This window comes from Numenius arquata, chromosome 17 (genome assembly GCF_964106895.1).
Source record: "Numenius arquata chromosome 17, bNumArq3.hap1.1, whole genome shotgun sequence".
NCBI classification, from domain to species: domain Eukaryota; kingdom Metazoa; phylum Chordata; class Aves; order Charadriiformes; family Scolopacidae; genus Numenius; species Numenius arquata.
Window position 1 is genome coordinate 4123520 of NC_133592.1, and position 57158 is coordinate 4180677.

At 45.0% G+C, this 57158-nt stretch overlaps 2 protein-coding genes across 3 annotated transcripts; one reads left to right on the forward strand and one right to left on the reverse strand.

Moving 5' to 3' along the window:
* The first annotated feature begins 4773 nt into the window (after positions 1-4773).
* Positions 4774-16443, forward strand: SLC16A3 (solute carrier family 16 member 3). The gene is made up of 5 exons (XM_074160017.1): positions 4774-4838; positions 11722-11965; positions 12446-12589; positions 13299-14066; positions 15430-16443. The coding sequence occupies exons 2-5, from the start codon at positions 11743-11745 to the stop codon at positions 15714-15716; spliced, it is 1422 nt and encodes a 473-aa protein (XP_074016118.1). The 5' UTR covers positions 4774-4838; positions 11722-11742; the 3' UTR covers positions 15717-16443.
* Positions 16444-24363: 7920 nt separating this feature from the next.
* Positions 24364-45518, reverse strand: CSNK1D (casein kinase 1 delta). 2 transcript variants are annotated; one of them, XM_074160294.1, is made up of 10 exons: positions 45205-45511; positions 39785-39895; positions 37897-38045; positions 37197-37425; positions 36662-36832; positions 34852-35000; positions 34224-34395; positions 33722-33861; positions 28451-28517; positions 24364-26611 (listed from the first exon to the last, which is right to left on the reverse strand). In XM_074160294.1, exons 1-9 carry the CDS (start codon positions 45278-45280, stop codon positions 28485-28487), a joined length of 1230 nt encoding a protein of 409 aa, XP_074016395.1. In that variant the 5' UTR covers positions 45281-45511; the 3' UTR covers positions 24364-26611; positions 28451-28484. The 2 variants fall into 2 exon arrangements, with proteins under 2 accessions (XP_074016395.1, XP_074016394.1); XM_074160293.1 differs by lacking the exon at positions 28451-28517 and having other exon boundaries at positions 24415-26611; positions 45205-45518.
* Positions 45519-57158: the final 11640 nt, after the last annotated feature.

Genomic DNA, 57158 nt, shown 5'->3' on the forward strand with positions numbered 1-57158 from the left:
TCCACTCTCTGAAAATGCTGCATTTTAGAGAGGAAAAGCAGGGTATATCCTGGCTACAAATATACTACTAGGCTCAAAAGCACTTTTAAGTTAACCGCAACACAAATCCAAAGACCATGTCCAACTCATCATGGCCCAACTCCATAACAAGCCAAGACGCAGGGTTACACAAACTGTATATCCTGCCACCCTCATTCTTGTTGCTATGGAAAAGTAGTTCCAAAACACAGCCCAAATAAGAGCCATGGCACACTCCAAAGATGCTTACCTGGACAATCAGAGGAACAGGTTTATAAGAAACATCACGCAGGGACTCAGTAAGTGAATATGGACATAGGCTACCTTGACGAAACATAGAAGTTAAAATGTGATTCAGAAAAGTCTGTCTTTGAAGCGCAGCTTTCCTTCAAATGCATAAATTTATTCCCATAGAACCCAAGGAATGTATTTGGTATCCAGTATACAAACAATAAGTATAAAAAATTCAGAACTAACATTTTAAAGATTATCTTCTAAATAAAAGTAGCTTAATTTACAGCTTGCAAAGGACTCCAGAGGAATTTTCAATCCCCTCTGAAATTTGGGTGCTGTTACTTAGGACCTAAATGGCACATTTAAACTCCAGTTTCATCCAGGCTAGCAGAATTTGATTTCCATGTCTCTCTTTTCCATGTCTACCTGTACAACAACTGTGGCTTCATATTTTTGAAGACTATACACATCTGTGTAGGTACAGTTCATGTTTCTCAACTGCATCCGGACAGTCATATAAAAAAGACCTTTATTTTCACACTTGCTTTAGAAACAAGCTAAACATTACTGAAACCTCAACTTTGAATATTACTGGCCTTTCTGCAATAAAGATCTTACAAGGGCTCTTTGTACACCATGATCTGCTACATTTACTTTTTGAATCAAAGGCAGAGGTGTGTGCACTGCACAGTTAACCATGTATGAAACCACTTGATATGTTCAACGTTACTGTTAACATTCTTAAAAATACTGCAGTGAAAATCCATAATTAATACAACAGACTCCATCCAAGTACAAATAAGAAAACATAGCCTTAAAACCAAAATATCTATAAAAGCTTAATAAGAATAAATGTATACAGGCACTTCTAAGGCAACATTTGGGACTCACAAGCTGCAGGAACAGCAAAGAGTACAGCCGGAATTTGCGACAGGAAGCAACAACCACCCAAAGCTGTTACGATACACAGAAGCATTTTTACAGTTCAGGAGGTGCTACGGAAGACATCTGCCACCAGAAGCTGAAGCAATGAAGCTTTGCCCTCACATCAGCTACCCTCTTCCTCTTCGTACTCTGCAATAACTATATTCCAGTCACTTCTGCTTTTTTGAAAGCCTGATCGGGTAAAAATTTCCAGTGTTCTCTGACCATCTTTACTGGTGCGAAGGGCAAACGGTTGTTGGATTCGCTACATCAGTCTGGTTTTAATGGAAACGATCTAGTAATCTCATGAAATCCTGTACCTGGGGAGGAATAACCCCATGCACCCACACCACCTGGGAGCCAGACAGTCGTAATGCTGAAGGTCCTCGGGGACAACGAACTGACTGTCACCCACCAATGTGCTCTTCTATTCAGCAGCCACAATACCAGTAGCCTGCCTTGCCCTAAAAGTGCAAAATAAAAAAATAACAGACAAAGTCAAATTAAATATGTAAATAAAGAACACACCGGGATCCTTATTTATTTGGAAACTAGTAAGGAATTACGGAGTGAAGGACTTCTTAGTGGAGGGTTGGTGGAATCTTGCGTCTACGAAGTATAACTCAATGACAGTATACTTTCCTATTAAAAATCCTCTTTAGCAAGAAATTAAACTGACACTTTCACAGTCTACTCTGGACAAAGAATTTGCCTTTTTAAAGATTCCATTTTGAGAATATCTATAATAAGTGCTATACCTATAGGTGGACAACACTAAGACGTTGATGTCTTTTTAATTCAGTTAGAACTGTAAAGAAGAATTTTTCAAAGCTCTTTTCATAATTAAAGGCCTTAAGTCGCTGTGAGTTCCCTTTGCTGCACTTTAATATTCCTTCTACCCATAAGTGTACTACAGCATATTTAATGCTTAAACACAAGCAACATCACTCCACCTAACAGATAGGGGGGTTGTGCCTTCCTCTCAGTTCCAAGTGTTTATGAGGTTATCCAGATTATGTGCAGGCTTCTGCAAGCACAGCATCTCTGTGTTCTGCCCACTTACACTACTGCCTTGTTGAACACTGAATCAAATCCAATGATCTGGGTGCTGATGTTGAGGGGGGGGATCATTTACCCTGGCACGTCATCCTCTCCGAACACATATCTTTCAGAAAATGCATTCTTCCAAAACAATAGGAGCTGTCAGCTACAAAAGTGAGACCACAGACGACCAGTCAGTTTTCTCAACAGCTCGTGGACGTCCACTTTTGAAAAACAGACCAACTGCAGTGACACTCTTCTGCCTCTAGAAAAAAACAACACCGACCTCTTAAACGGTGTGTGTGTTCTACAACCGAACGCTAAACAGAGGGCACGTGTTGCGCTCTGCTGACCAGGCTGCAGAGAGATGGAGGCTTTGGTAGGGGCAATGTCGATGGATGTGAAGGACACACCAGTTCTCTTTTTTTGTCTTTTTAACATGTTTGGTTAACACCTCTTTCCTTATCCAGCCTCTTATATCGTTTGAGTACCTCTAAGAGACACTGATGGTTTAGGTGTTTTGCCAACTTCACTTTCACTGTTACTCCTCTCTATTCCTAGGCACCTCTGTCCCTCCTGAAAATACTTCCACAAAGTACACACCTTTAAGGTTTGCATTAAAAATTCTACCGGTGGCTATACATTTCTATGATGTAGTAATTCAAGTAAGGTGGAGTAACAAAGCAGAAGATTTTGCAGGGTGGAACTGTCCTCCTTAAGAAATTACAGTCAGTGGGTGGGGTCATGACAAATAAAACTGTCTCCCTCTCAAAAACGGTAGGAGCTTTTCCAGTCCTTTGGGACTGGAGATCATACTTCCTTTTCCTGGAGGAATTGCCCAGATTACCTGTAAAGACACGCAAAAATGTCTTCAGCTGCTCAACTCCACCAATTTTGCTGGGCCTCAGGCACTGCACTGCTTGATTCAGAAGCTCCACCAGGATCAGTGGTTTTTGCTCTTCTGCAATTACCTTCACGTAGCTTGTAACCGAATGGCCTAAATTCAGGTAATGGCAGACAGTCAAAAACTGGTTTTACTGATCTTTAAGATTAGCAAGGTATGTTTCTCTGCCTGTCTACCCAAAACAAACCACCCAACCTTGCTCATCTTTGCACATTACTGCGATGAATCCCTAAGCAGGTACAAATAGGTACTTGACCAAAACTGAATCAAAAGCCAAAGCAAATATAACGCACAGTGAAAAGAAAAAAAAAAAAACACTTCTATGGCATCAAAAGAGTTTGAGACGCTCCCTGTGTATTACCCGATTTCAGCAAGTAGCTAAAATATTGGAAGCTACTAATCTGTGCAACACCATACCTCTCACAAGACAATACTGTGTCCTCTTCCAGTTAGAGCCTTACCCCTACGTATCTCCACACAGGTGGCAGGAATCATAGAATCATTTAGGTTGGAAAGGACCTTTTAAATACCTCCAGGGATGGCAACTCCACCACTTCCCTGGGCAGCCTCTTCCAATGCTTGACAACCCTTTCAATGAAGAAATTTTTCCTGATATCCATCCTAAACCTCCCCTGGCGCAACTTGAGGCCATTTCCTCTTGTCCCATCACCTGTGACCTGGGAGAAGAGACCGACTCCCCCAGCTACACCCTCCTTTCAGGGAGTTGGAGAGAGCGAGAAGGTCTCCCCTCAGCCTCCTTCTCTCCAGGCTGAACACCCCCAGCTCCCTCAGCCTCTCCTCATAAGACTTGTTCTCCAGACCCCTCACCAGCTCCGTTGCCCTTCTTGGGACACGCTCCAGCGGCTCAATGTCCCACCCTGCAGTGAGGAGCCCAGAAGCGGACACAACACTCGAGGTGGGGCCTCATCAGTGCCCATTACGGGGGGGGGGACCCTCGCTCCCCCATACGCCGGATTGCCTGCTGTAAGCACACAGAGGGGTGGAACACCCACTCCTCAACCTCCCAAGCCCCGGGAAGGAGGGCTCCTTTCTGTACTGCACTTTAGAAGCCCATCACAACTTCTGTGGACGCTAAATGACAGCGACGCCAACGTGCACCCCGCTTCGGTAATTCAACGTTTGTAAGGAACAGCCGCAGAGCCACAGCAGACGAGGGCAGAAAGCTCGCTCCACCTGGACGCGAAACACAGGAGATCACAATCCAAAGGGCTGAGAAGACAAAATAAATAAATAAATCGGGAAACTCACAAAAAGAACTTTCTTACGTGAGGAGAACAAGGAAGAAACGGCGGCCCCTCCCTGGAACACTGAAAGGGCAGCAGAGAACAACCCTCCGTTACCGAAGCCCATCGCCGGGGCCGGCTCCTCAGCGGACGGGGCAGCGCATCGGGACCGGGACCGGGACCGGGACCGACCGGGCCGGGCCGGGCCCGCCGCCGCCTCGCGCGCCGGCCCGAGGCGCGTCCGCAGCTCCGCCCCGCACGCGGCCGGGGCACTCCCTGCGCGAGCCAACCTGTAGCGGCGGGAAGGGGTCACGTGGCGGCGCTAGGACCCGGCGCCCCCCCCCCCCCGCCTCTGCCGTGGGAGGGGCGGAGCGGCCGCGCCGGGGCTCTCGCCGGGGCACAGACGGGCGGGGGCGGCGGCGGCGGTCGGCTCGCGCGGGCATCCTCACGGCCGAACGCGGGACGTGACTCAGGTACCGCGGCGGGGCCGCCGTGCCGTGGTGCTGCGGGGAGCCTGGTGGAGGCGAACGCCACGGGGAGCGCGGGATGGCGGGGGGGGGGGGGGTCGGGGGTCGGGAGCGCATCCCTGCGTGGGGGCTGCCCGGGGCGGTGGAGGCGCCGAAGCTTTGGGCGAGCGCGGTGCCGGCGGCGCGGCTTCATACCTGCCCCGGAGGCTGCGCCGGGGACAGTGGGCACGGCACGGGCTGCCCTCGCCCCCGGGGGCGCCTCCTCACGCGGGATGCCGGGACGCCCCCCTCCTTCTCTTCCCCCCCCCCCCCCCCCCCCCCCCCCCCGGCTGCGTTTCTCCCCGCGCACGGGGACAGGCGGGCGCGTTTCTTCCTCGGGAGCCCCCCGCTGCGGTGCGGGTCGCCCAGCGTCCCCGCCGCCGCCGGCCCGGTAGCGCTGTCCGGGCGCTGAGCGGTGCTGGCGGCCGAGCCCCGCTCCGACGGCATCGCGCTGCCCCCCTCGCTTCCCCCTTCGGTGGCCGGTCACGCCGAGGCGCGCGGTGCCGCCGGCCGCAGCGCACGTACGGTGCTACGGCGGTGGCTCGCGAGGCACCCGCCAGCTCAGGCTCCGTTCCCGCCATCGCTGGCCTCAGCCCGGTGGCCGGGCGACGGGGGGCTCCGCGCCATCCCCGCTTCCGCGGTCCCTTCGCTGCCGCTCACCGTTCGTGTGGGTGTCGAGCCCCGGGGGGGGGGACCGGGACCGGCGTTCCCTTTGTCTCGGCGGGGGAAGGCTCGGATCCGCCAGAGCGAGCGACACGCGGTCCGAAGGACCGTGCCCTCACCGGGACATCGCCGCGGCCCCCGGGCGCCAACGCCGTTACTCGGTTCCGCGGTCGCGCCGAGGAGGGGTGAGGCGCCCGGTCAGGGCATCGCGCGGCCGCCTCTCGGGGCCGCCTCGGCCCCGGCGGAGCCGTCTCGGCCCCGTGCCCAACCCCGGAGCGCCGGGCGGCCCTGGCCGTTGGCGGCGCCGCCACCGCCGCTATTGTTCTCCCGACCCCGCGGGGCCGCCGCGGCCCCTCCGCCCCGGCGGGGGAAGAGCCCCGTCGTTGGTGCTGCTCGAAACCCGCCGGGAAGGGGGGCTCCGGTTTTGCCTTATTCCGTCCGTTCCGTGGAGAAAAGAAGCAGCGGCCGAAGGTGTGGGTGAACGGCGGGGACGCAACTTCCTCACCGGCAGAGCCCGTTAGCACCGGCTGCGGGAAGGCGCCTGTCCCCGGCGGCTTGGGGTGCTTTTGGCGTAGAGCGAGTTGGAAAACCGTTTAGTTTAGGGTGCCACGGGGTGAAGTCACGTTGGGTTTTGCAATATTTATTTCAGAGGGAGCGGTGGTTTGTCAAGGCGGGGCTGTCGGCAGTTTCCAAAACGCCAACCGGAATCTGTTAGCGCGGTGTACACCTGTTGGGGTTCAGTCCCGCCGAGATAACCGACAAGAATATTCAGTTGACATTTTAAATGGTGGCTGAAGTGGGAACTCGCAGATGTGGATGGGTGACACCATGTTATTTATGCAGCTTCCCTGTCCGAAGCGACGGTGTAAAATGACATCTCTCGGCCAGACGGTCTTTTCCCCACCGTAGTCAGCTGCGGGTGCTAACCTCGCGTGAGACACGCTCCACAGCCGCGCCAGCACTTTTTGTATCGGGGTGGTTCCACGGTATGCCACAAAAATAAGCTCGTATGTCCAGCCGGCGACAGTACTGGACCCTTAATTAATATTCATCTAGCTCTGTCACTTTTTGGTTTTATACCAGACAAAATAAGGTCACTTTTCCACTATAAACAATTGGCAAGAATTTCTATTTTTTTTTAATTTTTTTTTTTCTAAAGCTCAGACACATTGCAAAGCCAGCAGAGCTGCAGGGGTGAGATTAATTTCCATGATACACGAAGGATGAATCGTAAGTATTCGCCTGAAGTTGGGATTCTGCAACTTCTATTTTTGAAAGCGTTATGGAAAGCAGCCAGATAATTCAAGTGCAACTGGAGGCACGGTTGTCGCTTTTCCTGTGCGCGTAGAAAGGGCATATGTTGTCTAGTCTTAAGGTGCAGCTGTGATGCTGACATTAATGCATTTAGGGTAATGGCTGTGGTGGTAAAAAAAAAAAACAAAACCAACCTATAGGCTTTAGAAAAATAAGTCCACTTCTCCAGAAACTGGATGTTTGTTATTGAGATAGTAACCGGGGGGACGTGGACAATGCTGCTGTTACAGAAGTAGTGTATTTGTTTCAAAGGTGGGACCTGAGAAGATTGAACTGTTAGCTACTGTTGTATTGGTGACTAACGAAAATATTTATGCAAGTATTTATCTCAAGATTAAAAGAGCAGTTCCTTGTTAAGAAAGACACGATAATACTTCTTTAAAAGTGAAGTTACCATGCAGAGCTGTGACCTATTCTTTTGCTTATGGCGCAGTGTAAGTTAGGGGTACTTGTTGGTAACATCCTCATTATGGAAAAATAAAATAAAAACAACTAAGAAACCAATAATATAATCTGATTTTCTGAGAGAATGTAAAGAACAAGGTTCTAAGGTTTTCGTTACATAAAAAAGAACAAGTGCAACTTCCCCCGTAGAGCACTTTACCCAGATAATAGAACCCAGGCTGGTGAGTAGTAATATTTGGCACACCGAACTAGATGATCTATACGGTCTCTTCCAACTCTAAAAAAAATTCAGTGAAATTCAGTGATTTACTGTGCCATTGCCGTCTGCTGGCAACTGGGATGGACGTTACTGTAGCAGCGAACGCTGAAAGGGTTCGAGGCCGAGTGGAGATTGGAGATTGATTAGTAGCAAGTGTTGGTGTGGAACATCACCCACAGCTACAGACAGCACAGAACTGCTGGGTGGTTTGTCCCAGGAGTTTTGAGAGAGAGAAGAGAGATGGCTGGAAGCTGGCAAACCCTTACGAAACACAGAGGCAGCGGGACTGGAAAACTGTCTCTGATAAAACGGAGGAGGCCAAAATGGGAGAGTGAAAGTCCCTGCAGGGCCCGGCGGGGAGGACGGGCGGTCAGGGCAGGCGTTGCTAAACGCAGTCATGATTTTGTAGGGAGCAGGAGTTTGCAGCAGCCTTTGGAAATGATTGTGTAGTTCAATTGCCCGCTGTTTAAACAGGTAAGCCACAAGAAACGCACTACTGTGTCGTACCGGTGGCCCATCGAAATGGCTTGTATGAAGTACCTAGGAATGAGTTGTAATAAATAACGTTTGAATTAAAGCTGTGTGCATTAGTGCTTTAGAGCATCAGGAAAGAGCTGAAGTCATGCTGAAAAGGCAGATGCCAGTGATGTCAATGCAAAGGATAGTTGTTTTATACGCAGAGGGCTATAACCAGGGTCTGGAGGATGTTAGAATAAAATTATTCTTGCAGGGGTCGTTTCCTACAAAATTCCAGTAGAGTTGGTTAGTCGTAGGATTCTTCACTCGAAACCAAAAATAACATCCATCTTTTGTTTGGTCTGCTTAGATTTTAATGCCCTTGGGCAAATGCAGGAGGTTTATGACTCCTATTGACACAGTCCCGAGCACTCCCTGCTTTTCAGCACATCCATTCTCCCGACGCCCCGTGAAGACAGTATGAGTGTCCTCCTCATTCCACGGAGAAGAAACCGAAGGAGGATCTCTGCTCGGCTTAGACCGTCTCCCTCATTTTATAATTGTACCATTCTCAACCTAGTAGGGTTCCGGACTGAATTCCGGCCTCAACTCGGTTCCCTACAGGAAAGTTCATGTTTTAGTTTCAATAACCGTTATTTATTTCTATCCGAGGAGTTCGAGGCTGGGCAGATTTCTGCCATATATAGGTCAGGCTGCATACTCACGCACGTCCTTCCTAAAAGTACAGCTCCGTGGCCAGCGAGGGCAGTAGCTGAACACAGATATTCGATTCTTGTAACTTCTACCTGCTCCTTTTTAGAACACAAATGCTCTCCTTCAGTGTGCACTGCACAGTCACACCGAACACGCCACCCACAAGGCTGCCTACAAGCACCTAATATTTCCTCCCGACCGATCCCGTATTAGTTTCCATGGCAACAGGAGGATAATCTCGGGAGCGTGAATCCCCGCCGATTTAACTACACTTGCGCCTTTTTGTTTTACGCATCACCAAAAAAGGGGCAAGAACCCATTTGTAAGGGGGAGGCATCTGGGACGAATCCCGAGGATGGCATCCCGTTGGATGGCATCCTGTTCCCCGCGGGGACAGGGAAGGGATGTAACCCTTTCCCTCCCAGCGGGGCTGGGCTGGCGAAAAGCGGAGTAGTCGGGGCAGTCGCCTCCTCTCTTGGAGGCCGAAGGAAGGGCCAAAGGGAAACGTTGCCGGTGCGGATCCACCGGGAGCTCACCCCCCCCCCCCCCCGCAGCAGGGCGGTGGGCGAGTCTCCCCCTGGCAGGGCACAGCGGGGGAAGAGCAGCCTCTGCCGCGCCCGCGGGGACGGGCCCGTTAGTTCCGGTTAATGCTCTTTCCCTGCTGATGTGTCAACGGTCCCTCGGCCGGGGGGGGGGGGGGAAGGACGGGGGGACGGGGACACCGAGCCGGACGGCGGGGACCGATGTCCGCCTGTGCGCGTGCAGACCCATCCGGAAAGGATGGCGTCGGCAGGTCCAGTGTGTTGGTTTAGGGTGATTTTTTTTTTGGGGGGGGGACACAAAACGCGATGCTAAAGATGAGGTGAAGAAGAGTGAAAGGGACGTTTGTTTCCCCGGGAGCTGCCCGGTTTCCCCACGCCCGCCAGCCCTGCTCTTCCGGGGCGCATCCCCGGTTGTAGGGACCCGGGTTCCGCGTTCCCCCCCCCCCGGGGGTGCGCCAGGCTTGCGGGGCCCGTCGGGCAGGCGGGACACACCGCCCTGCTGCGGGGCGCGGTGGAGCCCCCGAGATTCCACACACACACCCCCCCACACCCCCGCCGTTTCCCCGGGCTGCGGGCCCGCGGCCTCAGCCCCGCCCGCCCCGGGCGGCTGCGCGGGTTGCGGGCAGCGCGCGCGCGCGCTCAACCTCTGCTGCGGCGGCTCCGCCCACCCGCCCGGTCACGTCCCGCACGTCTCAGTGCGGCGGGCGCCGCCGCCGCCGCCGCGCGCGCTCGTTCGCTCGCGCCGCTTGCACGTCAGCGCGGCGGGGTCACGCGGGGCCGCGGTGAGGGGTTGGGGGGGGTTGGGGGGTGGGGGGGGCCTTGCCTTGGGCCGCCGCCTTTCGGGTGGCATTTGCATCGGGCTCGGTGCGGCGGCTGCTGGAAGCCGGGACGGTTCTTTCGTGAAGGAAGAAGCGGTTGGCCGAGGAGCGCTGAGCGGTGACTCGCCTCAGAAGGCAGCGGAGATGGCGGGGGTGCCGGCCGCCGGGGCCCGGCACCGCGGGTCTCGGGGGCCGCCCCGACAGCGCCTCAGGGAAAAGGTCCCGGCCGCCCGGCCGCGGGAGGAGCCTCAGCGGGAGGCGCCCCCTCAGCCGTGTCTGCCGGGGGGTGGCTGTTCCCGCCTCACCTGTTGTTGCCGGCGGTGTGTCGCCACTAGACGGTTAATACAGAAGAGTAAGAACCACACAACCCTTCCCCCAGAGTTTTAAAAGTTCGCTCCAAAGGAAATGTGTCTGGCGATTCGGAAATAGCGGGAGTGACGGTTCCTCCTGCCCCTGGGCTCCTTCATCTTCATCGTGTCGTTCATACGCGGGAGCCGAGAAAGGCTGAGAGAGCTGGGACTCTTTAGTCTGGAGAAGAGAAGGCTGAGGGGAGACCTTATTAATGCCTATAAGTATCTCAAGGGTGGGTTGTAGGAGGAGGGAGCCAGACTCTTTTCAGTGGTTCCCAGTGACAGGACGAGGGGCAACGGGCACAAGTTGGAACATAAGAGGTTCCACTCGAATATGAGAAAGAATTTCTTCACCGTGAGGGTGCCAGAGCCCTGGAACAGGCTGCCCAGGGAGGTTGTGGAGTCCCCTTCTTTGGAGATTTTCAAGCCCTGCCTGGATGCAGTCCTGAGTAACACGCTCCAAGCAATCCTGCTTCAGCAGGGGAGTTGGACTAGATGATCTATACGGTCCCTTCCAACTCTAAAAAAAAAATTCAGTGAAATTCAGTGTTTGAATCAGCATTTCCCCCGTTACTATTCCTATTAGAGAGCTCCCGGTGCCGTGCGAACCCACAGCTCATCAGAAGCTCAAAGGGATCAATCTTTTGTGCAATCTTTTTGGGGCTTTGAGCAACCTGCTCTAGTGGAGGTGTCCCTGCCCAGGGCAGGGGGGTTGGAACTCGATGATCTTTAAGGTCCCTTCCAACTCTAACCATTCTATGATTCTTTTTGAGATGGGGGTGCATCAGGGCTGTGCTGCTGTTCTCAGCAGGGAAAAAGGAGCCCGAGTGAATAGATCCGTCTGCTGTCGCTCAGAGAATAGTGATGCACCAGGATTTTGCATCCAGGTCTCCTAAGTGAACAGGGAGTCATCCAGGAGCTTTGTATAAAAAGGTGGTGTAACAAAAATCCTGCAGACTTTAATGCAGTAGTTACTGCATGTTTGTGAGAGTCAAATGCACCCCTGAACTGCTGTAAAGGCTTCAGGTTTTTTCTGTGAAACAGTGATTTGCTTCAAATCCAGTTTTGACTTTGAGAGAGCCATGAGGGGACGTTCATTTAAAACTCAACTGTGTGCATCTCTTTTTTTTTTTTTTTCTTTTTTGTATTTTTCATATGCTTTGTAAGGACTAAATCCAAACAAGGAATAGTTAAATTTGCACTGCATCTTCAAAATCTGTATTTAAAACAGTCCCATATCTTATTTGTAACTTTAACACAATTTCTGCCTTTTTTTAGTGAGATAATTGTACCAATGTCTATAGACTGTAACTGCTTTTTGTTTCTTAGGGAACACTCTTGAGCTTCATCATGGGAGCTGTCGTAGCTGATGATGGTCCATCTGGTGTCAAAGCCCCTGACGGAGGCTGGGGCTGGGCTGTCCTTTTTGGCTGTTTTATCATCACAGGATTCTCCTATGCCTTTCCTAAGGCAGTTAGTGTCTTCTTTAAAGAACTGATCCGGGAATTTGGCATTGGATATAGTGACACTGCATGGATTTCCTCCATTCTGTTGGCCATGCTTTATGGAACAGGTAGGCGGTTCTTTGGTTTTGAAACAGTATTGCATCATACAATGATGTTTGTAAATCACACAGCCGTTTCCAGTGTGAATCATGACTGCGTGTCATTACTTGTGTGCAAGTAAGGCATTCCAAAGAATAATTAATCACATAAATCCAAAAGTTATTTAAGCACATCCAGCTTGCATATAAAATTAAGTTTGTAACTCAGTAGCTATTCAAGACAATGAAAAATTGCAGGGCACTCTGAAGATGAAAAAGACCCAAGTATTTGGCTGTAGGGGCAAGAATACTCTTCTGGATTGGTCTGACAGTATGGACAAAGTACAGATAGAATCATGGACTCGTTTGGGTTGGAAAAGACCTTTAAGATCATCGAGTCCAACTGTAAACCTAACACAGCCAAATCCACCGAAGAAATGCAAACTGACATAAAACCAATTGCAAAAATTGGTTTATCTTAGCAACTGTTAACTTGCTCTTCTTGCCTAGGTCCGCTCTGTAGCGTGTGTGTCAATCGCTTCGGCTGTCGCCCTGTCATGCTGGTGGGTGGCCTTTTTGCCTCCATGGGGATGGTGATCGCCTCCTTCTGCACGAGCATCGTTCAGATCTACCTAACTGCGGGTGTGATCACCGGTGAGTAGCGTGCGTGGCTGAAGATGAATTAGCCAATGTCTTAGCTTTAGGCTGAAGCTTGGTACAAGCAACAAATATCTAAATTATCAAGACCATCTAAATGGGCTTTTATAAAGATGGCAGGTAAATGGGGAGTAAACTTGTTTGGTTTTTTTATGAACGTTAATTTTTCTGGTGTGTTTAATAGCTGCTGCTGTAATCAGTGAAGAGTAACCCTAGAGTACAAGAATATTATGGAGGTGGAACGCTTGTACAACTGTTATTTCACTGGATTTTCACTGAATTTTTAGAGTTTGAAAGGACCATAAAGATCATCTAGTCCAACTCCCCTGCTGAAGCAGGATTGCCCAGAGCATGTCAGAGCATGCTACTCAGGACTGCATCCAGGCGGGGCTTGAAAATCTCCAAAGAAGGGGACTCCACACCCCCCTTGGGCAGCCTGTTCCAGGGCTCTGGCACCCTCACTGTGAAGAAGTTTTTTCTCATATTTGAGTGGAACCTCCTGTGTTCCAACTTGTGCCCGTTGCCCCTCGTCCTCTCACTGGCAACCACTGAAAAGAGTCTTAGAACCACTGAAAATTATCTTAGAATTGTTTTATCCACTTGAAATAGAACTCTTTTAAGTCATGAATCAGAAAAACTGTAATTAGAATTTTTTTAATAGTGATATTGGAGGCAAGTATTAATTTTTCGGTACCCTCTGTTACAGGTTTGGGTCTGGCACTAAACTTTCAGCCTTCACTGATCATGTTAAACCGTTACTTTGACAAACGCCGTCCCTTAGCCAACGGACTATCCGCGGCTGGGAGTCCAGTCTTTCTTTGTGCTCTCTCACCGCTGGGGCAGATACTACAACACGAGTACGGCTGGAGAGGAGGATTCCTTATACTGGGTGGGATGCTGCTCAACTGCTGCGTATGTGGAGCTTTAATGAGACCTTTGGAGCCACCCAAAAAGTCCGAAGCTACCAAAGAACCATCTGAGAAGAAAGCAAAGAAAAAACTGCTGGATTTCAGTGTGTTTAAAGACGGCGGTTTTGTGATCTACACGCTAGCAGCATCTATCATGGTGCTCGGCCTCTTTGTTCCCCCAGTTTTTGTTGTGAGTTACGCCAAGGATTTAGGGTATCAAGACACCAAAGCAGCTTTTCTTCTGACTATTTTGGGATTCATTGATATCTTTGCTCGACCTATTTGTGGAATGGTAGCTGGTCTTAAATGGGTTAGACCGCGCTGTGTCTACCTCTTCAGTTTTGCTATGATTTTCAATGGCTTTACAGATCTCATGGGTTCTATGTCTGTTGATTATGCTGGCCTGGTGGTCTTTTGCATTTTTTTTGGCATTTCTTACGGAATGGTAGGTGCTCTTCAGTTTGAAGTTCTCATGGCTATTGTTGGGACTCAGAAGTTTTCCAGTGCTATCGGTTTAGTGCTCCTGGCGGAAGCTATGGCTGTTCTTATTGGTCCACCATCAGCGGGTAAGTATTCCCTTTAGTTCAGAATTCAAAACCATTTGCATGGCATCCATTTACACAAATTGTATGATAAGGGAGCAGAGGAAAAAGCCAACACGAGTCACTCGAGAAGTGCATATTGTGCTAGTGTAGCACAGGCTTCAGTGACTTTTGGCAGTTACAATCTGAAACGGTTCAAGACGGGGTGGGATGAATCTTTCCCTTCTTGGATCTATTTCAGGATTGGTTGAATTGCCATCTGGAGATGATGCTCTTTCTTCAATGAAAGCCTGCACTGGGCCTCTTAATTAGTAAACGGCTAATATCATATGAGAACGAGTTTTACACACACTGTGAAGTTCAGACCTCTGGAGTTGGGATTGAGAATATGAAACCTGTCCATTTTCTTGGGGAAGTACTAGGATAGATTCTCTATAGTGCTATGGAAGTACTAGGATAGATTCTCTATACCCACGGCAGATTTGGAGGAAAGAAAACATCAGAAGGAGGAGGAAAAAAAAATCTTACAAGGAGGACTATAAAACTGGCCTGTTTTAAGGAAGTTAGACTGCTCCTATTGCACGTCTCACAACCCAAGAATAAGGGGACATTACAAAACATTCAAATTCATTAATTTGAATTAAAAATTGCAAATTAATTACTAATCAAAGAACATAAATTTTACAGACTGTGAATTGAAAGAAAACACAACCCACCCCAAACCCACCAGTTCACTGCCATAAAATCTTGACTATTTATACCAGACACTAAAAGCATCAAGTATCTTTATTGTGACAGAACCCCTCATGGAAAAAGCAGTCCCATGCACAACTTCCTTCCATTTCCAGGTTTGGAGAAGTGCGTCTTTCACAGCCTCCCTTCCTGTTCTTTCACCTCCACCTCACCACCGAAGCATCAGAATCAGACTCCAGACTTCCTATGAAATAAGATTTGCATGTTAAGCAGACAGCGCGCTGCCTGTGCAGGGAAGGAAATGAGATAGGGAGCGAGAGGACGCGGATGATGCAGATTGCTGCCACGGGTGCACACACTGTGATCTGAAACACACGGCATTTGTCTCAGCTCTTGCACACGAAAGCAGGGCTGGTTTTATTCCAGTTGAATCGCGTGACTCAGTGCGTGCAGGGAAGTGTGTGGTTTGGGATGTGACGTAATGTCAGTGAATGCTAAACTGAATTGAAATAATTGAGAAATATATTGTTACAAACTTGTTAAAATACTATTTCTACTACTATGTCTACTAAAAACCTCGCTTAGATCATCGTGGTACTTCTAGACAGTCATTGAAATGTTGCAAAAAAGCAGAGAAAAAATCCATTGCAAGACAGTAACTTTTGTTAATTACCTGTAATGTTGTCTTTTTCAGGAAAACTCTTGGATGCAACAGGAAGGTATATGTTTGTTTTTATTATTGCTGGAATTGAGGTTACCACCTCAGCACTCGTACTGGCCTTGGGAAATTTCTTTTGCATTAAGAAAAAACCAGAAGAACCACATACAAAAGATGAAGCAGCAGAAAGAGAGGAATTAAACAAATCCGAAGACAAAACTCCTGAAGATGCCAAGGTGGACTCTATTGAAGTGGAGCAGTTTCTGAAAGATGAGCCTGAAAAAAATGGTGAAGTTGTAACTAACCCAGAAACGTGTGTGTGAGCCTGACAGGACACCGACAAAGTGTTTAGAAAAGAAAGGTTTTTCAACACTATTTATTTTAGGAATAGAACTAGTTTAGGGCTGGGCCATCTGCTTTATTAACTGGAGGCCGTTTAGCTCATCAGGCGTCTCTGGAAGCTGATGTGCTAGACAACCTTTTACCGGAAAATTAGCTTTAACAGTAAAAGGTGGAGTATCGTGGTTATACTTTTTATGTAAACTTAAAAAGCTTTCATAAACACAAGTAGAGTCTTGCTATGCATCACCAGGAACTGCTCACTTGGAAGAGATATAGGAAGAATATTTTTTAAGAAAAGTGGAATCGTGTGTGTGTTTTCAGACAGTAGTGGTGAAATCGCTGTGCTTGCTGTGCGGCTAAATATAATTTCCCTTTCTGTGTTCTTTGTGAAGGGGAAAGAATTTGAGATGGAGAAAAATCTCAGGAACTTAAAGGTCTCCATTAGGTTTTTGAATTTCTTACTTTTTTAGATTTTTAGATTAATTGGCTCAGCCCTAATTTAATTTTGATAATATCTGTTACTTTGATTTATGTAAATGTGTTTCTGAGTTTTGTCTAAAACTGTAATCTTTGTAATTATCATCCGGAAATACTGTATGTGGGAAGGCACATTACAGATACTGTCCCCAGCAGATCACGCAAGTGGTATTCCCAGATAGTACTAAAAAAATAATAATAAAATGAGCAGAATGGACCCTGGCAGACCACAAGCAAACCAAGTCAGCCTACTTTTACATGCCCAGTTTTCAGCACGGTTTCCCTGCAGCACTGAAAAATACTACACAATGCTACAAGTAACATGGAGAAGACAGATAATAGGTTTAGTAGAATTTTCTGAAAGACTGCCTATTTTGTACATAAAAGAAACAGTGTAAGTTTCCAGATGACCTATAAAATAGAGTGGGTAGACTTAGGGAAGGGACTGGACTATTTTGAAACCTTAGCCATCTTTAAAATGCAACATAGGAAGGTCTTTAATTTTTTTTTTTCTTTTTTCTTTTTTTTTCTCCATTTACCCCACTTCCCTGTCCTTTTGCTTAATTCATGGACGTTCAAGGTGCCATTCTGGCTGGTTGAGGAAAAACAGTAGAACTGTTGATGATATTTATGACAGCGATGCCTACAGACCAGTTGAGAATGGGGTCGGCTCTGCTTCTCATTGCACAAACAGAACGGGGAGTCTCTGGCCGGTCTCTAAATCGTCTCTGCCATTGGTGTGGGGAAGGAGAAGACACAGATCAGACAAGGCAGCGATGGCACACTTCAAGAAATGTAGGAAGGGAAAAGATTCATTGTGAGGACACTGAATACAAAAGGAAGGAAGGTATTCTAGATTTTTATTTTTTTTTCCACCAAACACATTCAAGAAATGCAATCTTTTCTACAAAATCGTACTACCCACCTTTCAGAGACCTTTCTAAAAGCTCTCTAGGCTTTGTGACTGCAGCACAATCACAGAGTAAGTGTAACAGGTTCAGTTTTCTTGGTGGGAATATTGGCTTTCAGGTGCCAAAATCGTTCCACTTAATAACTGAAAACCTAAGAAAAAAACAAACTGAAAGACTCTAATCCCTTAAAACCGTGTATCCCTTTTAAAAATAACATCATTAGTTGTTTCATACTCGACCATTTTAACAGAAACATACAGTGAATCCAACAGAGTGCCAAAACCATGACCCATTCCCTAACGGAACGATCTTAGATACCAGCTTCCATTCTGGTAGTTTCTTCAAAATGTTTTGGCATTGTTAGGACAACCTTGCACAGGGATTGAAAAGTTAGGATCACGACTTCTTTTTTAAAAAGAAATGGGTGCTGCTCTGAATAAACAGTTTTATTTTTCTATCGCATATAGCGCGTTACTTTAAAACCTTTTATTAATTTAGTGGCAGGAACTGCGCTGGCACGTCCTAGCTATAAGAATTTAAGCCACTGAGCTTAGCTCCGGTTTGCTAGAGACTCAGTCAGTACCTGGGACACAAGATTGCGGAAAACGGAATCTACAGATCAGCTTACGATATCCCTGGAGGCTGCTTCAGGTGATACACGAAAACCTGGTACAGAGCTTTCAGACTGGAGTTCCCTGTTCTGTTTCTTAAAGCAAAAACTAGAAACCTTCCCAAAGGTGAATTCAGGTTCTCAAACAGCCATGTTTGTCTTACTGTGGGTTTTGACCACCAGATTTCTTTGCTAAATAAGGCTATCCTGTTATCCCAGAACTACGTGGTTATTCCTTTGACCTCAGGTTTTGGCACAATTTTAAGTTTCCGAACATTCTGCAAATAGTCTAGGCTGTGACATCTTGAAAAAATTTGGGCTTGTCATGCTGACTTTCCAGCACTGTTTCATTTTCCACACGTAATATCCCTATGGTTAAGCTGGAAACAAGAAGTGTTGTGAGGAAGTTACTGAGACAAGGGAAACACATTTTAACAAGACATCATAAATAATTTCTAAAGTAAATCTAGTGTTCACAGGAAGTGCCTCCTTGGCCTATCCAAGTTCTTTTCCTCGACTCCAAAACGAACCACTCTGAGCAGGACTGCCAGTCCTCTTGTGCTACTTCCAGCACAGATCGACCACTGGACTGGAGTATTCCTGAGAGCAGGAGATGCTTCCTGCACGAGAGAGGTCAAACCACAGGACTCTTATCGACTGTGAGAAATAAGGGTTGGAATTTAATTTGCTAAGGAGTTTCACACAGGTTGTAAAATCTTTTACCATTTTCATTATTTACAAGAAGCATCAACACAGAGATGAGCAACATCAAAACTGGCAGGCTTGGGAGCACTACTGAGTTCTGGAGCCAGTTAAGCTCCCTGCTTCCGTTCTGCCCCGTTCAGGTGTGTGCTAGCCCTCCAGTCCTCTTTTCCTTCAGCTGCCTTTATTTCCTCGGGAAGAGATTGGCTCTACCTCCGTGCCTGGCAGAGCCCGAGCCCGGATGGCTGCGGGACAGCCCGCCAGGCTGTGCTGAGGCACACACCAACTGCTCCCACCGACATGGTCACAAAGGCTTTTACATTGAGCTCCTCTTTTATAGACCTCCTTCCTACCCCAAGATGTTAAATAATAAGAAAAAGGCAAGCGGTGAGTCCTTGGGCTCCCAGCGCTGCCTTAGAACAGCAGCCAGGAAACGGCACGTGTAGGAGAGGATTGTACTGCAACACTTTCTCTCAGCAAAACTAGCCTGGCTCCTTATTAATTTAACTCTGCTTACTGTAAATTCACACGGGATTGCTTTTAAACCCCTCCAGGTATTTTGGTACAGTATTTCTTTAATCTCAACACCGCTGAGATCCCCTTAAGAGCAGTTTGTGAGACGTGCTCTTTCATATTGAGGATGCGCACGGTCGGAGTCATAAAGCACCGCTAAAGAGACGCGAGCTGCTCGGGGCCACAAGCAGAACAGTTCCACGCGACATCTACCTCGATGAACCTTTGTTCATCCTTCATCTGGTTAAAATTTTGTGATTTGAAAAAAGAAAAGGGACGAGAAGGGGAAAGGGAAGGCAGGTAATTGTACAACTGAATTGCCAAGCATCTCGAGGACAGCATTACAATTTGCTCTCGCATCACGCACAATTGGAACAAAAGTAATTTCTTTAGACACGTAGTTCATTAATCTATTTAAGAAGTCTGTGAGGGAAACAATCTAACAACATACGTGCAAAAAATCCAAGTATAACTCTATAAAGCAGTTGAAAGATAGTTTTCATAGATTATTTCTCTGAAACTAATGAATGGTCTGTTAGTGTACAGGCTGGCATAATCTTTAAAGCTTTTTAGATCTTTGTACATTCTTTAAATGCTGTACTATAGGATTTATGGTTAAGATATTGTATGTTTGATCAGGTAATGGAGCTTAGGCCCTTAATTTCCTAATGCAAGGAGAGAGCACGTGCATAAATGCCTGTAACACACAGAGACTCTATAAAGGTGTATATGTGTGTGCATATATATATATTTATATATGTATGTATTGATCTATATATATCAAACATGCAACATACCCAGTAGAGTAGAACAGAGACAGTTTGGCTGTTTACTACACAATGAGCAATGCAGAGTTAAAACTATTTTCTTCTTCCTCCTATACAAAGATAAGTTTGCTTTTTTAAAATTTCTAAATAAAACATCTTGTAGCTATTTGGAGCCTAGAAGATTTCAGTGGAACTAAACATCTTAAAAGTGATGCAGCTATCTGGTTCAAATCACAATCTCTAGATTTTATTTTTCTCCGGTCTTTAAATACATCACAGTAAATCTTTCCCAGTACCTGCTGCTAAAGCAGCCAGTTCCCTCCAGCTGAGACTCGAGATGGTGCGAAGGTGCGACGTGAAGGACTGGCCAGATCTCGTTAATATTAAATTCCACCCAAACGAACGTGTCAGACAATGTAAAATCGTTCTCTAAAAAGAAATTCAAACATTCCCCTAACCGAGCGATCAAACTTCAGAACGAAAATCCAAAATACACTCACGTATGCACCTTTGTCACGTCCCAAAGAAAAGCTTGTTTGAGGTTGGCGATCCTAAAGGGAGAGCTTTCCGGAGAACGCAAACGCGTCCACGTTCCAGCGGCAAGTACTGACTCGGGCACGCGTGTCTCTGCCACACGTGTCTGTGTCTCTGCCACACGTGTCTGTGTCTCTGCCACACTTGGTTTAGGATCATGGAGGTACACGGCAGTTTTGTGCAAGTGAGATAACTTTTTCTTTCTTGTTAACGCACTTTAATGTAATGTGTACATTTATAGTTAGGTGGTTTTTTTATGCTTTTCTAGTAAACTGTTGCAAATGTAGTGAATAAATATTTATTTGGTCGTCAAAAACTGTGGGTCTGAGAAAATAAGCTTAGAAAAAATAACTTTTAACACCCAGATTTGGAAATTGGGCTTCATTTGCACACGCTCAAATGGCTGTACAGAAGCAGAGCGCTTATGGAGAAGAAAATGAGAGGTGACACCGAGCTGACAGGCAGCCAGAATGTAACGTGGGCAAGGGGACTGGTTTTGCCCTGACTCATAGTTTGACCAATTCCAAACCAGAAATGGGCTCCTGCTGTAAATGATCCTGAAGACTATTTTAAAGCAGCAACTAATTTAAAGTAATAGCTATTAATTTTATGGTGGCCTATATAGAAATTACTGTTCTTGTCCTCTGAAGAGTGCTCCAGGTTCTGGTTGCAGGTAAAGTTTTATGAACTGCTATGACTTACAAAGCCCTAAATATTTTGAGTACTGACCTCCCAGCAACCTGTCTTTATTGTCAAGTGATGCTCTTTACAACGTGAAAGCTCCTAAGAAAACATAGTTTAAGAATATATCGACAGCGGGTTTTTTTGGATGCTATGGCACATAGCCAGCTAAGACTGGCTCCTCAAGGTATAATCTCAAGGATATACCCAAGTGAATAAAAATTAGAGTTTCTTCAATATAACAAGAGCTACATTTTGCTATTTGTGCCGAATTCTAATTGCTGAGAAATTCTGGAGAGATCTCTCTAAGCTCAGCTTCCAAAGTCGCTCTGTGTATTTACACTGAAAACACTGTGGGTCTAGTTTCCATAAACCCCCACGTTTCAATAAACATTCCTTTTTTAAGGCCAGTTTAAATTAGTAAGATTAAGGTGTAATCAAATGCTTTGCTGTCCCACTGGCCAGACCAAGCCGTGTGCTGCTGCAGGAATGAATGTCACCGGGTGGCCTGAAGTGGCAGAACGTATTAGGGTGCAGCCAGCACATCCCTGGGACAGAAAACCAAAGAGTTTACCTTTGCTTTTGTTACTCTGAGTCTGAAAGAAAGGAGTCGGGCCATCCACTGGGGAGGCAAAGGGGCACGGCCCGAGTCACGCAGCTGCGGTTCCCTGCTGCTGGACCTCTGGGAGGAAGGTGACCCACCGATACCTGAAGAGCGAACAACTTTGACAACAGCACAGGCTCTGCATATGAGAAGCAACGGCTTTGGAATATATTATCGTGGCAGCTTCCTGAACGCTTCTGGAATAGAGCTCAGTTTTGTGCCAGCAGGAAAAAGACGCATCTACTGCAAAAGTCAGGGCTCTTGAAAGTGTCTTGTTCGTGACACAGTCTGCGAGGTCAGCAGCCCTGCATTCGTCTGAGAAAGTATGGAAAGTCAGAGGCAGAGAGAGTCAAAACCTACTTACCTGTAGTTATTTGCCGGTTGTTCCTGGGCTGATGTCAATACCCGCTTCATCATCTCTGCACCGTTCCGGCTGGCAGCTTTCCTCACTATCTTCAGACGAATGCTTCGGAGCAGTAAGAAGTGAGGATAGCTCTTGCTCTTCTGACTCTTCATCTACTATTGTTTCAGCAGTTTAAAGCCTCTCACTGGAAAACTCTGAATCCAAGCAAGAAGCGTATCTAGATTTTAGTATTTAAAATTCTTAAACAGCAAAAGACTTTTCAGTCTTGCTGAAAAACGTGGCCTAAGATCCAGTGGTTGACAATGTCAGACAAACTTGAAATACAATTTCTTAGTGAGAGCAAAGACACATTTGCTGTTTGGGGTCTTTTAAGAAAAAAAAATCTGCACGTGACCTCAAAATACCGTGAATTGCTGGTTTATCCTTTCCTTAAGGGTTACGGGAAACGCCAGAAGCTGCGGCGCCTTTGTGCCTGTAAGGCTTGGGCTCCGAACCGCGCTGAGGACTGTAATCAAACTAAATGTTTTGTCTGGTTATGAGATCACACCAGACATTTTCTTCTTAGTGCATAACGACCCAAAGCAATTCCTGGTTTGTTCCACATCCCGCCCCACCCCAGGTACACTGGATCGGTCACAGCAAAGACACGGTAGACTGGGGCTTAATTACATAATTTCACCTTTTTCCACATTCCTATTTGTCCAGTATGCTTGTATTTCTCAGACCTACATCTTACCTATGCATTTTGAGTCCAGAATTTTCCCAAAATGAGAATAACGGAGACGACTATCTTAAAAAAAAAAAGTGGGTTTTTTTTAGTAGACTCTGTATTTTTGTAGATCTCGTACATAGAGCTCTCATCCCTCTGCCTGCAGCACGCGATGGTTTTGTCAAAAGAACCAAAGCGTATTATCTTAATAAGATTAAGCAGGAAAAAAACCCCACCAATGGCTGAGAAAAAGTCATGAAGTGTTACTCGTGCAAATATTTGCTGCTAAAGTTAGTAGGATTTTGTTGTGAACCGGATTCTTACTGAAAATCGGGCCTCTAAGACCCTCCTGGTACCAAACTACAGAACGATGCAAAGAGTCCAGACAGTTCAAGTTCATACAACGGCTTCAATCCAGAGGGATACATGGAACGCCAGTAATTGTCACCTGAATGAGCCAGAGGGAAGCGTACTGGATTCTTTAACAGCAAAACCTTTCATCCAGTGAATTATAGGAGCGACTTCGCTGGAGGATTAAGCTCATGGTGGATTACACTTCCTCACACTGGATTAAATCTAGATTTCTGACCAGATGGCTCAGCACTAAAGAAACATCAACACTGGTTTTTTCACTCAGTATTTTATACACACTAAGCGCTGCTTTTCTAAAGCAAAAGTTCAAGAACAAAATAAATAACTTTTTCTTTCATTATTTTACAAAGCGAAAATAAATATCCTTGAAATGAACATGTACGCTCTGGCCAACGATCTACTTACAAATCTGTAAACTCATTGGAAAGATTCTTATTGGGAAATTCAACTTCGGAAAGCGTTGCCTTTGACGGATTTTATGGAGGAGCTGCCACTCAGAGGTCTGTGATGTGGGGAAACAAAGACAACAAACAGTTGTGCTTACATTTTTCCCCACTGGAGAATGAAGGATGAGATGCCTCCGAGTTCTACCTGCCTTCCTCCAAGGGATATTTTGAGTACTTTTATGAAGTTAACGTGGAATATACGGACTCCTGAAATGCTTTAGCTTAATAGCTTTCTTACAGCACAGGACTTACTTTCAATTGTTTTCATGGTATTTGCACCACAAAGAATTCAGGGACTCTGTAACCATCAAGCATTATGTAAAACAGCAGCACAGCTGGTATTTTTCCACATAAAAGTCCATAGCCTGTTCTAAATAAAAACTGTGAGGATAAATTCAGTATCTTTCCAACCTTTAAAGGCCCGCTAATCAGAACCACAGAGGCTTCTGGAAGGTGCATTTGCTCTCAGATTACAAATAGAGATGTGATTTTGAGAACCGCATAGCAAAAGCCAGGACTTTTATTATCCAGGGCACTGTGGGTAGAGCTCAATATTTTTCTTGCTTTTGTCCTCGCTCCCAGAACTGACCAAGTCCCAACAGCAATTCTCTTCCCGTACTCCCTGTCGATACAACGTACTGCTTCGTAAGAGAAAGCATTTGTAAAAAAAAAGACTTCTGGAAAAGAAGCAGTATCTAAACAAATCCATTTACCTTTAAAGAGAAAAGACATTCTTTCTGTGAGCAAAGCAGTAAATGCCTTCTCTTTCCTCCTGTCTACCCTGACTGCTGCATTCTGAGCACCGCTACCAAAACCCTTCCGGGAAAGTTTTAATACCACAACAACGTATTCAGATGTTTGCAACTGGTAACGCTCTTTGTAGGTACAGAAGCCCCTTAAAAAAAAAATAAAAAATAAAAAAAAAAAAAAGAAGTTATACCAAGTAAAGAGTAAGGATTCATTGTAAGTAAGTAAGTTACACCAAAGAAGAAGTTATTATGAATGTATTTACACAATTGTTAAAGTACACAAATACAGTGGTAGTACAAATGAAGTGCTCTGAGATACTGGTTTCCAATACACAGGTTTATACAGACAGTCTAACTATTTTCCGCATGATGGAATTTAACTATTATGAAGGACAAAACTTGCCCACACGTGAGTACAATTCTAGAAGTCTGCAGTCAACTTTTAAGTAGAGTACAGCAATCTAATGTTCCAGATACAGAGAGAATAAAGAGGCTGCCTTTGTAAGTCCCTCTAACAGTACATTATTAACCACAGATATTTACAAGGAAAGCACAGTGAGGTGTAAAACTGTTTAAATGGTAGTGCACATGCCTAAAATACTGAAGTTTATAGTAACTGAGGAAATAATTCTCTTATGCAAACTTATCCATGAATCAAACTCTTCAGCTTTTCCACTATACTCTCCCCAAACACAGGTGTCCCCGTCAGACCCAGAGTACATACAGGCAAGTCGCTAATGTTCTAAAAACATCCAAAGAAGAGTGGCTAATACTTAATACGCGGACCTTTGAGAGGGGCAAAAAAAGAACTTGTAAACACCGAAACAATAAAAATTACTCTTCATAAAACTTTGAAGACCCATATACCTTTAAAAAAAAATTTGTTTTCAAGCAGGGAAGAATTTCTCAAAATACCAAACTGCTCAAACAAAATCTCTGTATATACTATCGTTTCTAACATGGAATTTCCCATTACTTCAGTCCCATTAGTATAAACAGTACTTCTGATACTGTTTCAAGTACTGTGAGGACAGAATACTTACTTCTATTTTATGAGACCATTTACAGTAACAAACAACATGAAGAATCTCCCATATTCCGTAACCAACAGGTGCTAACACCACCTGCGACAGTTTTTTGGACAACCCAAGCACGTTGAGTCATTCATTCCTAGCTAATGATTCTGGGCATACTCAGGTTGAATACAGTTAAGAATAAAATACGGTATGCACCCGAATTGTACAAATTCTCAGGATTTCACAGCAAGAATAGGTTGTTTTGTTTGTTCGTTTTTCTTAAAGAATTCCTTTTTTGAGTCTTGGCATGAAACAGAAGGCTTGAATCAAGTTCTTTCTTTATTTTTAAACATGTAGATGCTGAATGAAACGTGCAAATCCACTGAAGACTCAGTAGCAACGTGTATTTTCCACTTGCAATACCCTCCAAGCTAACCAACCTCAGAGTTCAGGAAACAAAATTTTACCAATAAAAAGGATGTTTGAAACTATCCATTTGCCCAAACTAAGCAGAGAGATGGGACAAGCTTTCAATTCTAAATCCCTCAAATGCCAGTCTTTCACTTTGTCCTTCACTTTCTTTACAAAAAAAGAAATCCATTATCACCATCTCTACGATACTTAAGACTCTCCAGCAGGGTATTTAGTTTTCCTCTTTTACGAAAAAGAATGATTATTAAAAATTCCTTTGTGTTACATGGAAAGTTAAATGTTGAGTGTGAATGAAGACAGCAAACAGCAAAGTAAAATTCTAACAGTTTTTAAAATTTCATGAGAAAAACCGTCTCGGTCAGAATGGGACCATACAAATAAGTAAACAGTTTAAATAAAGTCAGATGGTTTTGATTCATTTACATGTTCCCTGCCAGACTAATTTTTTTAAACAAGAAATTTCAAGTCATTGTCTTTAGTTTAGGTTTCTTTATATTCTACATTTTTAAATCAGACAAAAGCAAGAGTTCTTTACAGAGAATTAAGCCAATAATTTTAGCAAAATGATACAAAAAACTTTCTTAAACCAAGTAAAAGTTTTATAGTTACAGTAGAATAATAAAAAGGGGGTAAAGTCTGCCGCCTGTGGAGGGAAAACGGAAATGGCCATCCGATAACAGGCGGTCAACTCTGTAAACCATCTTTCTTTTCCAGCCCTGGTACCACAGGGTTCTCTTAAGGTCATTGGGTTTCTGGCAAAAGCATCCTGTAATGGCAGCTGCTGGAGTCTGTCCATGTTCCTCCAAGTACCTTTTAAGTCACATGGAGAACTCCAATTGTAACGTTTCCGCTCTAGTTCAAGGTATTTTTGCTAGTAAAGCCATTGGTAACATAGGAGATCAGCCATGCATTATCTGCTCTCCATGGCAAAATCATTTTCATCGGTGCACAGCAGACTGGAGAACACTGGTAGTTACCCGAGCAGGAATCTACCAAAGCCAAAAAACAAGACAACATCAGCACATATCCTTCCAGTAAACATACAAGTGGCTCTCAATGTACTTTTAAATAATTCGTTGCCAAAAGTAAGTGTGTGAATTTTAGATCCAATGAGCTATACAATGTTTCGCACCCACCTGTAGCTACACGAAGTTCCCTGTATTTTCCTTCTTTATTAGAAGTTAACATGGAAAATTCACCTTTCCAGCCAGAGGGGATGTTTTGTAGAAAAGTAAACAGAGCATAAACATGCACAGAAGAAAGAACAAACCAGATGAAAACACTACTAATGCGTTATCAATGAATAATTAAGTTTGGAAAAAAAAATTCCCAATAAGAGGGTAAAAAAAAATTTACTTATTTTCAATGGCTTTTCATTTTTCGTGGGACATTGTGTTAAAGACACTTCATTAATTTCCATAGCTTGACCTATGTCAGTAACAGTGTAACATTATTTCAGTAACACTTTCACTGTGAAAGTGAAAAACAATCACACATCACTGCAATTTAAGAAGCGAGAAATGTCGAAGCAGCTGAATCAGTTTTCAGGATTCATTTCAGTTGTAACCAGCTACAAATAGTAAGGCACACGGTAAAGGCCAACCGATGCAGACGTAACCCCGAGCAGACCAGAATCTGCCCGTCGCCCGCACACAAGCTTTCCAACGCAAAGCTTTAGGTTTGCCTTCTTTTAGATTTTTTTTTTATTATTATTATTATTATTTATTTTTGACCAAGGTCTGATAATTGTAATTTAAAGCGTTACGCTGCCATTTACAGTTGGATCTTTTGAATGTTACAAACTGTTTACGAAGCAGCTTGTGCACAGTCAGCCAAGCACACAAAGCAGGAGGAGAAAACAGAAGAGGAACAGCAGGATTCTTCACCAACCAGAGATACAGGATTAGTGCAAGCTTAGGCTCTATAGAGAAAGTGAGGCAGCAGACAGAGTTATACAACAGAATTTCTTAAGGAAAAGAAAAATCTCACAGCCTTTTTTTAATAAGAAGCAAAGCAAAGAAGCTCCTGAAATACTTAAGAAAGCATCCTTCAGCCACCAAGGTTCAGATTCCAACTGAAACTTGTTATTTCCCTGATGAAACCTGTTATTGCCAAAAGCAGAACACACTAAAAAGCCAAAAGCTGCACACAGAAAGGCAGAAACTTCTACTGCACTGAAAGGTGGAAAGGACTTCCAAATACCCAAATCCAAGTCTGCCTACCTCCGAGATGCTCGAGTTCAAACTATCCTCATTAGTATGGCAACATTTTTAAAATACAGATCTGAATAGATCTTACTATTTTTAAAATGACAGCTCATAAGGAATGGAGAAGAATATAAACCAGTGGGAAACGGATACGGCTGTAGTAGAACATTCCACTCATGACAAGACAGACCCTCATTTGAGTAATATAGTCAATTGAGTCTTCATACAAGTATTTTGATTTTACAATTCTGAAGCAGATCTGGTTTCGAATGGATGACACACTGCTGCACCAACATCCCTGGAAAGCCATGCAATTCTCAAACAGCTAAAATTTACACTTCGTTATTTTATTTTATTGTTGATGCTTGAACGATTTTAGGGACTTTTTAAGTCACTGGTTTTGTCAATTCTGCTTAAGAGTCCAAGAGGAACAGCAGCACTAATTCAACTTTTGGAAGGACATTTAAGTTAGAGAAAAACCAATGCTCCATCAAGCATCTGACCGGAAGGCACAGGTGCAACTATGAGATAATGTGAGGAGAAGAAGCAAAGTCGGATGTTTCCAAGGATTTTTTTTCCCCACCCCATCCAAAGTTTTGGTGTCTAATGAGAAGCACTCACCCAGTGCTGCCTTCCAACGAAAGGAGACGAGCAGCTACTTGCCATGGTGTTCGAAAGGAATGCTATTCTGAGGTAGGGGAAAAGACAGCAATTTGTAACAGTTCCACTGCCCCAATATATAAAGATGTCTAACAAATATCCAACCTAAACTTGCAGTAGCAAATGTATCTCTTGAGGAACTCTGATTTCAGACTTCTATAAGACATTTCTATCATATTAAGAGATACGTAAAAGGAACAAATCATATTCCTCAAAGAAAGCTGACAGGGTCAGAAGAACAACGCAGAGTGTGATGCCTACTAAGATGGATATGTGGAGAAAGATTTGCTCGTGAGGAGATGGAATATGCAGAGGCATTGGAAGTATGTTGCTTTTTCCCTAGGGAAGTGGCACAACACTTAAGTTGTTCAATGCCAGCGTTGGCTACAGTCTCCTAAAAACCTCTCCTGTCAAAGAGACTTAATCAAATATTCCTTTGTGCAGCATTCCAATCTTTTCTTCCAACCACGGAGAGAATACCTCTATTACCAGTAGGAAATATGCACAGCTTTGACTGTTGGGTGCTGAACATGCTACATTCAGGAAAAAAAAAAATTAAACAACTTACTGTATACCATGAGCAGTCGGATTGAACCTTCTACGAAAGGAAATGAAGGCTACTCACCCACAACTAGACTCCCGAGATGATCACTGCTTTCGGGATGCAGTCTGTGCAACGCGGACAGACAGAACTGATTCCAAGTAGTGGTTACTGGAATACTCACCACCCCCTTTACTACGTTTCTTAATGTTTAAAGACTGACTATGTAAAGGAGACTTAGTGAACAGTTTGCTCATAGAGCTCAAGAGCAGAAGGATCTTTTAACAACTGGAATCATTTTCCATCCAGCAAAGATCACAACTCTTAATTGCACAGAGACCTGTAATCTAGGCTTGCTTTAAACCTGAATACACCACCTAGAAATGAATACAGTTTTGACGCAAAGGCAAAGGGGACAGATGATCCACTTTTTTTAGTTCAGTGGTTAACTGCCTTCACTTAGACCTCTGTTCCGTTCTTCTTTACATGTGAGTAGTTTTAATTTTACGTAATAGGTTCTTCACATACGTTTTCTGCATAGGTCTCAGTTCCCGTTAAAATCATTGTCTCTAAAATGCTACACCAACTAACTCAAGACGACCTCTTACCCTTCAGACAAACTGAAACGTGTTGATTTAAAGTTCTTGCATTGTACAAGCTGTTTCCCCAAGGTCAATTTTTACGGCTCTTCTTAGTGTTACAGTTTTCCAATTATTTAAAATACTGAGAACTGAACTAAGCATAATATTCCAGCGCCTATCTCATTAATGACATGAAATAACCTCTCAATTTCTGATCATTACTATATCATATATAGATTCAAGGATGAAATAACACCCTTTCATGCTGACATGACACTAACCTCTCCAACACTACACCTCCTCAGTCATTGGTTACCACTGATATAGTTCCCACATATAAGACAACGGGCTCCGCTCCATCCTAATCAGGTTTGGGAGTACTGCAGTAACACACATTTTATTCGAATAGGCTTTACCCGACTGCTCAGCTCTCACAGATGTTTATTGCTGTCAAACAGCTGACAACTTGCAGGTTTTTATCTGCTGCGTTCACTTCCATATAATCAAGAGAAGTACTGAAAAACGTGCGCCACAGAATTTACATAATTTCATTAGAAACACTTAAGTTCACAAACCCTTTCCTAGACGTACTAGTTGTTACTCCAATAAACACGTGTTACTTAGTGTTACAAAGTGCTAGTCTTTCTAATGAGAACGATTTAGGTACTATGTGGACAACACCTTGGAGGTGGGGAATATACGTGACACCTGTTTTGCTCTCCTTACCAATTACCATTTTTCCATGCGTGTTAAATTTCTCTGAGAAGAACTTTTTTTATCTAACAGAATTTTGGTTTGTATAATCTACATTCCCAGCCTTAGTTTTCAGTTTCAGCCTGAACTGATTGGAACTCATTTTGGAAAAAAAGAAAGATAAAAATGTGGAGCCATCTTTAAGAACTCTATGTAGAGCTAAGTAGCTTCATCATTTCTTTAAGTAACCTCTGCACGTTTCCATCGCCCAGAGTTTAAGAAGCAGTGGCCCTTCCTCTAGATGACAAGATGTGGAGATTAGAGACGCAGCGTGGCCTTACCAAACCAAGGCATCCAAATAAAATAGAGTAACAAAACTCATTTATCAAGTTAGAAATAGCAACTCTTAGAAATGCAGTTCTTAACATAAGATATCTGTAGATGTGCACAGCAAACTTTAAAAGCTGCTTTCTACCAGGAGTATGGTCTAAGCACTTCCTGAGAAAGGAAGAGTGGTAGCCTGTTTACTTAAGACTTACAAGGGAACCTAACACACTCGGAATGGGCATGGACAACCAGTTGCTGTTCTTTACTGTTCCCCGACAAGAAGCTGTATGGATGGTTTTCTATATTCTTACACCCAGCCAATCAAAATTCTCCTTAATAACCTTGTCATGTGAGTTCGATACTTCAGGTTTTCCTGACTAAGAAACAAGGTACAAAGATGACGGAAAACCCACTGCTTTAACTGGTAATCCGGTAAACATCTAAGGATAAATTTTGATTATGGGAGAACTACTTTAATGTTATGAACACAGTAAGACCATACGCTATGAAAACTTGTAACTTCAGACATCTTGCCTGCTAGGGAGTAAGCGAAAACTGGGAAAATGAAAAGTTAATTTTTTCTAACAATCTCAAGGGCAAGTGTTACAAGGTAAAGTAAATCTCTCCTGCCTCCCAAATTCGAGAGGCCCACGGGAAGCTGTTTAAACAGCATTACACTATGGTTGTACACTGTTATTCAGTCACTGTGAGTCAAGACCAGCAGTGGTTCGCTGCCTTGACAAGAACTAAATGAAGACAGCAGATGATGAATGATTAATTCTAACAAACTCAGAGAAGATCACGACTAAGCTGCTATTGGGACTCCAAAGACGTCAACCAAGCGATCCCATACCTGGAGCAGCGTTAAAAAGGGCGGGTATGGAAATGTGCCATTAAGCCAGACTGTACTGTTGGCCCACACCACAAATTATACATCTGATTATTCAAAGATTACTCTAACGAACCCACAGTCCTACACAATCTCAGAGTACTCCCAGTTTACAAGTTAGGCAGAACCAAAACGTATCTGCAAACCCACCTGCATTACTTAAACATTACAATGTTTAGAAAAGTGTAATGTGCACACTGAGCTATATGTCAGCAATACAGCAGAAAAATGAAAGATATACTCTCTCCTAACACAGCCAAGTAACATCACTACACTTATTTCTGTTACTCCCATTAATTAGTTATTGAACTGGCAACAGAGACAAAGCATCTGAGATTTGCCCAGAATGCCAGAGACAAGCCCTGGGCATACACACTTTACCAGGAAACCATCTTTACATTTGAGTAAAGGTTTGGGGGGAACTCGGCGTCACACCTTCACAGAACAGCTGAGAACCAAAGGGACCCCTGAAGATCATCTAGTCCAATCCCACTACTGAAAGCACAGACAACTGAAGCAGGCAGCGCAGGGCAATGTCCAGTTGGGTTCCGAGTAATTGGGAAGAGGGAGACTCCACAAACTCTTAGGGCAACCTGTTCCAGTCCTTGCCTACTCTCATAGTAAAAAAGTTTTCTTATGCCTAAATGATAATTTCTTATATTTCAATTTGTGCCCACTGTCCGTTGTCCACTCCCTGGGTATCGCTGAGAAGAGTCTGGCTGCACCTTCTTTACATCCTTCTATCAGGTATTTATGCATATTTACAAGATCCATAACTATGTGCAGTTTTACTTTCTTTGTTTTCATACTGTTTACAATCTTCAGCCATAAAATAAATATTTCCATGTGAGAATTTCTGGTGGCAAGAACTGTAGTTCAGTGAACAATTTAAACTGGCAAAAAAGGCCACCAAAGCCAACACAGAAACCCTCACCTGTCTCCTATTCTCTTCCAGTCATTTCCTTAACCATTCATCCCTTGCGCAAGCACAAACATTTGTGCAGCTATGTGGTAAAACAATTCATTCAGCTGGAAAACAACCCCAAAAAATTCTACTTTTATCACAGCAGAATTGTATCTCCATTTCCCTGTCTTCATTAGAAATACCCACCTGGCCTCCATCTAAAAGAGCATTCCCTCTAGCAGTATGATTTTGTATATAAGAACACGTACTATCCAAAATAATTAATTCTGCCAATTAAATGATGAAACCAAAAGGAATTGAGGTAATTTTTATCCATGTGTTCTGGCAACGAGGAATAAAATGAGTCCATGGCAAAAATTATGCAGTTGGAAATCCAGCACAGCATTCAGGCATGATGGACCAGTTCTCACAACAGACTGCTCTCCCAGTAACGTTGCAGTACGCCTGTAGTACGGGTGATTCCCCATTCTGTAAGACTGAAGGTGAGCTGTACAAAGCCAGGCCACACACCACTTAGAACAAGTCTGTGTGAATAACCTGAAAATGGAATGTTTCAGCTATAGCATAAAGAGTTAAAAATATATTTAAACATCGTTTGTCAGGCTTGGACAGAAGCATCCCTAAAATCTCTTTGCTAAGTCACCGTGACCAACGAGGATGATTTCAGTGCTGACTATGGCTGTGAATCACTGTATCATTCATCCTCCTGCCGTCCTTTCAAATGAGCCTTCTGTGACCTATCCATCATCCACATACGTGGCTTCTTATCTGAATTACAGAGAATTACAGTACTGCACTACAACATTTCTTCACTTTTGCACTTTTCCGTTCTTCACCAACTATTTCTTGTCTATTCTACACCAACGTTCTCTGCTCCGCTGATTTGGAAACGTGACTCACAACTGCCTCTAACTTACTCTGCTTCCTCATTGATAACAGATTAAAGAAATTCAATAAGTAGAAGAGCTAAACACCGTAATTGTAGGTAAAAATGCTGTATCTCCAGAATTTAGCATCATCTCGTACACCAATGACTCTGTATTACTTTGAGTATTTTACGCTTATTGCTGCCAAGGTAAAAAAAAATAATATTATTTTTCTATACAGTAGTCTACAGCCACATCACAAACATTCCGGTAAAATATAAAGTATTTATATGAGCCAACATCGTCTGCAAAATCAGTATGAAATTACATCAATTAGCTGGTGTGTTCTTTTGGCAAACTAATTTAATCATATCACCCTCATTTTTCCATTACACAGCAATCTTTTTTACCTGCGAAGTTGACATGCGAGAGGTATCTTGTCGGCCTGTTAAGTCAGACGACGAGATATTGACTGGGGCACCGCGATGCAATCTCATACTCACTTTCCTTTCTCGTTCCATGCCAGATACTGGCCGAGGAGAGGTGTTGGCTGTGAGAAAGAACTGCATTAGGTTCTCATAATGAGAAATGGGATTATAACATTGTCACTGGTAAAATTACACTCTCTTTGTTTGCATATGAAAATTCCACAGAGTCAAACAAGAGAAATCAAGGCCTTTGATTTACATTCACAGAAATCTAAGCAGCAATTGGCAGGTAAAGAGTGCATACAATTACCTTCAATCTACTGAAAAGCAGCGGGGAGAAAAAACAAACAAAAACCCAAACCCTGACCACAGACAAATACCATTCAGGTATCCCAATTCTAATTTTGAATTTCCAATGACCAGGAACAAACTGCAAAGTAGAGTAGTCTACAAGAGGCATCTATCCAGGTATTTGCTTACTTACCAGCATGTGAAGTTGGGGTAAGAGGAGTAGGAGGAGCTACATCTTGCGTTCCTCTCAGCCTGCCAGAAGCAGTGGAGGGTAATCCACGCACAGCTGGATTTCGTGTATGTCTCAATCTTTCCTCTCGTTCTCGCCTTTCACGTTCAGCATCTTCGGCTGCTCTGCTTGCACCCTATGGGTGAAGACTAGTGAACAACTTGGGGGATTACTGAGTCTACAGCTATATATTTGGATAAAAATACTGAAAATAAAGAACCGGACAACGCATGAACTGAAGTTTAGGGCATTAGACACCTCCTCAATGGTTGCACATGAAGATCAAGGTGGGAGAAAATAATAATTCTGCAACCTAGCACAGTGACTGTCCTGAAGGAAGTATCTCAGAAGCCCTACACATTTAAAACCCCGTAACTTCAGCTTAGTTGCCATTCAACAGCTATCTCATGGCTCCTGTACATCCTGCCTTTCCTCATTTCCTCATCTTTTTTTCTAGACAAGAGAGCTTCCAGGAGGAAAAGGGCGAGACAATCTTACAGTATCAGTTAAGATACTCAAAACTGACAATGTAGTAAAAAAATACCATTACAAAAAAATTTAAAAATTTTAGAAAGCTATGTCAGCTACTCACAAATTTCAGCATGTTCCAGTCAAACACATAGTCATACGAGAACCCTTGTCGGTGGAAGAGGTTTCTGAATAATTGCCTTAGATAGGAATAGTCCGGTTTGTCATCAAAACGCAAAGAACGGCAGAAATTCAAGTACGTGGCAAATTCAGCTGTAATAAAAGAAAGCCTGGTTTTTTCCTTCAGCTTTACATTTGCTTTTTATAATTCTAAATCACACAAAAAAACCCCAACCACCCCAAACCCAACAAAAAGGGAATCTCCAAAATGTAAGAAAAAGAATAATGACCTAATACAAGAAATCTATGGCAGACAACAGGACAGCCCACCTATCAAGTCAACCCTGAAAAGGAAATTTTTTGTCTACCATAAAGTAGACCTCATTTGTCATCAGCAGAGAGGACTCAATATTAGAGTTCTTTAACCAACAGCTGGGGGAAGGGGACGACAGACGAGGACAAGTTTAAAACTACAGTTGAGCAAAGAAAAGAGATTTTTTTTGCCCTTCTTTGCTTTGAATATATTTAAATGCAATTTATTGCAGGATGTGAAATAGCATCTCTTTGTTGTTAAGTCACATAAAGATTTATGTCTGCTACCTCACAAAACACGCAAAAACTAGGGGACCCATATAAATTTACCATATATTAAATATACCAATACCAAATGTATTTACATTTACCAAATGTATCACGCTACAATTTTAGATTTGCAATAATCTGAACACTCGTTTTATATGGCACACAAAATATTAGTTACACAGCAAAAAAAAATTAGTATCATTGTGAATTCAATGCACCAGAGATAATAGGAGTATCAAAACACCAGTTTTTGAGTTCAGGTCTTTCCGGCTGAAATAATATATTAATAATTTACGCCAGGACAGAAATCCTAACAAATGGCACAAGAAAACTTGATTAGTCTTCCCTGCCTGTTAATCCCAGAGGAAAAACATACTGAATGTAAAGGAACGCATATGAAGCAACATTTGAAACAAATCAAAGACAGTAAGTTTTCATATAACCCTAACAAAAACTATAGTTCTCGTTATCATACCCAGCTACTGAAGCCAAGAGCGTGGAAAGAATAGAGACAGAGCTATTCATGAAAGATCAACAACATTCTCTGATGGCAGCTAATGTTAACAAGTTTTAAAACAGACTTAAGTATCATTTTGCAGGGCTCAAAAATGCCTATTTATTACTGTGGTGTAAATACCAAATTGAGAAAAAGAAGAGCTTTGAGGCACGATGCTAGAATATAGGTGCGTTTCTCATGCCTCTCACAGATGCTGACCATCAAGAGGCCAAAGTAGATGAACCTGGAATGACAACTCCCAAGTAAAACAACTGCAGTAAGTGAGAGGTGCTTCTGACTATACAATCCCATTCATCCAAGAAACAGTGCCCACACGTATGAAGAAATGGGTAGTTTCTCTAAAAGCTCTTTGTCTGTTGGAGTTATCCAGCCAGCAGAGACGCATGCACACATAATATAGCGTAAATCAGATGTACCAAGATACCCTTCAACTCGAGGGCACGGCAATGACTGTTTACTAATAGTTAAGACAATTAATAGTTGTTTACTAATAGTCTATTTATTAACAATAAATGGAAATGGTCCATGATCACCAAGATCCCAGTCTCGAAAGTGCAGTATCTTTAGCACGGATGTGTCCAATCACAGGGTTGTGGGGGGAAGAGAGAGAGAGAGAGAGAGAAATAAAAAAGACGGGTAGAATTCAGTGTAAAGAAAAAAGAAATACCACAATGAAGTGAACACATAGGCCTAGTGCCACATAAGAGTAACTTACAAGGATATCCTTTACACAAAACCTCAATGGGTGTAGACATTTTCTTTTCACTGATACGTTCGTATTTCTGCCTCTTTGTTGCTGCTTTCAGTCCCTGCCAGGGGAGGGAGCCCAGGTTAAAATACATCAGTACATAGCCCAAGGACTCCAAGTCATCTCTGCGAGATTGCTCTACAACAGCATAAAAAAGTGGACTCATTAGGTTTCATTTTCTACTGGAAAAACAAAAGACTGTGCAACAAGACTGTCATAAAAACCTTTAGAAAAACAAGAGATAGCTGAGAGTTACTATGCCCATGATAAACTCATCCAGTACAAGAAAAGGCCTATCACCCTTGCAGTTACTAAAAAACGTGCTAATTCCTGAGAATCCCACTCTGAATCCCACCCAATCAAGAGATACGAAGCCAAGCATGCTGCACTGTTAGTGCCAGAACTAAAGAGATTGTCTTCTGTGCTTCCATAAAACAACATCTACTTGCACTAATATTATGTGCATCGACACTATTCCTATTTATTGCTTTCCCCAGCTCACCAATTCCAAGATGAGTGTTGATGGATGCATAACGGGCAGTTCCTGTTAAGTTTTTATTTTCACGATATGGAATATGTTGGTGAGTTCGAGCATCTCGATACTTCTTTGCTAATCCAAAGTCTATTATGTAGACAAGATTGCCTTTCTTCCCCAGGCCCATTAAGAAGTTATCCGGCTTCACGTCTCGGTGAATGAAGTTCTTAGAGTGAATATATTCAATCCGACTAATCTACATGCAGAGGAAAAAAAAATAAAAATCACTGTTGAGAGACTGGGTATACACCTTTTTTCTTATAAAAACACCAGCAAAATTGTCTAAATGATAAAAGAGGTAAAGAAACATTTTGTTGTAAAATGTAAGGGCATTAAAGAGAACATAATTAAGAAGAAAACAGATAAACCTTCTCTCCAGCTCTTTCCTTGTGTCTATTTTACATTTGTTTCCAAAATCTTTCTTCAGGGAATTTCTTTGTTTTTCAGCAGTGCACCACCTGGTTTGCAAACAGCACAGGCCCAGGTTTTTTAAAATCAAATTAAGACTCTGTAATCACTTTTGTTGGGACACTATATATTTTTTCTCTAATGATACAGCCCATTCACCTCTGAATTACAGAAATAAAATGTAGTTGGTTATGATCTCTCAAGGAATTTTAATATCCCAATATACTACCCTATGAACATCAACACAGGAGTTTCCTACCATTTGGTCAGCGAGTAATAGGACTGTCTTGAGACTAAATTTCCTTGAACAAAAATTGAAGAGATCTTCAAGACTCGGTCCCAACAACTCCATCACCATTACGTTGTAGTCCCCTTCAGCTCCACACCACTTAATTGTAGGAATACCCACTAGAAAAAAGGGAACAGTTTATTCAGTATAACGATTGGATTTATACAGTTCATACACACAAATCTTCGAGGCTCTCTGAGAGGGTCACTACTATGAATGTTTGTATTTACAGTTAAGCTTAATATTTTATGCTACCTTCAGCCATTCCAAAATGAAGTTTGAGAATTTCACAGCAGAACTAATATAAAATTATAGCAACAGAGGTCTATAAATAGCCTTTCCCCTCTTCCCCAGAAACCTCTCTGTGTTTAGCTTGTAACTTGGAAGTATTTAGTGGTTTTGCTGCATTTGAACCTTAAGCATTTTGCAAATATTAATACTCATGTAGTCTCCAAGATGGCAACAAGGAGCAAATTGTAAGTCTGAAAACAAAGACAACGACAAACCACTAAATATTATTACTGAAGAAGGCCTTAGAAATTAACTTCTTACTTACAAAGCCCACAAGATCACCGTAAAATACCTCTCTCTCCTATTTCAATTTGCAATGAATTTTCACCCTTGCTTCCTACTCTTGTCTGCCCTCTAGTTCCATTGTATTTGCGGTTTGGTGAATCTCTACCAAAATAGCGTTGTTTATGAGATGCCTGAGAGAGCTGAAATTAGCCCCACTTTATGAGGAAACTCAGGAAAAGTTATTTCACACAAAACTACAGAATTGTTCAAAATTTTTCATTTAAACCTGTTCAGAGGTAGCCTTTTTCAGAATTTCAAATGCCTCTGAGTTAATTGTATGCATTTTGAAAGTGAAATGGTGTAATTCACCCATTTTAAACCCTTACCTTTACTTGATATGCATTATTTTTTCCTGAAATCCCTTCACAAAGAAACCCTTAATCATATGGAAAATTAACTTTCTGCCACCTGCCTCCGCAGCATCCATCCTCAGAAGGAACCCGCCATCACAGCCTTGTAAGCCCATAAAGGAAGGATTTTACCCTATGAAGGGTATTCAGGTTACAGGCAGGCAGCAACCGAATGAGGCAGCAATTAAAAAGTAACTAAACGCAAATACACATTATCATCCGTTCCTAGATTTACGATTACTGTACTTTGCATTTGAGATACAGCGTGGAACATAGTCTTTATGTGAAGTATAGCCTCACTCAGGAAGAATTCAAGGGACTACGAAACAAAAGCAAAGCAAAACTTAACTACACTGAGTTTATGTCCCAGAATTGCATGGGAATCTTACATTTGCAAAATTCAAAAATACGGGAGTTATCCTAGCAGAGTACCATGCAGTTGCTACCACTACTACTAATGCCATTTTGTGTTAGAATTCCCACAGCAAGGAAATATTTTTAACACAGAAGAAAGAATACTAACATATACAATAAAAGTTAACCTGAATTTACTAAGTTTAGAATCGTGCTACTATAATAAGCAAGTCAGGTTGAACGCTCCAGAACAGTGGTTACCATCTCTCACTGACTCAAGAGAAACAAAAGTATAGTGGCAGGATACTGCCAGGTGGGACCATACTTTTGTTCCACATTGCTCAAGGTTTTCACTTTTTAATATTCTGGGACCATGAGCCACATTGGAGGACCTTAGTGGTTATCATGAAGGTTCGCAGCCACGGATTTGGAACTGCAACTCTACACCACACGCAGCCCCCTTTCCCACCTTCTCCTCGTATGTCGGAAGAGATCTTAACCATTAAATACCTCCAGGTGGCAGATACATCAGACATAAAAACAGTTAAATCTTTGAAGAAGAAAGATAATTTGCTTGCCTCCACCCTGCATCATTTTGTAGATTTTACTCTCGATGTGGAGCTGAGGATGTTTGGTTTTCACACATTCCAACTTAATTGCAACTTCCTCTCCGGCAGCAATATCAGTTCCTAAAACCAGAATAAATTAGAACATTGGTCAAAATATTTTTAAAGATTCATTTCCTTTGTCAAGACTGGAACAAAACAAATACTGACAAACTACTTCTCAATGACAAACATTCAGAGATTATTAAGTACATTCAACCACGATTTTCTAGAAGCTTGTCTGAAGTCTTACAAATTAGATTCTCTCCGACAGCCCAGCGGTTTAAGAGACAACTACTAGCCACTGTAGCAGAGGAAGCCAAAACTGCTGCTATCCCATTCCAAAAATAATATGACTGTATCTTCTGTGGGGTGGAAGTACTCAGAACGAGTGTTTACAGGTGTGGCATGTATCCCTGCCAACCTAAGAAATGCGAGGAACTCAGATTGCCTCCTCTTATGTCTTGGAAACATAGACTACAACTTCCCTAAATCTCAACATACTCCAGCTGTATTCTGACACCTTATGATTTTATCTGGTTGGGAGGCAGATTATCTAGAATCAAGAATTTGTCCTCTCAAAAAACTTTTTTTAAATCTCATTAAAATCTTGTTTCAGGAAACAAGTGACTAAAAAAATTGGCTTACCTGTTCACTTTCATAGTTTAAACATATGTAGGGAAAAACACTGAGTCAAGAAAATACATACTGTCACAGCCAAGCAACTTGGGAACTACAGGGAAACAGGAATTGGCAAAAGGAGATGTGTGACACTTTTTAGACGTATCTCCGGGTCTCTCTACTTCCAGAATTTGGCTTTCTCTTTTCTGCATTACCTCATGATTTAGTATCACATGAAGTGTATCGCCCGCTGTTGGTTCTGATCCCCACTCTTCAAACCTTAACTTGAGGCCTGCCAGTTTTTGTTTAGAAAAAAACAGCAAACAATCATTCTGTACTCACTTCCTCCGTGATGATCAGAATTTCATAGACTTCTCGCCTACCTCACTTGCCCTTAACTCTTTTCAGAGCTTGTCATTTTTAACTACCCTTAATTATTCCTCATGTCACTTATGTGTACCTTTTCCCCGTTCCATAATGCCCTTTTTGAGAGTCACACAAAGCAATTAAGACAGAGATGCACAATTATCATTTTTTTTCTGCTTACCTATTTTTTTTCTGTATGATTTTCTTTGACCACTACAGAGTACTGAGTTAACTTATTCATCTAACTGTTGTAACTGCAAAATCTTGTTCCTGAGATCAAGGAGCTACTTCAGCGCTTTATAGCCTTTTGCCTAGAAAGGCTAACCAAGGCTAGCAAAGACAGCCCAACACCCCACACTTTAAAATGGGCACGACTCGCAAGGAACTGGTGGTGCACAGAATTATCCATGAGTTCAAGCAAGACTATGCTTTTTTTTTTTTTTTTAGGTTATTAAAATGTCTTTTTGTGTCAGCACACACATGAGTATTAAGGTGGTGTTGCTCCTACAGTAAGTTGTTCTGAGTGAACACCAGGGTCGATATTTATTAGGCGTTTCACAATGCACCTTAAGAAAAAGAACCATCTGAAGCTCACTCTGGGTACAATAAGCACAACTCAAGGTGAACACCTGGAAGACACAAAGGAAAATAAGGCTGTACATGTATCTGTCTCTCATGACTCCTTTGTAACTGGCACAATAGGTGGCAGGATCCCCAATTGCTACTTTGGTCACAGTGCAGTAGCAGCAACTGAAAACTCTTCAATCTGTAACCCAAGCTTTTAATATTTTATGAATATATTACTTTTATGAATATACTATGGATATATCACACTTTATATATGACTTTAAATGAGTTATAGTGCACATCAATCCAGAAATGTGAAAGGACAGATCAACAATACAAGGAGGAAGGCATTATCTTCTGATCTAACATTGACCTCCCCACCCCAAACAAATAAAAATCTTGATTTTGAACCACACAGCTCATGCTTATCTTAAAACATTCACTACCTGTTCTTCCCAATCCCACAGTAGCCAAGATCAGGGAAAGTGTGGACCGAAGAGAATATTATCTGATGGGTGATCAGCAACAGATCTGGATGTTTTGGGGTTTAGGTTTATTTGGTCTTTTTTTTTTTTTTTTTAAACTTTTTCAATCCAAAACACACAACTTGCTGTGCGTACTGAAAAACCCACCTCTTTACAGAGAGATGCAGACTTCTGTCTTTGATTAGGGCAAAACTGCATGGCAGGATCAGGACCTGCATTATCAGTATTAAGTTAGGCCAACGCAATATTAAACTGTAACTTGACAGACCATAGACTCAACCTGGTAGGTCATTTCTGAGGAGAGTTGCTCTTCCTTATCACCTAAGATAACCAAGATCCTTAGCCTGGACTCTGCTTCTGTATAAACCCTCCCCTATAAAACAAGAAATTTCATATTAAAATAATGAAATCAAAATACTCGAGTCCAGCAAAATTGATGAGAAGGGTACGAAAAAAAAAGTCATTCCTCCAAGCAACCCAGTGCTTGTCCCCACGTAGGGACTTCCATCCCCACATAAACCCTGGAACAAAATTTCTAAAGTAACTCTGTAACCACCAAAAGCTTGGCTTCCTTTAAGGAAAACATAATAATATTTGAGAAGACGCAAGAAGCAGCATTATGAGAGGGATCAATAATTAAAAAGTAGTAATAAGCAGCATCATGAGAAATCACTATTTGTAAGTGAAAAAGAAAGTCTAGAGTTGCAAACATATTTTCTTTTAAACTACGAAATTCTAATTTACTTGGAATTGCAAAATCCTCTACCGTAAGGAAAGCCTTGGAAATTATTTTAATTAGTTTAAAACACAAACCTCATTCTTAAGAGAAATATATGCGTAATGCAAAAATAATGAAAACACAGCGACTGCAATGCCTTCGTGACTCGTCTCTCTGACCTCATGGACGGAGCAACAAAACTCTCCCCTCCATCTTTTATACCATTTAGAATATCTGGGAATCCATTTCTTTCATATATTCCTCTGGATGGTGACTTCAAAAGATGTGGGTACACTAAATTCTTAAAGAAAACAACATTTAGGTTGTCCACACTCCTTTATTTACAATACTGCCTTACATTTCAAAATCCTGTCCCACAGACCCTGCCACTCTAAGCAAGCAAAGCTGGGGCCATTCCAAATTCCACAAGACATATTTTGAGGTATCAGGGAGAACAGGAGAGATTGTGAAAGAACTAACAGAGTCGTCAGCTCTGTATTCCAAAGAACCCATTGAAAGAAAGAAGGTCCCTCCCCTCTACTTTGGAATGTCTTCAAGACCGTTAAAAAAAAAATAGTGGAGGACTGGAATCAGGCAAAAATAATCAAATCTTCCTTTTCAAAGCATAAAGCCAAGCTGGAAATCTCCCCTGAGGTAATCTACAAATTTACTAAGAGCTATCAGAAGGCATGGGCACTTAAAAAATTCAGGACTTCTGAAAGAATTTTAGAAGTTATTTTAAGGCCCTTAAGTCCTACTGTACAGTCTGAACATCCAAGTAGAAACCTGTGTTTTGTTTGCGTTTTTTTCCTAAAAAAACCCCCCACATTTCATTATTACAAAAAGCACAGATTTCAAATGCTTCTGTTTTACCAGAAAACAGGAGGCAAACCAAATGGGCCTCTCCAAAAGGCTTCAGTTCTTGAGAGACAGCAATTTCCCTTGGAAAAGGAAATCCATACCATTAGCTGGATCTTCCAGGTATATAATATAATTCTGTGCTAGTTCCTGACTTGGGCATGACGTTTGCAGCAAGTCCTAAAAGTAAATCTATATTGGTTACTTAAAAGATGATTAAAAAAAAAAAAAGAGGTCAAAAACAGAGGATGAGGAATTCTTGTGCAGAAGGCAGCAGGGCAGCAGTACTGACATACAGAGAACTAGGATCTCCTGTGCCACTCTACTGGTGTGGGCTGTGCGCACAAACATAAAGGTGACAAACAAGAAAACGTTTATTTTATCCAAGATTTTTCAGATTTTAATTGCTATCTTAATCTCCACCCCAAATCCCAATGGTAGCTAATGAGGACTTTTGCACAAGCGTACCATCTTTCACACGATAGTCTTCGATCTTTTATTCAAGCATTACAGAGAGCAAGACTCCCATTCTCTGCCTCTAGACAACCACAGGCCTTCAGCTGGAAACAGGAGATTTTTCATCAGGTGTAGGATCTGTATTAGGGATAACCAGCCTTTCCTTACCTGCTCACAGGCAGCTTTAGCTAACAAATGATTTTGGAACGCCAGCTGTGCGCTGCAACACGAAGCACTGCTGTCCAGAAAGAAAAAACACCCCTCATACCGCACACGCTGCCAAACATACCAGGGATGTTAGTTAGTGACGTTGTTGTCACCCTCCAGACCTACGCAGTCAACATACCTGAGCCCCTGCCAGTTCCAGCTCCCCTGCTTCTTGACTCGCTTTTCTAAGTTACCACCATTTTCAAACGCAGAGTACTCGCTTCTGTGTGGCAGGATGTAACATTTACATTCCTCTGGATTGAACCCATTTCTTACGTTTTAAGAGTCTGCAGAATGTTTTGAGTATTTAAAAAATACTCAGCCTTCAAAACTTGTACCCACCACTGCTTGTCACAATCCTAAGCAGGAAGGCGTTACGATGGAGAACTACAGCAACAGACAGGAAAAGACAACAACCCTGCAAACTTTAAAATCACGGCAGCAGAGTAAGGAATACGCAGTAAGGCATTAGGGCAACATTCAAGCAACAGGACAGCCAAACCGTGAGGATCCTCTGAAGGATTTGAGGGGTTTTTTTAGCTGCAACGCAGTCACCCGTAGTTGTGTAATTTCTTTTCTTAGGCCTCGCAAGAGAAACAACATCCTTATGACAGCAATTTTTCCTAGCCCACTGCAGTGATATTTAACCCTGATGCACACGTTTCTTTCCCAAAACATTTTTCTGACTGCGGTGGGTTTTTTTTGTTTTGTTTTGTTTAAACTGAGGGGATTTATAGCTTTACCCCCATTTTACAGATGAGAAGATCAACGGTGCCCAAGGTCACCACCAGACAACAATGGGAAGAGGCAGCTAAATATGCCAGAATTTCCCATTTCCGCACTGTCCAAATTAGGACATGATGTCAACGAAACATGAAATTGCTGTTGCTGTGCCCCTGGCAACGTACTTCATACCAAAGGGCATTTCTGGGACAGCAGCGCAGCCCGAGCTCCAGCCGGGGTGAAATGAGGTCCCGGGGGCTGCCCCGGCCCAACCCCGCCGGGGCTGGAAGCGGGCACGGCAGCGAGCAGCCCCCACCGCGGCCTGCCTCCCGACGTTCTCCACGGAGCCCCAGAACCGGCCGCGTCCGTCCCCAGCGAGCCACCCTCCTTACCCAGGTAGATGTCCCCGAAGGAGCCGCTCCCGATCTTCCGGCCCAGCCGGTACCGGTTCCCAACCCTCAGCTCCATGGCGGCAGCTCCGCTCGTCCGCGACCCGCCCCGCCGGCTCGCGCTCTGCCGCCTCACAGCCCCGCGGTTCCCGATCTCATCGCGGCTTCGGTCCCGCCGCTCGATACTGGCGAGACGGGCGGCACCGTCGCCGCCGCTCCCGGGAAGGATGGACGCGGATTACCCCGCAAGGCCGGCCCCTCAGCCGCTCCGGCTGTCGGGCGCCATACTGCGTGACCTCACCTCCCTAGCAACGGGGGCGGGGCCGGGCGCGGGCCTCGCCCTGCGCGCGGCTGCTGCGCTCGACACTCCCGCGGCGGTTGAGGCGTCGCCGCGCGGCCCCCCCTGTGAGGAGGAGCCGTTCGCGGGCGGCACCGGCTGCTGCCCCCGCCGCGTCGCATCGCCCCATCGGGGTCTGCCGGGCCGGGCCGGCCAGCCAGGGTCTGCTGGGCCGGGGAAGGCGGCCCGCGGCCTGCCGGGTGGAGCGCAGCGGAGAGGTGCTGCGGCTGCGCTGGGCCCCGAGGAGCGCTCCTTTAAACCCATGGGGCGTCGGGGACGAACTCTGAGGCGTGACCCTGAAAATTCCGGGGAAAAAAGGTGTCCTTCCCGCTGGGGAGGAGTGTCGGGGTCTGTGCGGCCGGCCTGCTGTGGGGCGGAGGAACCACCTGCCTTTGCTACAGTGGAGGAGGAGTGGTGAGAAAATGTTTATATATACACGTGTTCCCCTTTTTTTTCGCACCAGCAGCCCTTGAAAACACGACCTTGACCGGCTAGTGGACTTCTATTAGATGAGTCGAGGTTGCCTTCTCTCATGGCAAGCAGGGGACCGCACTTGCGAGCGGGTGGACGGATTACGAAGCCAGCTTCTGACATGAACGGGCTTGGGCTGCAGATGTCTTGTGTCCCCTCACCACAAAAAAAGACATTGAGGTGCTGGAGTGGGTCCAGAGAAGGGGAATGGAGCTGGTGAGGGGTCTGGAGCACAAGTCTTACGAGGAGAGGCTGAGGGAGCTGGGGGTGTTCAGCCTGGAGAAAAGGAGACTGAGGGGAGACCTTCTCGCCCTCCACAACTCCCTGGAAGAGGGGTGTAGCCGGGGGGAGTCGGTCTCTTCTCCCAAGTCACAGGCAATGGGACACGAGGAAACAGCCTCAAGTTGTGCCAGTGGAGGTTCAGATTGGATATTAGGAAAAAATTTTATATGGAAAGGGTTATTAAGCATTGGAATGGGCTGCCCAGGGCAGTGGTTGAGGCACCATTCCCTGGAGGGATTTAGAAGACGGGTTGACATAGTGCTTAGAGACATAGTTTAGTGATGGTTTTTATCAGAGTCAGGTTGATGGTTGGACTCGATGATCTTAAAGGTCCCTTCCAACCTAGAAAACGCTATGATTCTGTGTCAGTGGACTGTGGTGTAAAAGGGCTGGGAGTACTGAGAGGTGTGTAGGGCGGTAGAAGGAGGGGAAGTTAAGTTACTCAGTTTCTAGGCAGAGTCTGCGAGTGATGCTGCTGAGGTGCAGAGTTTTCTGGATCATTCTGCCTAGTTGGTGTTGCAGACCCAGCCGTGAGGGCAGCGATTGCTGTGTTGCTTGCCCAGGCCTGAGCTACAACTGCCTGTGGAGAAGGAGCTGCAGGGTGCTCCCTGGAGGTAAGCAGCAGCATCTGAGCAGGAGGACTGGGCTACCAGGGTCCATGGGAACCCATGGTTTTTCTGTGAAGGGTGGTTGTTAAGAACCTGCAGCGTAAGTGTGCAGGGAGGGGTGAGTCAGAGAACAGGTGCATTGGGAAGCTGATGGGACCATGTCACCCCTCTTCAGATGTGTGGCACCTGTAGCGTATTCCTCCCTGCGCTATTGCTGAAGAAGAGTCCAGGAAGACCCTCCCGACAACTCGTGAGGTTCATACTGGACCCCTTTGCTTTCTAAACTGATTCCAGTCAGTTTAATGCAGCTCAAGCTGTTGCAAAGCTTCCTGTCACTCAAGCTTTCTGATAGGACAAATCATTTGCCTTCTCCTCTCTGGTCTTGCCTCGTGATGACCATTAAAGGTCTGAGCATAGTAGTTTGTAGTTCTTTATGACAATGCGTGGCCATTACGTGCTTTACTAAATGTCTATAATTAACACAATTAATAAACCTGAGTATAATTGCTGAAATTATTACTACGGAGCATAGAACCAAGTGAGAAATTTCTGCTATTGCTGAAAATATCTCCGAGTCTGACAGAAGGAGAGATCTTTAGGACCTTTAACTGGAGGCTAGCGATCGCTGCTGAGCAATGTTCTGGCGGGCCGTGCATCTCAGCTCCTCCATCTTGCCTCAGAATCTCCATCGTGGCATTATAACTTCATCAGCCATTGTTTAACGATGCAGTTGTGGTAAAATCTGACGTTCTTCAAAACTGTACCGAAAAATTCAATGTCCTACAGAAAAGCATAAACCAACAGTTACCATATAATCACACGAGGATATCTAATGCACACGCGGATATGCTGCCATAAGAAATTAAAATCTCTGAACTCTGCTTTTAAGTTGAGATCGATTGGGTTTTTTTCCCCCGATATTATGTCAGAGTGCTCTGAATTATTATTTCTGTCTTGTTCTCGGTGGCGCGTTTCCCCGGGAGCGTCTCTCCTGGGCAGCGCAGCTGGCCAGATGTCCCTCCTCGCTGTGTAGCCACACAAAAAAATACCCCTCGTCAAATTATAACTGTTTATTTTGGAGATGGATAGTTTGATGGTGGTGATTGACAGCCGTGCAAGTTAAATTAGTGTCGAAGCAAAGTCAAATACAGCCCGGTCCTGCTGCCCCTCGCAGGGAGGAAGGTGTTTCCCAGCACTGGTCAGAGAGCTCACCGTTACGCTAAGAACGGGTTCAAAATGGCATCAGTTACTCTTACCACCGGCTTTAAGAGTTCACATCACTCTGGCTTTTGAAGGCTGTGGTGTATTTCGAGCTGAGCTGTTTCCCTGGAATCCTCCTGTAGCTGCTCTCCTATCCCTCAGTCTGATGGAATTCCTCTGCTTTATTCTTTGCCTTTTTTTTTTTTTTTTTTTTTTTAAACATTCTGAACTATAATTGGGGATTTTTTTTGCTTTCCAGGTGCCTCGTTGCCCGCGTCTCGTGCTGCTCGATAGATGCCCCAGCCCAGGTTTGCAGCCTGTGGTGGAGCCCCCTGAGGAGAAGGGGCCAACCTTGGGTCTGGTCGTTTTGTGCCCTCTTTTTGGGGTAAATAAAAAAAAAAAAAAGGGAGTGTGATGATGTCATTTGGGGCACCCCAATGTCACTGGGGGAGCAATGATGCGGCAGAGGAGCAGGTGAGTGGGGGATGTGAGGTTCCCCCTAAAAGAGGCGGGTCACAGCCCCCAAATGTCTGAAAATTCGGGTGGGGTGTGTGTGGTGGTTAAAAAATGTTAAAAACCTGTAAATATGAGAGTGAGGCATTGAAATAGAGAACAGTCTCTCATTTATATATAGATAGAAAAATAATACTCATTTATGTATATAAAAGGAGTTCAGAATAAAACCCTGTATCTCTAAGGATTCTGTGATTCTATGTTATATGAAAGATCTCAGAATAAAAAAATACTTTAAAAAATACAAAAAGATATTGGTGTCAAAACAGATGTCTAAGCGGATTTTTAAACGATGTCTTGATGTGTAAATCTAAGTAGTTCGAAGCCTAAAGAGAGATTCTATGTAAGTGTAAAAAGAGAATAGATATTCCCTAAGTAGATATATGTGTAAATAGATCCAGAGTGTAAATGTCTCTGCTGTACACGGTTTCTAAAATGCACAGCCTGTTTATAGAAAGGATTCAAAACGCGCCCTGCCCTGTCATCTCTCTTGAAGACACAAAAGTTGTTTCCAAAAGCTGCCCCATTCCCCTTTTCCCCCCTCCCAATTTGGGGATAATTCCCCCAAACGGGGACTTTCCCACACGGAGCCACGTGCCCCGAGCGGCAGCTGCCGCCGCAGCACAGAAGTACCTCAAACCCCCCGATTCTGGGTCTGTGCTGGGAAAAAAAACCCCAATTTTGGGGGGGAAACAATATTACAATTTGTGGCGATGGCTGTCGCTGCCCGGGCTGCGAGCGCGGATAGGGCAGAGAGCTGGAGCCCTGCCCGCCGGTAGGTGGTTACGGTCCCTGGCTGGGGTGAACCGGGCTGAGAACGGGCACTGCTCATCGCCCTAATGAGGGCTCAGAACGGGATCAACGTGGGAGGTGCTGCCGCCCGGCGGCCGCGGGCCGGTATTGCAATTGGGGAGAGGCGCATGCGCACTACCCCACAGCACCGCATCCCTGGCCAAGCCCCCGGGTGGCGCATGCGCAGTTCCGCAGAGGCCGGGCCCCGTTGGGCTCCCTGCCACCCGGAACGGGTTCTGTGCCGCCCGCCCGGCCCCGAGAGCGGCCGTTAGCACTGCGGTACCGGCTCTTACCGCGTTCCGGGGCACCCGGAAGTGCCGGTCAGTCCTCCGGAAGTCCGTGTCGATGGCATTTCAGTCCTCCAGGACACCGGAAGTGACTGCTAGACCTCCGGAGTGAGTCTCTATGACCCCGCGGTCCTCCAAGGCACCAGAAGTGCCCGTCAGTCTTCCGGAAACCCATCTCTATGGCCCCACGGTCCTCCAGGAAGCCGGAAGTACCCATCACTCATCCGGAAATCGATCTCTATGGTCCAGCGGTCCTCCAGTATAGCGGAAGTGCCCCTCAGTCCTCCGGACGTCGATCTCGATGGTCCCGCGGTCCTCCAGCACGCCGGAAGTGCCCGTCATTCCTCCGGATGCCGTCTCTATGGTCCCCCGGTCCTCGAGGAAACCGGAAGCGCCAGGGAAGTTGCTGGTGCTTCTATAACCCCGTCGTTATTAAAACCTTCTTGCTACCTTTCCCTTTCTCTGTCTCCCCAACTTAATTTTAATTTCTTGCCGGTGTTTTCTGCACCGTGCCGCTTCTCAGATTTTCTTCCTCCACCCCTCTCCGGGCGGGGCTGCGCCTGCTTGGACTCCGCTGTGTGATCCCTCTCTCCTGGTGCTTTCGAAATTCTCGGTCTGCGGCTCCCTCTGGTCACCTCCCTGCCCGGGATTCCCAGTTCTTCCCTCCCTGTCCTGCGCCCTATCACTGTTTTCACTTTATTTTCACAGTTCCCTGTCCCTATTTATTAGTTCTTCCCTCCGTTTCGTGTACCCTCTTGCTTTTCAAAATTTTCTCTTGACGTCCACCTCTGTCCAGCTCCCTTTTTCATTATTTTTCTTTTATTGCCTATGTTTCTTTTTCTCTGTCACTTGTCTCTCTCTCTTGTTGTCCCACTGGTCCCTTCTGCCTGCCTCTCACAGAATGACATGGGGTTGGAAGGAACCTCTGGACCCTGCCAACCCTCTCCTGCGCCCCGTCCCTCATATTTATTCCTCCATCGCTCTGTCCCTGTTTCTTGCGCAGTCTCTCCTCTCTCCACACCCCTGCTCTCTGCTCCTCTCTCGTTCGCAGTGTCCCATTTTCAGTGTCCCACACCTTTCTGCCCTTCCTCTTGCTTTTCCCTTTTCTCCCTCTGAGCTGCTGCGTTTGGGCACTGAGCCTTGCAGCCGACTCGCTGCTGGGATTTCTTATGTACGTTCATGAATAAACATTTCCTGCCTCCTCTTTGCTCCCCGGGATGCGTTTGCAGCCCCTGGGTGCAGAGTCCATGGCTGGGGACAGGCGCGGGGGAGCAGGTGACATCCTGTGGCTCTTTGGCAATGGCCCCTGTCTCCAATGGGCTCCAGCTGGGGCTGTGACAGCCCACGCAGGACCCGTGAGGTGAGGATGGGGCTGGGACAAGGGTGGGGATGGGCTGGGGCAGGCTCAGGTGCAGCCAGTGAGGCTGAGGACGTGGCTGGCCCCCGCTGTGCCAAGGGTCACTGGGTGGGTGTCATGGTTTCAGCCAAATTTACCAAAATCAGACTGAGAGATGGCCCTTCCCCTCGCAAAAGAGAGGAGAGGAAGAGATAAGGAGATTTAGAAGTTTAGCATGAACTAAACTACTTTAATGAAGAGTTAATATTAAAATCAAAGAGAAGAAAATAATTAAATAGATACAATATAGACAAAACCATATCAAGCTCCCAGGATGACGTCACCAGCAGGCACTGGGGAAGTCCCAGACTGGACTCAGTGATGGATGGGAACTGGGTTCCAGCTCTGGAGTCAGGAACACACGAATCGGGATCAAAGGCAGATGAACAGAGTCCTCTTTGCGTGTCGGCCATTGAAGAGAGAGAGTGGACCCTTTGATCCCTCAACTTTTATACTGAGCGTGAAAGAGTGGTCGGGCATTGGAACAGGCTGCCCAGGGAGGTGGTTGAGTCACCATCCCTGGATGTGTTTAAGAGCCGTTTAGATGTGGTGTTGGGGGATATGGTGTAGGGGAGAACTTTGTAGAGTAGGGTAGATGGTTGGACTCGATGATCCCAAGGGTCTCTTCCAACCTAGATGATTCTATGATTCTATGATGCAGATGGGATGGAAAACCCTGTTGGTCAGTTTTGGGTCACCTCTCCTGTCCGCTCCTCTCCACGGGTGGGACCCCTCTGTGCTTTTCCGCTTCTGACCCTCCAACGGGGCAAGTAACAAATTTACCTGACCTTGGCTGTTATAGCAATAAGTATAAGCAGGAGCCTCTCTGCTCACCATTCCTTGGTATAATCAGGTCTTATCACTGTGAGAACGAACAGTTTCTGAACAATATGCTGTTAATTTCAGAGTTTAGTCAGTTAGAAGAGGCCCGGCTCAAAAGGTAAAATTACTGAACAGAAAATTAGTTGTGTTTTACCTCAACCCAGCGCAGTGGGCAGGGGGCTGCCTGGGCCCACCTGCTGCTGGAGCTGGCCAAGGAGTGAAGCCAAGGGGGTTCCACGGGCAGCTGCCTCCAGCGAGGCATGGACGGCCCCTGTGGTGGGGAAGGAGCCCTCCTACCCATCCCTGGCAGGGCGCCCCACCGGGTGTTACTGCATTTAATGAACTCCTTCCATACGTAGCTGACTATGACATCTACCTCTGCCTACACCCCAGAAACGCTCAGTTTAATTACCTACCCGGCCACACTGCTGACACAATGGATGTAGGGGCAGTAAAAGTGCAGGTATTGCACTTCTGAGGAGAAGGATCTTCTCGGGGTCCTGGTGGGTAGTAAACTATCCATGAGCCAGCAATGTGCCCTTGTGGCCAAGAGGGCCAATGGGATCCTGGGCTGTGTAGGGAAGAGTGTGGCCAGTAGGTGGAGGGAGGTCATTCTCCCCCTCTGCTCTGCACTGGTGAGGCCACAGCTGGAATACTGCGTCCAGTTCTGGGCTCCCCAGTTCAAGAGAGACAGGGAACTGCTGGAGAGAGTCCAACATAGGGCAACAAAGATGATTAAGGGATTGGAGCATCTCCCTGATGAGGAAAGGCTCAAAGAGCTGGGACTCTACCCTGGAGAAGAGAAGGCTGAGGGGAGACCTTATCTATGCTTATAAGTATCTAAAGGGTGGGTTGAAGGATGGTGGAGCCGGACTCTTTTCAGTGGTTCCCAGTGACAGGACGAGGGGCAACGGGCACAAGCTGGAACATGGGAAGTTCCATTCAAATACGAGGAGAAACTTCTTTCGGGTGAGGGTGCCAGAGCCCTGGAACAGGCTGCCCAGGGAGGGTGTGGACTCCCCTTCTCCGGAGATCTTCAAGCCCCGCCTGGATGCAGCCCTGAGTGATGTGCTCTGGGCAACCCTGCTTCGGCAGGGGAGTTGGACTAGATGATCTCTAGAGGCTGTAAACTTAAAGCAGATGAGACAGGGAGGCCCAGGTCTTCCTGCCGCCTCCATGGCCTCTGGGGCTGGCCCCGCCCCTTTCCCGGGGCATTGTGGGAAGGGCGGGGCCGGGGGTGGGGGGTGGGGGTGTGAGGGCTCCTGCTGAGGGAGCTCCCTGGCCCCAGGGGCTTCTCTGGGCTCTGCTGGGCCTTCAGCCCGCTGCGGCTTTGGGGCTGGTTCAGAGGGTCGGGCCAGTGTGTTTTGGCGTTTAGAGGAGGAGAGGTAAGGAGTCTGAGGCGAGAGGGCCGATGGCATCCTGGGGGGGGGGGGGGGGCATCAGGAAGAGTGTGACCAGCAGGTGTAGGGTGGTCATCCTGCCCCTCTGCTCTGCCCTGGGGAGGCCCCATCTGGAGCACTGGGTCTGGTTCTGGCCTCCCTGGTTCAAGAAGGGCAGGGAACTGCTGGAGAGGGTACAGCAGAGGGCTGTAAAGATGATGAGGGGCCTGGAGCATCTCTCTGATGAGGAGAGGCTGAGGGACTTGGGTCTGTTTAGTCTGGAGAAGAGAAGGCCGAGTGGGGATCTGATCAACACCTATAAATACTTAAAGGGTGTCAAGAGGATGCGGCCAGTCTTTTCTCAGTGGTACCCAGTGACAGGACAAGAGGGAACGGGCACAAACTTGAACATAGGAAGTTCCATCTAAACCTAAGGAGGAACTTCTTTCCTATGAGGGTGGCAGAGCCCTGGAAGAGGCTGCCCAGAGAGGTGGTGGAGTCTCTGTCTCTGGAGACATTCAGACCCCACCTGGATGTGTTCCTGTGCAACCTGCTCTAAGTGGACCTGCTTTGTCAGGGGGTCGGACTAGATGATCTTCAGAGGTCCCTTCCAACTCCATATCATTATGTGATTTGAGGGTGGCAGAGTCCTGGAAGAGGCTTCCCAGAGAAGTGTTGGAGTCTCCATCTCTGGAGACATCCAAAACCCACCTGGACGTGTTCCTGTGCAACCTGCTTTGGGTGGACCTGCTTTGGCAGGGGGGTTGGACTAGATGATCTCCAGAGGTCCCTTCCAACCCCATGTGATTCTATGATTCTGTATGCACTGCGTTTTCCTGGAATTCTTGACTTTATTGAGGATGGAATTACGTTTTCTTCCCCATTTTTGCTGTATACTGTGTATGTTGCTAATATCACTTCTCTTAAAAAGACTGATGATGAGATTATCTCACAGGGGTTAGGGTGAGCATCGCGTATGCATCTATATAAAGAGTTTTAGCATTTCCCAAGAAAGCAGCAGGGACGTAAGGCATAGTGTCTTTTAGGGTATGGGATGGCTCATCACCTTTCCTTATTGCCCACAGTGTACTACGGTGTCCCTCGAGCTTTTGCAGCTTGTGGCAGGCCCCTTGTGAATACAGGACAAGTTGGGAAGAAGTGAGATTCCTTCCCTAAGAGTTCAGGAGAAGAGAACGGGTTTCCAAAGCTTTGGGATTGGGGGATGGCTAGGAAAGGGAGGCAGGTTCATCAGTCTTTCTCATATCGGTTTTGCGTTTGGGTGACAATGAGATCTAGTGTGGTCTACTCTCTTGTATTTGAGGTGAGCCAGGTAGTATCGAGGAGGAGCACGGGACTGGTGTTTTTGCACAAGCGCAGTGGTAATTTTGTTTTTCTGGGTATCTTAAGTGCCGTAATTAATTGTCGCTGCAGCCTCTGGCTCTGTGATCGGTGTGGAGCAGGTGAGCGAAATGCCACGGCGCTTCTGAGGATGAGGGTGTTGTGGAAGAGGTTGGCATTCACAGTCGTGATGCTCACTGCTGGGGCTGTGATTTCTTCTTTTTTTTTGCAGATGAGAGGAACGTTGGTGTGGTTTGGCTGTTGCCTGGTGGGTTGTAGGTGGAGGTGACTGTGCTTTAATTTTCAGGCAAGTAGGGAATTTTTTAAAACCATACCAACAAAAACCAAATTAGAGTAAAAAAAACCCTGCAACTGGGGGATTTTTTTTTTTTTCCCCTCTGGCTGTTTTTTTTTTTTCCCTGGTAGCGGCTGCTCTGCGAGGCGATGTTCATCGCCAAAGTTCAGGTGGAGGTGGGCCTCGGGCTGGGGTTTTCAGCAGGTAGGGCCAGGAGTGGAGCTCCTGGTGAGCGGTCCCTTGGAATGTGCTGAAATCCTGTTATTTTAGGGTGGTGTGTTTGGGGGATGGTCACGGGAAGATTGGACTGGATGGACAGCGTTGAGGAGGAGCAGGTTGCTTGATCTGTGTTTTGCAATGATAGTAAATTCTTCTGATGGGCGTTGAAAAACATCACATCAGGAGTGTAACTGAAGTTTGGTGGGTTTTTTATTCGCGTAGGTGTGGAGGTGGAGGGCCTGTCAGGGTGAGCAGTGGTCACCTGGTCACCTGCTTTCTGCCTGAGGGTGCGAATTGTGGAGACTCCATCCTCATGAAGAGGAAAACGGACGAGTGTGGTGATAGATGGACACGATGTAGTGATGTCACTGTAGCTGCCGACAGGCGATGAGGAAACAAGCATACTACTAGAGACTAGGTAGTTATCTGGTAGCTGCAGCCACATCAGGGTGTTTGGGTTTGAAACAGGCTCCCAGTTACTAAAAGAGGTCTGTAGATGGCTGCCAGGTCCTAAGGGATACTGTAGGGTAGCATAGCCAATAATGAGAGAGCAGCGGGAAGGCACGAGGTTTGAGGAGCATGCCGAGGAAAACATCTGTGTAAGCAGGAAGGAAGGCAAGCCACTCTGGCCATGTAGAATAATCCTTGATGGTTGGGAGAGGGCCTCGGGGTGGTGAAAGTTCCCCTTGGTAGAGTTCTAAGGGTTAGCCTGGAAAATAAGTGAATAAACTGTCAGTAAAGGCTGCTGCGTTCTTGTCAATGTCCCGTGTCTTTTTGGGACTGCGTGTGTCTGGCTGTGACAGCGTGTGTGCGCACGTGTTGGACTTCAACTGTCTGTGCATCTGATGTTGACGGTGTGTGTTTGGGTTGGACTTCGTCTGTGTGACTGTCCCGGTCTTCGTCTGTGTGACGGTGCCTGGCGGGTGTCTCATCGTGTGTCATCGGCTGTCTGCTTCCGTCGCTGTGGCCTTTGTCCCCTCCGTGGGAAAGGCTGTTCTGGTTTTGCTGAGCTTTGTATATCCTGCTGAATTCTTTTATGGGGAAAGGGGGAAATCTCCTTCCTTCCTTCCTTATTTTTTGTTATCAATGGCAAAAGCTGATCTACTTTTGTTCTCCACCTGCTGTATGTCCTCTTCCTCTTTTCCTTTACCTGGCTCTGGAGACCGTTGCTGGCAACCAGCCAAACCGTCGGTCTTTTGTTGGTGGTGTATTTCAAACAGACTGGGTTAAGCAGAACAAATGCTAATGCCAGTTAACCAGCTTACCTCCTAGCCATTAACTGCTGCGCCTATTGTGCCATTCTGTGCTCCCTCCCTGCAAAATACCTCGTTAGACGCTTGTTCGTATTGCTGATACATTGTTAAACGGATGAGTGTTTCCCTCCTGTTTCCTTCTGCAAGATACCACGCTGATATGTGTAATATAAGAATTAAAGTACACTTAGAGCTTTAAACTATTGTTTTTTGGGGAAAAAATACAGTTTTCATTGATCCCGGCAGGAAAAAAAAAAAAGGTGTTTTGTGTAAACAGTGAAGCTTATGAGAACTGTATGGCTCATTAATAGACTTCTGTGAATGTATTTAGTATTGTTTTAAGCGGTGTTTTGACAAGCCTGGAAAATGTCACTGGAAGTAAAGAAGCGCATTGACTCTGCCTACAGAGGAAAGAATCAAAGGGATTAAGAGTTGAGCACTCTATTTTCAAGAATAACTAAATCACTGCTTGAGGAGTTCTGGAACACAGAATTTGAGAGATGCTTTTTGAAGGGCATGATTTCAACTCAGTCAAGTCAGTGTTAGGAATCAAGTGAAACGACTTAATTCTGTCTTAGAGGAGGACTGATAAACCGAGAAGGAATATCCTCAACAACTGAAAGGTACCGAACATTGAATTCCTTAGAGTTACAGAGTAAATTATTTTTTTTCTGGAAAAATGAAACTGGTGCTTAAAATTGCCATTTCTACAATGTCAGATTATTTAAGATTAAAAACGCATTCATACAAAGTAAGAACAGTAGA

Coding starts and splice junctions, on each gene's coding strand:
- SLC16A3 (XM_074160017.1), top strand. CDS start 11,743: ATGGGAGCTGTCGTAGCTGATGATGGTCCATCTGGTGTCAAAGCCCCT. Junction 12,590..13,298: donor AACTGCGGGTGTGATCACCG/GTGAGTAGCGTG, acceptor CCTCTGTTACAG/GTTTGGGTCTGGCACTAAAC. Junction 14,067..15,429: donor TATTGGTCCACCATCAGCGG/GTAAGTATTCCC, acceptor TGTCTTTTTCAG/GAAAACTCTTGGATGCAACA.
- CSNK1D (XM_074160293.1), bottom strand. CDS start 45,280: ATGGAGCTGAGGGTTGGGAACCGGTACCGGCTGGGCCGGAAGATCGGG. Junction 39,896..45,204: donor CTTCGGGGACATCTACCTGG/GTAAGGAGGGTG, acceptor TTCTGGTTTTAG/GAACTGATATTGCTGCCGGA. Junction 35,001..36,661: donor TTTGTGTAAAGGATATCCTT/GTAAGTTACTCT, acceptor CTTTTATTACAG/CTGAATTTGCCACGTACTTG.